Source organism: Microtus pennsylvanicus, chromosome 10 (assembly GCF_037038515.1).
Source record: "Microtus pennsylvanicus isolate mMicPen1 chromosome 10, mMicPen1.hap1, whole genome shotgun sequence".
Classification (NCBI taxonomy): Eukaryota; Metazoa; Chordata; class Mammalia; order Rodentia; family Cricetidae; genus Microtus; species Microtus pennsylvanicus.
Genome location: NC_134588.1, coordinates 98,943,351 through 99,014,356, shown reverse-complemented (window position 1 = coordinate 99,014,356; position 71,006 = coordinate 98,943,351). Strand labels below are relative to the sequence as shown.

At 49.2% G+C, this 71,006-nt stretch overlaps 1 protein-coding gene across 1 annotated transcript; it reads left to right on the top strand.

Moving 5' to 3' along the window:
• Positions 1-21,658: 21,658 nt before the first annotated feature.
• Stum (stum, mechanosensory transduction mediator homolog) lies at positions 21,659-69,753 on the top strand. Its single transcript, XM_075989316.1, has 3 exons — positions 21,659-22,039; positions 59,227-59,406; positions 63,455-69,753. Exons 1-3 carry the CDS (start codon positions 21,844-21,846, stop codon positions 63,487-63,489), a joined length of 411 nt encoding a protein of 136 aa, XP_075845431.1. The 5' UTR covers positions 21,659-21,843; the 3' UTR covers positions 63,490-69,753.
• Positions 69,754-71,006: the final 1,253 nt, after the last annotated feature.

The window sequence follows — 71,006 nt, the reverse complement described above, 5'->3', positions numbered from 1 at the left end:
CCCTCATACCTCCTGTTGCTAACCCTGTCCCTGGGTCATCTAATTGAGAGCAGTGATGTCACTTCCGGCCTCTAGCTCTAGTTGTTTAGCTGGGCTTTCACTTGAGCTCAGCAGTGAGACAGTCCTCCTGCCTCTGTTCTGGCACCGAGCCTGGAGCTGGTCCTCTTGGCCGGCACCAGACTCACCTTTGCTGATCTCTTCTTCTTGGAGCATTGGGAGGCAGCTGCCTCACTCTGAGTCTAACCACGGACTCATTGGTAATGGCAATGGTGGTGATGGTGATAATGGTGGTAGTGAGGAAGCTGATGATGGTGATGGTAGAGGTGCCGGTGACCCCGATGGTGGGGTTCGTGGTCACGAGGGGAGGGTGAGGACGGCAGGATGGTGACAGTCATCTCTGTACCTGTACTGCCTCTCTTCTCCTTTTTCTTTTTATAAATGTTTTCAGACATTGTGAGAAAGGGAGAATAGTAGGGAACCTGTATGTCAGCCAACTTCACATTTTCCATCTCCTGTGACCCTTGTTCTCTGTTCTTTGTACCATGGCTGCTCATGCACTTTTCTGTTGGAGAGTTTCAAAGCAAACCTTAGATGCTATTTCAGTCACAAGGACACAAGACCCATAGTCATTTTTAATTTACGTATTTTATTTTTTGGTTTTTCAAGTCAGGATTTCTCTGTGTGTGGCTCTGGCTGTTCTGAAACTTGCTCTGTAGACCCTGCTGGCCCTTAACTCACAGAGATCTGCCTACCTCTGCTTCCTGAGGGCTGGGATTAAAGGTGTGTGCCACCACTGCCCAGCAAATTTATTTATTTTGTTTTTTAAAAAATATTTATTTATTTTAAATTTTGTGTGCATAGATGGTTTTTCTGGATAGTCTGTGTACTACTTGAGTGCCTGGTTCTCATGGAGGTCTGAGGAAAGTGTCAGACATCCTGGAACTGGAATTATATGTGGTTATGAACCATCATGTGGGTGCTGGGAATTAAGCCCAGGCCCTCTGGAAGAACAGCCAGTGTTCTTAACCCCTAAGCCATTTCTCCAGCCCTTATTCTGAATTTATAATGAATATCAGGTGTATATATAGATATATGTAGCTCTCTAAGCCATTATCACATTTAACATAAATGTACTTAATTGTCTCTGTATAATTAATTATCTTCATGTAATCATCTTTCACCAGTTGGTTTTTCTAAATCAGGAATCAAAGTTTTCACATTCGTTTGTTGAAGGCTCTTGCCTCCCTTTTGACTCTGTGACAGCCCCTTCCCTCTGTCATACCTGTGACTTGTGAGGAAGTCTGAGTGATTAGTTGAGGACATACAACATCTGGACCAGGAAGCATTAGCCTCCTTTCATGTTAACCATTTGCTCCGAGCTCTCCCTTAGGCCTAGGAGAATAAGTGGATTTGGGGCGGAGGTGGTGTATGGGGCTGTGCTCCCCCTCCTGGAGGTAGGGAATGTTTGATTGCTGACACTAGTGTGTGGAGACAGACTTACAGTTCTTTTCGTTTCTGGTTCAGCCTTTCCTACAGAGCACCCAGGGTTTGGCTCCATCCCAGGCAGGAATATTTCAGAGTACTTGCCCTTCCAATGGCCTTCCTGCTGGAAGCACAGGCTGTCTGGCTTGCTCTCCTCTTCTGTCACGTGGGCTCAGGGCCTGCCAGCCTGGTGGTCTTGGTAGCCCAGCTCTGTCATGTGACTTTTCAATCACACCCTTTCTTCTGGTTTATTGTCCAGTTATCTTCTGTAGAGACGTATCTTCCCTCCTTTTCTTTGTCTACATCCAGAGGAGCTGGCACTTCCTTGAGCTGTCTTGAATAATGGGCATGAGGGTTCTGCTGTTGGTACAACTTGGGCACACTGAGTTCTCTCTGTGTTTGTGCAGGATACACTCTCCTAAAGATGGGGCGGGGTAGTTACAAGCTTCTTTCTTGCACTCAAATTTAAGATCACAGGGTTTCTACTTTGTTTGGTTGAGTTATACTTTTTCATTTTTCTTTACTGAGATGATTGGTTTTAATGATTTTGACATAATCTTTTGCCCACTCCACCCTGTAACTGTAATGGTTCCACAATGGCTGTGAACGTGGCCCCTAATGATGGGGTTATGGAATGCAGTGCAAGACTTCCACTTCACACGGGTCCCACCCAGGACTGTATTGTCACCATTCTCCATGAGAGAGTCATCTGGAGCGATTGTCTTCTTCATGTTGTTAAACACTGTTAGGCACAATACTACATCACACACGGTCTTCTTGAATGGTCACCCTCTTTTGCACATATACCCATGAAGTCCCTTTGTGGTGCCCAGTCTTCTTATAAGAATGCCAGTGAACTGGATTAGGGTCCTCCCCAGGAGCCATATTTTAACCTTAATCTTCTTTTTAAAATCTGTGTCTCTGGGGATGGAGAGATGGCTCAACAGTTAAGAGCACTGGCTGCTCTTTCAGAAGACCTGGGCTCAATTCTCAGCACCTACATGGCAGCTCATAACTGTCTGTAACTCCAGTTCCAGGGATCTGACATCTTTATGCCAATGCATATAAAGTTAAATAAATTATTTTTTTAAAGAATTGGTCTTCTCTTTTAAAAAACAATCTGTGTCTCTAAATTCAGCCATTTTCTGAAGTACTGGTGGTTGTATATTTAACTTATGAATTTTGGGGCTCATGCACACTTGTGACTATCCCCAGTTTGTATGACTGCATGTAGGATGTGTGCCCACACATATGGTCTGTTGGTGATGCTGGAGCATACGTTTTTAATCTTATAAAATGGGCTCCAAAGTAATAAGAATGAGATGAATAAGAATCCAAACAAAACTCCATTTAAAAAGCCCAAGAAGATCAAACAAGGTGGGGCCAGCGGATGGGTAACTTCTAAAGTCAAGCACTTGGTGTCAAGCCTGACACTTGAATTTGACCCTTGTAGCCCACAAGGTGGAAGGAGAGAACTGAGTCCTGTAATTTGTTCTCTGATCTCCACACACACACTGTGACGTGCATCTCCTCCCAGACTAAGATATTAAATGAGCAGACCATAGTGGCGCACACCCTTAACGCCAACACTCGGGAGGCAGAGGCAGGTGGAATCTCTTTGAGTTGGAGGCCAGCCTTGTCTACAAAGTGAATTCCAGGACAGGAAGGCTGTTAACCCAGAGAAACCCCATCTTGAAAAACCAGAGAGATAGAGAGAGGGTTTCTCTGTGTTAATAGCCCTACCTGTCCTGGGCATTGAAGAGGACATGGTCTTGACCAGACTATTAACATCGGCGGTGTCTACAGCAAGCTAGGAGTAATTTGTCTCTTCCAAAACCTCAGTACTTGTCCAAACTCTCACTTTCTGAGCTTATATTTCTTTCATAATGAGGGGATAAGCCACACAGACCGTTTAGGGTTAACCTGGGTCTTTCTCCTCTCCTCTTCATTTTGGGCCTGATGAAATCTGGTTAAGGAGGCCTACACTTGCTCCTGGGCAGGAAATAGACTCATGGGAGGTGCAGCAAGCTGAAGATGGGTGGGGGTTGTTGGTGAAATGGGCATCCAGACAGGAAGCCAAGCCCATGACAGAAACTTCTATCAAAGGAACTAGTCCAGCTATCAGGCTTGAGACAGACGGGACTTCATGTCTAGCCACAGACAAGTGCATAAGATGCCAAGCTTTGTTGGTAGCATAGAGCAGCCCCTGCCCAGCAAGGGGAGGGTTTCACTTTACTGCCAATGGTACCTGCCATTGTTGGGTACATTGATGGGTCAACCCATTGTTGTCAGCTTGTATCCCACTCTTGGGGCTGCCTGGGCTTCTCATGGACCTCATCTAGCGAATCTATGGGAGATGGATGGGAGAACAGAGAAACATTTACAGGGAATTAGCTCACGTGGCTATGGAAACTGAGAAATTCCATTATGTGCAGCTGGCAAGCCAGACTCAGAAGAGTCTGAGCCCACAGCCAAGACCAAAGGCAGAGGCTGATGCCACAACTTGAAGACAGAGTGAGTTCTCTCTTAACCTTTGCATCTCATCTGGCTGTGACTGCAATGGACGGGCCCAGTCTATATGACACACTCAAGATAATGTTCAGTCACCTTAAGTCATCTGCCTTAGTTAGGGTTTCTATTGCTGTGAAGAGACACCATGACCACAGCAACTCTCATAAAGGAAAACATTTTGTTGGGGCTGGCTTACAGTTTCAGAGGTTCAGTCCATTATCGGCATGGCGAAAAGCATGGCAGTGTAGAGTCAGACACGGTGCTGGGGAAGGAACTGAGAATTCTATATCTGGATCCACAGGCAACAGGAAGTAAACAGTCACATTGAGCATGGCTTGAGCATCTATGAGACCTCAAAGTCTGCCTTCATAGTGATACACTTCCTCCAACAAGGCTATAGCTACTCCAACAAGACCACAGCTCCTAATAGTGCTACTTCCTATGGACCAAGGCTTCAAACGCCTGAGTCTATGGGAGCCATTCCTACTTAACACAGCATCCCATGGCCCAGGCTAGTTGGCACATAAAATTACTGCCACAGTGAGGATAAGAAGGGTCAGGGAAAGAAAATCCCTTGTTCTGTCTCCTTTATGTAATCAACTACCTTATCTCATGAACCTTGGCCCAGCTCTCAAAATTCCTTGGGCCCAGTAGACAGTCGTCCTATTTTTTTTCAAAGGGAAAACTGGCTTGGCTTTGGCAGTAGAAAGAGCCTTGCTAGTTAGCTGCCCAGGAGGAGATGGGGAGTCCTGGCTGGTGATTAGGCGGCCTGCTTGGCTCAAGCCCCAGCAGCCAGAAGATGAAAGGAAGAAGGCCAGCAGTGCCACACGGGGAGGTGCTGGGCACAGGTGCCTTCCTGCTACTGAATGCCACAGCTGGACACTGCTCTGAGGGTCCCTTGAGCTAGTGCTCGGAGTGGGGCTGAGGGAGGGTGAAAGGGATACTGAGGGCAGCAAAGCCCTGCTAGATGGGGAATCTGTTCATAAGATTCTCACCGACAATGGCAGCAGTGCCTGTTCCCAGTGGCACTGTGCAGCAGCCAAGGCTCTCCTACCGGGCCATTCATCTAGAAGCAAATCTAAAAAGTCTATTTTGGTGGGGGAAGGGGATTATGAGCCTTTCTTTATTGTTTGTCCTTTCCCATGGTATATCTGAATTTTATTTCTATCTATCTATCTATCTATCTATCTATCTATCTATCTATCTATCTATCTATCTATCTATCTAGATGGCCTTGTACTCGCTGCGTAGCTAAGGAAAACCTTGAACTTTAAAAAATTATTTATTTTACATGTATGTATGTATGTTTGTATGCCTGAGTATTTGTATGTGTACCATGTGTGTGCAGAGCCTGTGGAGGTCAGAAGATGGTGTCAGATCCCTGGAACTGGAGTTACGGGTGGTCATGAGCCACTATGCTTGTGGCAGGTCCTTTGCAAGAGCTGCAAGTGCTCTTACCACTGAGCTATTTCTCCAGCCCCAATCTTGAACTTTTGCTCCTCTTGTCTCTACCTCTTCCATGGAATTACAGGTCTGCACCATCTCATCTGGTTTATGTGGTGCTAGTGAGAGACACTACAGTAATGGTTGCTAAGCAACCATTCTCCCACCTAAGCTACGTCCCAAGCCCAAAAGTTCTGTCAGGATTATTACGATCACTCCTTTACTCAGAAGACTGCAATTAATGATACTTTTGGTATAAGCTGTTTTTGTTTTTGTTGTCTTTGTTTTGTTTTAGCAATGACTCTCCAAAAATGCTCTTCTACTCAGAATAGCTTGGAAGGTTTTTTCCTTTTTTATAATTATTTTTATTGAGCTATACATTTTTATCTGCTCCCCTCTCTTCCTCCCCTTTCCCTTTCTACCCTCTCCCATGACCCCCACACTCCCAATTTACTCAGGAGAGTTTGTCTTTTTCTGTTTCCTATGTAGATCCGTGTATGTCTCTCTTAGGGTCCTCTTTGTTGTCTAGGCTCTCTGGGGTTGTGGACTGTAGGCTGTTTTTTTTAAATGTTTTTTTTAAAAGACTCGTTTTTATTTTATGTGCATGAGTGTTTTGCCTGCATGTATATTATGTGCACCATTTGTGTGCAGTTTCCTCAGAGGCTAGAAGAAGGCATCAGAACTTCTAGTACTAGAGTGACAGACAGTTGTGAGCTGCCGTGTGCATGCTGGGAAATGAACCTGGGTCCCCTGGAAGAGCAGTTGTGCTCTTAAGCACAGGTAAACTTTTCTTCTAATACATCCAGAATCACACATGCTGTGTGCAGGCATTTCTTGGATTTCTTGCAGGGGAAAAAAAAAGGAGGACCTGACTGCTTCTAGGTATGGTGGAGGGGGATTATTGTAGAAGAGGGAGGGCATAGAAAGGGGAGAGTCCAGAGTGGGCATGAACGGCAGACGGAGCTGGGCCTTGTGAGGGGAGCACAAAGATGAAAGGAGAGCCAGGAGACCAGGAGGCCAAAAGGGCAAAAAGAGTTAAAAAAGATTACATAGCCAAAATGGCTAGATTATACAGGGAAGAATGTGTGTGTGTGTGTGTGTGTGTGTGTGTGTGTGTGTGTGTGCTTAGCCCCTGAACTAGAGAGTTCAGGGTAGGGGCCAGGGTATGCCAACCAGGAGGAACCTGTAACAGGTAGGGACTGAGGGGTGCTGGGAGAACCTGGCTACCAGTTCTGCCTTGATATGTTAAGAGGCATCTCAGCCATTTGTCCTGGCTTTGAGTCCTAGGTTGTGAAGGGCTGGCAGGGGTGTGCAGGTGTGTAAAAATGTGTGGAAATTTCAAGGAATTACAGCAAACAAAACAGGTGTGGGAAAATCGGAGTTGGATAAACTTACCCAGTTCTTTAAAAAAGGAAAAAGATCTTATCATCTACCCTCTGTGGGCATAATGTCAACTTACATGAAGAGGCTATGAAAATTATTAATTTTTAAATACTTAAGAAAGAGGCAGCCCTCAGGAGGCATCATCGATTGCTTATTAAAAATTGAGCCCCCTGGGATTTCAGTGCAAAACAACATATTTGAATAGCATTATAGCATCTTTCTTCCTCAAAATTGCTATCCAAGTAAGGACTTTAGGGAAAAGGAAAAGAATAAGTCTGTTTCACTTACAGACACAGATGCAAACACATTAAAACATCAGCAAATAAAATACCAAAATGATTCTAAAACAATTTCACACACTTAAATTAGAGTTATCTTGGGTATTTGGAAAGTCTAATACTAGAAAATCGTGAGTGGGCTCACTGAATGAGGAGTCTAAAACAGAAACTGCTCATTCTGTCAACAGGTATAATGTGTCTTTGATGAGTTTGAATAGAGTTGCAGTAACATCATTTTTAACATTAGGCACAAAGATAATTTCCTTGACAATAAAAACCAACCAACCAAAAAACCAAAGCAGAACACCAACTCACAGGATAGGTATTGTAAAATGCTAGGATGTGGTGCTTCTGAGGCTGGCTCTCCCTAAGGAGGAGCTCTGGAATAGCCCTTGGTTTTTCTTTTGGATGCTTGTCATTCATCAGAGCACAAGGGGCCTGATGGGGCTCCCCCAACCCCTGGCTCTGCCCCTCTTCTGGGTGTGTGTGTGTGTGTGGTTTCTTGTCGTGTGGTCCCTATGATCTCAGTAAGCTACACCTTTGCATCTGAGCATTTGTTTGACCCCATGTCCTATTGTAAATCAGTGTCTACCTCACCTGGGGCTGGAGCAATGCAGACCTTGGGGTTCTGCAATCTGTGGGCTACTTCGCTCTCCCAGAAGACTTGAGAGATCAACCATGAATAGCGGGACAGAAGTAAATACCCATGCTTCATTGCAAGGGGATCTGGGTAGAGAGAAGGGCACTTTTCCTTTAGTGTCTCATGGAGCCTTGCCAGTTCCAAGATAAAGAGAGCCCAAGGTGCTGGACTCCTGAGATGCTGGGTGTAGGGAACTTTTCTTTCCCACCTGCCAATTCCCAAATGAATGACAAGGAGACTTAATATTACTTACAAATTCTTGACCAATAGTTCAGGCTTGTTACTCGCTAACTCTTACATTTAAATTAACCCATATTTCTTATCTATGCTTTGCCATGTGACTTGATACCTTTTCTCAGCTTTTTTTCTGCTGTGACTGAGTTAGGAAAATCTCTCTCAAAGGAGCTGTGGCAAGCTGCCAGCAAACAGCAAAAAGCTGTGTCAAACTGGTTTTTTTTGTGTGTGTGTGTTTAAATGTAAGCTCTCTCAGGCTTTTTAGTAGATTTAATCTATCACAATGGAGCCAATTGTTACAGGGAGGGCCCGATTGTTCCTCCCGGCCACCTGACTAGCTTAGCCCGGAAGTAATCACACAGAAACTGTATTAATTAAATCACTGCTTGTCCCATTAGCTCTAGTTTCTTATTGGCTAATTCTGACATCGTAATTTAACACATTTCTATTAATCTGTGTATTGCCACGTGGCAGTAGTGGCTTACTAGGTAAAATTCAGCACATCTATCTCCAGTGGCAGATCCATGGCGTCTCTCCCCTACTCCACCTTTCTTCCTCCCAGCATTCAGTTCTGTTTTCCCTGCCTACTTAAGTTCTGCCCTATAAACTAGGCCAAGGCAGTTTCTTTATTCATTAACCAATGAAAGCAACACACAAACAGAAGGACCTCCTACACCAGTTTACTCTTTTTATTATTGTGTGTGTATGTGTGATGTGTGTGGATGGATGGGTACATGAATCACAGTATGTGTGTAGAGATCAGAGGGCAACTCATGGAGTAGGTTCTCTCCTTGGATTCCAGGGATTAAACTCAGGTTTCCAGGCTTGCACGAGTGCCTTTGCCTGCTGAGCCATCTTGGTGGCCCATATCTTTATATCCTGGTCAAAGTTGACCACTGTTGTTATCTTTACATCCTGTTTCATCCCCTGAACCATACTTGATCTTTGTTCTTATTGTATATAGTTTTATATTAGGCTTAGAACTTTCTTATTTATACAAAAACGGGAGGTGTTGTGGAAACTCCTGCAGCCAACAGCCTTTGAGATACTGGCCCACTTTGGGCATGGTCTCATGCACTATAAGTGCAGATAAAAAGCATACACAGCCCTTTCGTCTGCTGGATTCAGTTCATGTTCCCAGCGCATGCAGAGGACTATGGATCACTACCCTTACTGTGAGTTCATCCCCAAATAATAAACCTTTGTTACACTCGATTCTGTGCTATTGTGGAACTCTTCGGTGCCACTGCAATTTGTGTATTTCCTTGACTTGCCTGTGTTCTTGAGTCAGGGTCTCTTCGTAGCCCTGGTGCCTGACCGAGCACCTGGTATCTTCCACTGTTCAACATTGTTGTCGAGGTATTCATAGCAGGTCACAGTGAGTCGGTAGGGTAGGTGGCCAACCAGGGGTAAATGGCAGCTCAGAGAGATGCCTTATCACGTATTTGGGTGGCTTGAGGCACTCCGGCACAGCCCCCAGGACCCATGTGCTGCTCGACTACGGCTAAAATAGAGTTCAGCAGCCACCGTCTGCATTTCAAAACCCATTCCGAGAGATGAAAGGCAAAATCTGAGGTCATTTGGTCCTTTATAGTAGGTTTCCATGGTGACTGTGCTGAAGGCCTGGGTGGGGCAGCCTGACTTTCAGGGCTAGGTCCAATCTGCCCCACACACCACATATGAGACACCCTCTGCATATTCTGTCCCATGATCAGAGGGACATGGCTGCATGTCCCTTCCCACCCCAGACCCTGGCATCAGCTGAGCTATGCTTTTCTGTAGATGGGAAAGATTGGGCAAAGAATAGGGGAGTCCCAGTGTGGCAGGCCTGTCCCATTGCACTGAGATGCGACCCACTTTTGAAGACCCGTGAACTCTAGGGCAGGTGTTCAGCCTCTCTCTTCTGAGAGAAGTCTCTGAGAGTTCACCTGAGATAGTTTTTGGATGTTTCTTCCGTGCCACCCCTCTGGGAGAGAGCTCGGCTGGGCAGCCGGGAACTGGCTTTTCTCTGTCAGTGTCCTAAACTGAATTGGGGCTCACTCAGCAAGAGGAAGCTGTTCTAAACAAGGAGTTTGTTTATATCCCCACTTCACTTCTCCTCCAGTTACCTCTTCTCCTATGACTCGTCCCTCCCAACTCTATCCCTTCTCTGTCCTCTCATTTTCTCCTCAGGCCCTCTCCAATGCTCTTACTTGTACCCACCCGGCTTCTGGCAGTCAAGCCAAGACCACACTCTGCCCTCCTGCCTTCGGTCTCTTTGGGATGTCTCCTAGGAGTCTCTCCCCTTCCTCTTGGGCCTCTGGATGCTCTCAGAGGCTATTCTCGAATGAAGGCCCAGCTAGGACCAAAAGGTATATGATTTGATAGTACATGCCATGGCTGTCCCTTACAAGGAGCAGGTTCTCTGGGTGACCACTGAGTCCCACATCAGTTTTGCTGTGCAGGACTTGCCCCTGCCCCCATCCCCCCACACCGCCTGGTGTTTCCTATGACTTCCTGTCATGTTATCTGTTAACCCCAGAGGCAAGCCCAGGATGGGCAGATTGAGAGCGTCCCATACAAGAGGACTGTGAAGACGAACGAGGTCAAGCCTGTCATAGTCACCAGCTCACAGGTCTAGTAGACTGAGCCTCACACTCTAAGGGCAGCTAGTGACACTGTTTGGTGTTCTCTGGTTTGAACTTAAAGGAAGGAGTCCCTTTCTCTAGTCTTCAGGTTACCCTTGCCCCTTCAGATAGGTCTGCAAGGCAGCTGGGAGGCCAGTGGGGAGGAGAGGGGCCATGGGGCCCTATATCACCTTCATCCGCTGGCTCTTGCTCTAGGTGGCCTATGGCCAAGAATATTTGTTTCACAGGTTGTTCAGATGACGGAGGAAGCACCCAGCACAAAGGTTATCTGAGAACCAGCGGTTAAGCTTATTCTCCTGGAGACACGAGTTCAGAGATGAGATAGCTAGGGATACTTTCAGGCATCCAGTAGCTTCTACTGCTTTGGAGCTCCTCAGTCAGAGTAGACACCCTGCAGGACAGGGGAAGTCCCCATCTGGGACCTTCATGGTCTGGTATTCCTTCTGTAGACAGCTGCTATTGTCAGGATGCTCAACTGCCTTTCCCTCTTTATTCTATTTTACAGAAAATAAAGTCACTTGGCCAGTGTCATACAGTCACTTGCTTGATGGGCCTGGGATTCAGACAGATGCGGTGTGACTCTGGAATCCATGCTGTTAAGCACCGCAGGATTTCCCACTCACAGGTGGAGCATTCCCATTCCAAAGGCAAGGATGTTGCAGATTTGTGTTTTTGATTTTTTCCGCAGGATTTCCCACTCACAGGTGGAGCATTCCCATTCCAAAGGCAAGGATGTTGCAGATTTGTGTTTTTGAGTTTTTTGATTTTGGGATATTTGTACATACACAATGAGATAACTTGGGACCCAAACGTAACCATGAAAGCCATATCTGCCTTAAATACACCTTACATTCCTTACACACACACACACACACACACACACACACACACACACACACACACACACACACACCCCAGACCCTGCAGTTAACTTTGCACACTATGTTTAGTGCACCTGTTTTGACTGGCTCATCACTTTAAGTCAGGCATGAATTTTCCACACATACTGTCCTGATGGTGCTCAAAATGTTTTAGATTTTGAGGTTTTTGGAATTTTCAGATTAGGCGTATTCATCCTTTAAAAAAAAAAATCTCAGGGTCAGAATTTCCTTTCCCTGCTTCCTCCCCCTCTTTTCTTTCTTTTGTCCCCTTCCTGGAGTTGGAACTAGGGCCTCAGCTTCAACTTTCCTGCTCTGGCAGGAAGTTTTAACTTCCCTCTTTCAGACTCTGAGGTTCAATATGAAGCCTCCAACTTCCCGTAATTGACCCTCTTGAAGCCTCTGCAGAAAGCACACACGAAATCAGCGCCTCACTCCTGTCCAGCTCTCCTGTCCCATCCCCTCTCCCCTCCTGTCCAGCCCTCCTGTCCCATCCCCTCTCCCCTCCTCTAGAGTGTAAGCTACTTTATTAAACTCTCAGAAAATGCCTCAAAAGCTTTCTGGAACATTCTGGCCTGCTATCACATCCCAAATAACTCGGTGTTTTTCTGCTTGTGTTTTGGAGCAGAACATCTTCTCAGGAGGACCTGATCCTGGGACCTTCTTGCTGTGCCATGTTTGGGGAGAGGGTGTACCCCCACCCCACCTCCCAGAGTATCAGTAGAGAGCTCTGCTTTTCTTTCCACACTTTGGACTCTTCTGGGGTTTGCTGTTTGTTTTCACTCTTGACCAAAGTGGTTTCTTTCTGTTTTTATCGTTTGCTTAATTTTCTCTTTTATATGCTAGTTGTCAAAACAACAAATTAGTTTCTTAGCATCCTCAGTGGATCCCAGTGAGCTGCTTTTAGTCATCACAGACGCCTGGGTTTAACGCATTTGACCCATTTCCATCTTCTGCTGTCACCATTAAGCTCACACTGCCACGCCTCCCGCTGGTGGGGGACTCTCTGTCCCAGCTCCAGACTTCTTTGGATATGACTGACCCTAGTCACCTCTTGGTGCCTCCTTAGAGGCTGGTGCGACTCTAGGCTGCGTGCTTCCCAAGGCCATCTCTTCTCCCATGCTGGGTGAGAGAGGATCTAGTTGAAGAGTTGTCCCTAACCAGCATCTCTGGCAGGGAGGAGAGGGGAGATGGGGAGGAGGAAATCTCTACTCTGTGAGCACGAACTCAGTTCTTTAGGACTGAGCTGAGTTGAGTAGGGCATTATTCACCTAGGGTGGAACTGGAGGAGTCTCCCCCAGAAAGAAGGCCAAAGCTGAGGAAGGCAGGGTGGAGGTTGGGGACTCATGCTCCCTGGGTATTCTGGGAAGAACTACTAGAACTTTACAGGGGCCTTGGTTGCAGGAGACCCCTTGTGGGCAGTCACGGACTTGGCTTCTCAAGGGGGCCTCCCTATTCCAGGCTTAGCTAGGCAGAAATAAGGCTACTCACAGAAGACGAGACCTGGTCAAAAGGCACTATAGGACAGCTCCTTGAGGAGGGTTAGAAGAACAGTTCCCACAGGTCTGTTTCTCTCTGGCTCGGCCTTTACCCAGACAGGGTAGACTAGACTCCTTAACACCTTAGCAACTTCACTGAGTTTAGAAACAGTTTTGAGGTGGTTCCCAGGGCTCCGTCTACTTGGGATGTACCCAGGCGACTGCTGGCAGGTAGAGCAATGGTTCTGTGGCAAATACCAGAAGTGAAGCGTCCTTCTGCTGGTGCTGAAGGCAGAGCTGGCCCTCTCGCCTTGTCTCTGAGCCAGGCTTCTCTGCCTGGTCTCGCTCTCCATCGCCTAGTTGTGTTCTGAGTGGCAGGGCTCCGTGGGTGTTCTGAGGTGTTGCCTAGCTCTCCCCTGAGCCAGCTGCTCCACGCTCTTTGCAAAATGGCTGTCCCAGGATGAAAATATCCTGCCACATTATCCCAGGAAGCTGCTCCCAGGAAACTTTGATGAGCCGTTTTGAGGTACCTGTTACTACAGTCTATCCCATCCCAACCTGTAGTGGCTTGAAAGAATGATTTATTATTTAAGGTAGTTCTGTGGTCTGACCAGGGCTGGAGGGGAAGTCTACTGCTCCATGAGTGTCTTCAAGGCTTGTGAGTGGCTGCCTTCTGCTGGGAGGTCATCAGAGGTTGAGATATTTAACCTGTCCTCTCTAGGGCCTCTTTCTTCATTCAGGGGGTCTAAGCAAAGGTCCTTGGCCATAGCACCTGAACACTGTAGGGACTCCTAAGCAGGCAAACCCTAATTTGTAAGTGTGTCTAAGACCTAATGCTTGGGTTAGGCATGGTGGCACACGCCTTTAATCCCGGTAGTCAGGAGGCAGAGGCAGCAGAACTGTAAGTTTGAGGCCAGTTTGGTCTACATAGCAAGTTCCAGTCCAGTTAGAGATACACAGTGAGACCCCATCACAAAAAATATACAATAAAAAACCTCAAACCCAAGCAAAACACAAGAAACCACTCAAAAAAAATCTAATGCTTATTAGTATTCTGTTGCCAAAGTAAGTCACATGACCAGCTTGAGCGTCCAGGAGGCACAGACACCAAAAGAAGGTCCGTTGGCCACCAGTTTAGTCATGTACACAACACCCTCCACTTCAGAGCGGAGTCAGGGAGAACCAACCTTCTTGGCACGTCTTTAAGCCACAGAGTCAGAGCTAGTGGGTGAGGGCTACAGGTAGGTGGGTGAGAACGATGACGAGAGCTGCCCAATAGGGAAGCATCTGCTTTGTGAGGGAGTGAGCTTCCCATCCTGCTGAGTGTTCAAAGACTACCTCTTCTAGGCAGGGCGTCAACCCCACCAATCAGGAAGTTGAGGCAGGAGGATTGTTGAGTTCAAGATTAGTTTGGGCTATTACATAGCAAGACTCTGTCTCAAGAAATAAAATGAAATATGAATAGATCGTCTCACTCCTTGGAAGAAATTCTCTTTTATTTGTTTTAAAGACCACCTCTTGAGGGTGCAGAGGATTCTCACTTGCAAAGGGAGCTGAACTAAATAATGGATAAGCTTCCTTTCAACTCTAAGTCTATTTTAAGCCTCCCTGGCAGGCCAAGAATATTTGTCTCACAGATAACCGATTCACATGTTAGACCACTTGCCAGGGGCTGAGCATAGGGATTTTAGTCTTCCAGGTGGAAAATATCTCAGAGGGGAAGATTTAGGGTCTTAGTTAACTTCCTTGGGTTGGGAGCCAGTTTTGAGTTCAGCTCAGAGGAGATGATACAGGGTGTAGATGTTAGGATGTGGGAGTCCTGGGCCATCTTGGGCTATATCTTCCATATCTCTATTGTAGAGACTCCAGGCAATAATGCCCCAACCCCTTCCTGGCCATCTGTGACCTTTTGTTTCCCTCCTGATCCGTTGTGGTAGTTTGACTAGTAATTGGCCCCCATAAGCTCATAGAGAGCGGCACTCTTAGAAGGTGTGGCCTTGTTGGAGTAGGTGTGGTCTTGTTGGGGGAAGTGTGTCACCATGAAAGCGGGCTTTGAGATCTCATATATGCTCAAGTCATGTCCAGTATCTCAGACCACTTCCTGTTGCCTACAGATCAAGATGTATTAACTCTCAGCTCCTTTTCCAGCACAATGTTTGTCTGCATGCCACCATGTCCCACCATGATGATAATGGACTGAACCTCAGAACTGTAAGTCACCCAATTAAATGTTTTCCTTTATAAAAGTTGTCATGGTCATGGTGTCTCTTCACAGCAATAGAAACCCTAAGCAAGCTAGGCAGTTGTGATGCATGCCTTTAACCCCAACATTCGAGAGGAAGAGATAGGTAGATCTCTGTGAGTTCGAGACCAGCCTGGTCTACAGAGCCAGTTCCAGGAGAGCCTGAGCTGTTAAACAGAAAAAACCCTGTCTCAACCCCCCCCCAAAAAGCCCTAACTATGACACCCATTGTCCCTGTGGTGACCCAAGACAAGACTCAGTCTTCTTTCCTTCCTTTCTTTTTTAACTTGATTCTTTGTGAATATCACATCTTGTACCCCAATCCCAACTCATCTCCTCATCCCTCTATATCCACCCTCTGCCCTTATAATCTCCCCTCCCCAGAAAACAAAAACTAAAAAGTAAAAATAAGAATTAAAATAGAAATCTCGCCATGGTAGCTGCAGTGTGACTTGGGGTGCCACACAGCACACCTTTTTGCCAAACAGCTTTACTTCATTGCAATGAAGACTCAGTTTTCCATCTCACCCCAACACCATTTCCTTTTAGCTGTTGGACAAGGTTGAAGTAAGAACTGAGTCACCCAAGGGGGCCAGTGTGTTAGTGCCATCAGGGGCCTTATCTTGAAGCGGCTGTGGGGACAGAGATAGCCATGATTAGTTAGTGCAAGAAATGGTGTATTTGGTTATGGAAAAGGCCATTCAATCGCTCTCTTTAGAACATCTGCTTTGCCCCGTAGGATCACCTCTTGTAGAGTCTTAGGGTGATCTCTGCTTCTCCTGCCACTCAGAGGGTGACTGGCTGAAATCACCTGCACTTGTATGATGGCGTTCTGTAGATTTCTGGTACTAAGGGGTTTGTCCTTTCTGCACTATAGAGAGTTAGTAATGATGATTATGGTAGTAGGCCTGTTTCCTAAGCACTGCCTAAGGCAGCATGGTGTTCAGTTTTGAGAAAGTCCTCCCGTGTGCTTTAGGGGGCAGATACTACTATTGCCCTATTTGGGAAATATAGAAAAGAAATCACTGAGAGTCAAAGCCCAATATTATAAAGTTGGTGGTTGACAAAGATGGGTTCTCCTTCCTGGAATGTCAGACACCAAGTCTGTGTGATGACACGAATAAGCTCATAGGGACACAGTGGTAAGTCTCATGTGCCCTGCGCATGTCCAGGACTTAGCCATGGTTGGAATGACTGAGGCTGTCCCAAGTGTCCTGGGGGGTGTTAAGCAGAAAGAGCTGCCCCTGGGCATTCTGGCTCCCTTTGCTGCATAGCAGCACCCCTCCCCCACTCAGAGGTACTGCCATCCGTGCCGGGTGGTTAAGAAAGAAACAAATCAACCTACGCCAGGAACTAGATGCTAAGAGGGACCAGTCTGTGGTGCCTGCCAGAATAACAGAGCTTCATGTCCCCATGTGTCATCACAGGAAGCAGGGGACCACGCAACCTGTGCCAAAGCAGCTGGGGCCAGTGTGCTGCCTCGTGAGGCAGGGATGCTGGTTACGGGGAGGGCCTGCAGGGACAGACTTGAAGGGAGCTCACTAAGAGGACACTCGTCTCCACTGACCCATCCTTGGGGATGCGTGGATGACGGAGAGGGCGGTCCGTGCTGTCTTAGTTGGCTTTGCTGTTCTTTTTATTTTCTGTTTTTCAGACAGGATCTTAGGTACCCCAAGCAAGCCTCGAACTCTCTGCATTGGAGAAGATAATTGTGACCTTCCCATTTTTTTCCCTCAACCTCCCAAGTGCTGGGTTTCTGGGCTTATGTAGTACTGGGGTCAACGCCTAGGTCTTATGGATACCAGGCTATAGTGCCATTTCATTTGTACTTGAATAAATAAAGCTTGCCTGAAGATCGGAAAAGTAAAATAGTCATGCTGGCCAGCCTTACAGATCAGGAGCAATGGCTCACACCTTTAATCCCAGAAGCCACACTAGCTTGCCAGAGAAACCAGATGGTAGTGGTGCATGCCCTTAATCCCAGAACTAGAGATGGGAGGAGACAACTCTCATTCTCAATCTGAGGTTTCCTGGAGGCAGGATCACCATTTTCAGACTGAGGTTGAGGTAAGAGCCAGTGACTGACTGCTTTGCTTTTCTGGTCTTCAGGTTGAGCCCCAATATTGTCTCTGAATTTTTATTAATTGTACTTCACCAGGCAAATGCTCTGCCAGCTGAGGTAGCCCTAGCTTTTCTTGCTTTGTTTTGTAGGCTTTTGCTTGCTTAGTTAAATGCCATGATGGTGAGTATAATTGCATACAGCTTACAGTGTATTAAATTTGGAGTCTTCCCTAAATGCCCATTGCCAAAGGCTGAGTCCCTAGCTTGGCACTGTGGGGAACTGGTGGACCTTTAGAGTAAGACTAGGAGGAGTGGTTAGGTTAGTGGGGCTATGTTCTCAAAGAGGACTGTGAGGCTCCACCCTCTCTGCTCTCTTTAGCCTGGCTGTCCCACCACACGCTCCCACCAAGAGGTGGAATGTCAGGATAGACTGACCATGGGCTGAGTCAAAATCAACCGGTTTACAGACTTACTGTCTCCGGTGTTTTGTTATAGTGATGGAAAACTGACTGACGCACCACCCTTGGGGTGTGGAGAAGAAGGCCTTCAAGATCAAAAGCAAGCACTCCCTATGTTGTGTCCCGTCTTCCTTTCCCCAGCCCTCCCCCCTCTTATTTCCCCTGTCTTTTCTCTGTTTGGAGAGAGTCTTCTGTTCCGTTCTGGGTTCCTACTACTTCTGAGAAGTCGTCAGTGAATTGTGGGGTGCCTGGGCATTGTATTGGCTGGTACTTGGATGAGGGGGCAAATTCAGTCCAGATTGGTGTTTGGGATGGGCAAGCCTTTGCTAGCTGTGGGTTGGGGGGTTGGAGCATAGGATGGTACAGCTGTAGAAGCCAGGCTTCATCTTAAGGATGCTCAGAGGAGAGGGAGATGGACAGTTGGTGTGTGTGTCTCCATAAAGTGTCCTTGTTCCCTCTCTACTCGGTGCTTTGATGAGTGGGGAGGAGAGCGAGCCCGACCTTCAGTTTCAGGGGTAACTCATTGTCTGTGCTTCCTAGAAGCCCCTCGCTACACATGTCCACACCCTGGTCAGGTCACTGGAGCCTGCAGTCCCCTTCTGCTAGTGTTAAGAATAGCCACATCACACAGGGAATTTCCAGACCAATTCAGAGACTGGCATCTCCCAGAAAGTCCTGCCTTGGTTGTGTGTATGTGATAGGGAAGAGAGCTAGGAAGTGGATAGAGAGAAATTGATGATGCAAGATCTGGAAGAGGGACGTTCTCACCATCGAGGAGGCTAGAATTCTGCAGGCTTCTCACCCACCTCAAAGACGGCTTCCTCTGAGGTACTGGGATCTTGACCCTCAGTCTTTGGGGTGGAGGAGAAGGATGAATGGCAGGCAGTTGCATGGTTAGGCCTGGCTAGATGAACTGTTGTGGTTTTTTTCTCTCTCCTGCCAATCAAATTGACTTATTGTTCAGGTTATCAGCGGTGATTACAGAGACCCTCAGACTTAATCACCAGCAGCTTTAATCAAGAGAGATGGTCTTAAGGACGCGCTGAGGATTGATTACAGCTTAATGGATTTATTAGGAGTTAAGTGGGCCAGCACGTAATTGGCTAAGCGAGGCAGCTTATTATAGAAAAGGAGCAAAAGCTAAATGCTAGGGAGAAAATGGGTCAGGGGGGTGCTGGGGAGACTCCAAGGAGAGCGGGGAAGAAGGTGGGACACGCAGTGAAAGGAGCAAGTGGATTTGTGTGATCCTGAGGAAGAAGCTTTGGGGGAGTCGTTTCCCAGCAAGACTTAGGAGCTAAACAGGGCAACCAGCTGCTTCAGGGTCCTCCTACCATGCCTTCATTTTGCCACGACGGACTTTAGGTTGTGCCTCCTCAAACTGTAAGCCAAATATGACCTGGAGTTGCTCATCAGGAATTTGATCCTAGCAATGAGAAGTGAGCAATCTGCTCCTCAAATACAGCACCTCTGTTCTGTCGGCTAACTCTGCCCAATTATCATTTGGGAGCTGTCTCTCCCATTCTCTGTCCTTACAGGTCAGGGGAGTCCTCCTCATCCACCCTCAGTCCTGGTGGGCATGTGGCCTAAGCCTCATCCGCTCCAGCCATACTCCTCACTCTTGGCTGAGTGCTCCTCCCAGTTGACATAGTTATAACGTCCTCTTTAGAGCTTGGGCCCTCTTTCTTCTGCTAAGAGGTGGACTGTCCTGTATTTAAGTCTGGGCAGGTGACCAAGTCCCTTACAGAGTGCTGCTGTGGAGGGATGTGACTTCCGGAGGAGAGGGTGCCATACTTCTTCTGGCTCTGCCGTCTGTATTCTCAGGAGGACTCCCCTCACAAGTTCCATATTTAACTGTAAAAAGTCCAGGTCATAGGGACACTGAGTGGAGGTGACCTGAAGGGCCACCCCAGAGGAGCCAGCTTTCAAGCTCTCTCACTGAGGTCACTGACCCGAGAATATTTTTAGAAGTGGATCTTGTGGTCCCAGCGGACACAGCCATCAGCCATCAGCCATGTGAGTCCAGCCACAGATCTGGACACAATGGCGGTGTGTGTGTGTGTGTGTGTGTGTGTGTGTGTGTGTGTGATGGAACTGCCTCTTCTGTGTTCTTACTTCAGAGTATGATCATTTAAAAATTAACCACGTCAAGCTGTTCCATTTGAGGGTCACTTGTTGCATAGTAGGAACAAATAGAACTTATATGATGTCCTATGCCTGCTTACAATGTCAGTGATTCCCAGACCACGGAATAAGTCCCAATCCTTCTGCTCTTCAGCCCTAACCAGCTTCCTGTCCACCTTAGCAGCTCTAGGCCCCCAGCTCTGCTCATGTCTGGATGCTCCCTGCTTCCCTCGGCTCCCAGGTGTTGGCACCCACAAGGCTGGCAGAGGAAACTGGGGACATGGAAATCTCTTCCCTCTCTGTTCCTTTTCCTCAGGACTAATAGTGATGAAAGGATCTAAAAGCAGTCCAGGTATTCTGTGAGGGAGCATTCGTAGATGGGAGGTGAGTTTCCGGATCTTTAGATGAAATAGCATGTACGCACGTGGGTTCTGGATTCACATTGGCATGGATGACTTTGCACAGTTTCTCAACCTCTTGATGGATGTATCACTTGCTTTACCTATATAACAGGGTGAGAGGAAATACTTCATAGAGGTAAGGCGAGCATTAAGTGTGGCTCAGAGTTGAGGATGGTGCCCACTGGAGGATGTTTTGACAAATGTTTAAAATAAAACACACACCTATCAGTAATTTCCTTTAGTCGTGAAATCTTGGCAGGTGTCACTTTCTGGGAGAGGCCTTAGTAATTGATAGCTCTCCTGCAGCTGACTACATGGGAAGGTCTCGGTCACAGCGCCTTCGACCTCTTCAGCACATCCCAGCCACTGTATTTGTCACTGGTTCTATGGTGCTGTCATTGTGATCACCACATCCTGCAGTTTTCCTAGGACACTTAAAAAATATGTATCTATTTAGGCGTGTGGTCTTGCTCAGGTTGGTCTTGAACTTGGTAGGAAAAGCACCTGCTGCCTCCATCTCTTAAGGGCTGGGCTTGCAGGCGTGAAGCGCCATGCCCGGTTAGAGGAGATTACTTCCGTCAATTCACGTATTCAATGTGTAGATGAAGAGTCTTATTAAGAAGACCAAATTCTACTCTGGTGGGCTTGGGCTCCGCCGAAGCCTTTTGTTTGGTCCCACTGGTGTATTATCAACACTAGGAGGCGCTGTCGTAGCACTGGTTTTTCACTACAGGTAATCAGTAATAACATCCCAGATGGCCCGCAACACTGGTCAGGGCATGGTTCCTCTTACCAGCTTCCTCTTGAGGGAGCATTCCTTTCCTTTTTTGAGTCTCTATGCGTGAGTCTGTATGTGAGACGTGTGCGTGTGTGTGTGTGTGTGTGTGTGTGTGTGTGTGTGTGTGTGTGTGTGGGCGCGTGAAGGGAACAGCTCTTGCAGACATGCATGGGTTTAGAAAGCTGCAAGCTACATTTCTTGCTTCCAGTCCTATCATCATCTGTGACTTGAAACACGTTGCTTTTTTCTCCGTGATTTGAAACACAGAATGAACTGAAGACTTCCTAGATTTCAGGCTCCACACGTCCCTCCTAGCCTCCATCTCTCTAGCATTAACACACATTCCAGAAGAGAGACTCAACCTAGAGGCTTTTCCAACTGGATCAGTCTAGTGTACGCCTAGCTCTTGGGGACCTTGAGTGAGGTTCTCAGTTCACCAGTGGTGGGAGGATGAGGCGTGTCCATTCCTCCAAGTACCTGGACCACCAGCATCCTTGTGCTCTCCTCCTACTTTCTTTGCTCGCCCAGGTCTCCATAGCTGGTGAATGATGGTCTTAGCGGAGAGGTGTGGAGGGGGTGGGGAAGGGGCCCAGAAGGGAGGGGCAAGGGAGCGCCGTCACCGATTGTCACGCTGCCCCTCCCTCCCTCCGCCCCGGGTGGGGGCGTGGAGCGCGGGAGGGCGGGCTTCTCCGCCAGCCTTGCAGCAGCACCGGGAGCGCACTGGCCTCCTGAGCAGGGCGCAGAGCGCGCAGTCCAGAGCCGGCAGCCGACCGTTGCCTGCCCTCGTGTCCTGGGCGGCTGTCGGGTTCTTGGAGAGCGCATCCAGCCATGGAGCCTTTGCACAAAGACTCCGAGACGGCGGCAGCAGCGGCGGCTGTGGCAGCGGCAGATCCCCGGGGGGCGTCCAGCGGGGTGGTCGTGCAGGTTCGCGAGAAGAAGGGCCCCCTGCGCGCCGCCATCCCCTGCATGCCCTTCCCGGTGGCTGTCATCTGTCTCTTCCTCAACACTTTCGTGCCGGGATTGGGTAAGAAGTGGAGGGTGGGAGGCAACTCTTTAACCCCTGCCGCTCCTACGACCTAGGCTGCTGGGGGAGTGGGCAGAGCAGGGTCTGAGCACTGGCTGAGACCCTTGGGTGTGCCCACCGGTCTCAGGCTGTGCTCCCACGATTGGTCTTCTGGCAGGTGGCAGAAGCCACTGGAGTGGGCATCCTAAAGGAGAGGTGCCACGTTTGGTCTCTGACTCGCAAGCGAGGTGGCCAGGGCAGAGAAAAGCTAAAAACTTGGCCGAGAGTCTTGGAGCCCCAGGGAGGGACCCGACGGCTCCAGGCTAGGCTACCTTTCTTAGCGAGAGGAATCTTCCCTACCAAGCGCATCTTTCTTTGATTCCCACTACTTCGGAAAGAGAGGAAGCAGAACAGGAGGAACTCGTGGATGTGGTGATAGTGGTGGTGGTGGTGGTGGGTTCGACCAAGCTCGAGGGAGTCTGAGAAGTTGATTGGTCTGGGGGAAGGGATACACACAGATTTAGGAGACACATTGTACCCGATCATACTTTTACAGGGTGCGGAGCCTGTGTGTATGTGTGTGTGTGTGGGGGGGGGGGGGATGACTTTAGCCAGAGTCTCTTTTCCTGGTGCCTGCATTTTTACCAGAACCCCAGCTGTACACCGTAGGAAGGGAAGGATGATTTTATTTAGTTTACACGCATGTGGATTTGGACTGCATGGGGCCAGAAGTGAGCCCGTTAGAAAGCGGAGAGCGCTCCCCAATAAGTCTCTGTCGGGCTCTGGCTGTTTGGGCACACCCTAGTGGCACTGCTGTCCCAAAATAGTGCCTAAGGGTGAGCAGAGGTGGAGAACGAGAGCTTTTCCCGTCTCCTCTCTCCAGCCCCCAATCGCCATTGCCCGCCCCTCCCCCACCTCCAACTTGCTTGCTTGCCACCAGCGGACCCTGCACGCTCAGGAGGCGTCCTCCTCAGCAGCGTGCTGGGCTGGCAAAGCAGGCATCCCATGCATTCTCCAGAGAGCCTGCCTCTGAGAGCTAGTTGCCTTCACAGGGCTGCAAGTTCCCAAAAGCAGAGGTCAGATAGAAGTGTCTTTCTGCTTCGCTCTGGCCTTTCTCACGACCTTGCTCCTAGCGGGCTCAGCAGGGACCCCTTCTGTGATGATTTTGAAGGCCACACCCACTCAACCGAACCTGTTGGTCCTGCCTCATCAGTTAAGTCTTTCTGTCCCTGAGGGATGCTGTAGCTAGGAGTCCTATGTGAGTAGAAAGTCAGAGCCTTCAGCTGGGCTTCCCCCTTGAAAGATGCCTTTAGCTGCCTGCCCCACATTTGATGTGATCAGGCCAACTCTAAATGTTACTGCCGTAAGCCACGTTGGTGTTAATTTCCATGATTTAGAAAGGTCCACCTACTGGAGTAAAGAGAGACCTCTTGCCTGTCTCCCCCCAGGACACCAAGGTCACAAGGCAAGGTGCGTCTTGATAGAATTTTTTTTCTAAGCGGTGAAATGGACATATTGTAGGCTTTTGAGAAAACAAACGCTATGGAATCAGGGGAGCAGGGCTGCACTGGGTGCCACTGGGGAGGGGACCAGGCTTGTGGGAACCCCGCATTGGGAGTTAGCAGGGGTCTACCTGCTCGTAATGCACCAGTGCATGCCCTTCTGGGTGCAGAGCACTAGGTGTCTTTCCACCCCAAGTCCTGCTGCTCTGATAGCATCCACTCCACTCACCTCTAAAACCTTACCCCAGGGATCTGGCTTTCTCTCCTTCACAGTTCCTCTGTAAGGTCAGAATCGAGGAATTTACACACACACAGCTTTCTAAGAAACTTGGATACAAAGAAATGAGCAAATGACGCAAGAAATAACAGGTGGAATGTGGTATATAGACTTGCATTTTCAGCATGTTAATCCAGGCATTTTTTTTCATATTTGCCTCAGTTGCCACTCCATAGTTTTCTGGGCATGCAGGCCTTGGCACCTATCCACAAGGAATGGGAGATCCCAGGCCCTTGGGAGGTAGGGCTTCTCATCTGTAAGTTTGGGATGTCTGGTTCTCTAGGAGACTGGATTGATGAAATGTGAGAGGTTAAAACCAAAGGCTTACTATAAATAAAAACCAAAGCCTTACTATATATAAAGACCAAACCAAACCAAAAAACACTCTAGACATGGTGGGACCATGTGTCCGGCTCTTTCTTTCTCTCTCTACTTCTTTTTTTTTTTTTCGGATAAGGTCTTGCCATATATTCCTGGCTGTCCTAGTATTTGTTAGGCAACACAATTGGTCATAAACTCAGAGCAATCCCCCTGCCTCAGATTTCCATGCACATTGCCTCGCTCTCCTTTGCCCCTGTTTGTCTCATCTCTGGGTGGGGTAGCTGGTACAGTGACAGCTCTGTTTCTGAGCATCTTTCATCTTTCTGCTTCCCTCTGCACCTGCCCCGTGTCCTAAACCACAGACCACAGACCTTGAAAGCATTCCCCACCCCTGGCCTTCCTGCTACCTCTACTGCCCTGGTTGGGGAGTGGTTTGGATGATCTCAGTTCTTGGAAGTCCTCCTCTTGGCTCAGGTCTTCTTCTGCTAATCCTCCTGACTTGTTCAAAACTCCAGAGACAACTGAACATTTAGACTGCTTCTTCTACTCTTCGATGAAGAGTGGCATCTTCTAATCCACCCACCCATTCATCGGGCCAAGATAGGCATCACCATATGTCAGGCACCGGCGTGTAAGGATGGATAAAGCAGCCAAGGCCAGTGCTTGTGCAGGAGAATTCATATTAACTTCAAATTTGCTCAGAGAGCAGCAGAAACAGAGTTTCAGCCCCATGTCCTTCTTCCTAGGGGTGGGGCGGGGCTGTTGGAGGATGCTTTCAAGAGAAGCGGTTGTAGGGAGACTCATCCTGTGGCCCCCACAGTCTTTCCTTATAGCACCCACTCTCTAGAAACTGCTCAGGCCACTGACTTAAAGTAAGATTCTCTTTCTTCTGGGAAATTTCCTTCTTTTCCCTTTCTTTCCTTTTTTGCAGTGGAGGGGAGCTGGCATTGGCTGAATGAAAACTACCCACCACCCCACGTGGCTGGTTATTCAGGCCCATCAGTCTATGAGACCTACCTTGGAGGAGCCGTATCCTTTAAAGCCTCCAGGCTCCTCTCCATCCATGCATGCAGTGGTGGTCCTTGGATAGTGAGGTCGAGCAGTAAGAGTGATGCTCCCTGCCCGGGGCATGCCTGGGAAGGAGAGATGGTTTATAATCCCTTTCCACTGTCACCGTGAAAATGTCTATTCATTTATTTCTGTGGTGTTGGGGATCAAATCCAGGGCTCTGCACATGCTAGACAATTACTCTACCGGTGAGCTGCACTTCCAGGTTGAAAAATCATTTTGTCAAATGGGGATGAGATGGTGAGGAGAGGCATCTTCATCCCAATCCAGATAAAGTCCTGATAAAGGCAACTGCCAAGTCCTTCATGTTTCAAGAACGAAGATACATGTGTGTGCTTGTGTGCATGTGTGTGTGTGTGTGTGTATAAAATGGAAGTTAGTTGTTGTGCCCTAAAATGGTCTGAAAGTGTGTCTGTTGATGAAAGGAATCATTATGATGCCATATTTAAAAATTATTACCTGCGGAGATTTGGTGAGATATAACTGTTGGTGACTCAGAGACACAGAGCAGGTAACAGGAAGGCCTCGTCCGCTGACCATTAACTTCTCCATCAGACCTAATGTTGGCCGTCAATTACTGCTGACTGCCACATAAACATTTATGCTTCCCCTAACTCACTGCTTGTCCTCTGACAGCACAGAGATCTTCCTTCCAGCAGGGATGCCTCAGACACACTCAGCTTCTAGTTCTTTCCTTTAGCCCAAGGCTCAAATTAATAACCAATCAGCCCCTACCTTGCAATATCTTTTGTGTTGATGACTTTCTGTTACTAGTTTGACAGTTTTATATGTGTTCATCCAAAAAAGCTGCAAATCCCTTGAAAGTAGCAACTATTTAAAATTTTCTCCTAGAGCTCAGAAGCTATAAATGGACACATACTGACAACATTATACGCTTGGAATAGACATTAGAGAGCCCCTGGTCCAGCACCTTTATTTAATACATATATTAAATAGGCCTGGGGAATGTGAAAACCAGGGGTGTTTATCTCCTAAGGGAGTTACTTGAAAATGTTTCTTCAGCAGAGTAAGGGAGTGTCTGAAAGACCATGAACTCCAGGAAATAATGGGTCCTGCTAAGACAGGGGAAGAGGCCCACCTCTCCCATGGGCACTGGGCTAGCGTTAAGCATGGCTGAAAATCTGTTAGGCTCACAATTGGTTTTAATGATAAGGAAGCTGGCTGCCTGACAGCTGGAGAAGAAAGAGAGCATCAGAAGAAGGCAGCCGAGGCAGAGAGAAGGCAAGGGAAGGCAGAAGCTGAGGCCAAAGAAGGGTAAAAGACTCCAAAGGGCCAGAGAAGAGACTGTTGTAAAGTCTTTAGGGCCAAAGGTCTTGCACCCTGAGCCAAGAGCTCTGACGCTGGCTGGTGTGGGAGGTCCTTCTGTCTATGTGTTGCTTTTATTGGTTAATGAATAAAGAAACTGGCTTGGCCTATAGCAAGGTAGAAGGAAAGAGGATTCAGGGAGAAGCCATGGAGCTGCCACCAGAGACAGATGCTAAAACTTTACCCAGTAAGCCACTGCCACGTGGCCAGACAAAGATTAATGGAGATGGATTAAGTTAATATGTAAGAGTCAGCCAATAAGAAGCTAGAGCTAATGGGCCAAGCAGGGTTTTAAATAATACAGTTTCTGTGTGATTATTTCGGTTCTGGGCGGCCAGGACAAACAAGCAGCTCCCTGCAACAGCTGGCTGGTGTTAAAGGATAATTAATACCAACTTTATAGGTCTAAAACAGCAGCAGCAACAGAACGGTAACACCATCCAGGGCTGAGGAATCCCAAATCCCTAGGCCTCTACAAGGGACTGCAACACTTGTGGGCTGAGGATCTTGGTACTGGAGGCCTGAAGGGAAACTCTAATGGAAAGAAAGATGCTCTCTGTGGTTTCCTGCTGCTGAATGCTGAGCAGGAAAGAAAAGCTGCCAGCAGCCAGGGTTGAAGAACTTCTCTCTGCCTACTCACGGTTTCTACCTGCGTAGAGCAAAAATCCCATCCAGCTGACTGGTAGTGCTGCTTAGGCCAGCCAGGAAAAGCAGTCAAGAGATGAAATTTACTCAGCAGCGTAGAAGACAGCCAGACTTCATAAGAGTAGGAGGGGCAGAGGACCCAATTCAAGAGCTCTCTGAGGAAGACACAAAACCAGGACATTCCGCACAGTAGAGAGTATTACTGGGAAAGCACAAGAAATTAAGATTTTAATGGGAAAAAAGAATGCAAACAAGAAAAGCAGAAGGTAATTAGTGGGCTCAGCTTGGTGGTTTATACCTTCAATCCCTGGCCTCAGGAGGCTGGTGCAGGAGAATTCCAGATTTAAGCCTGAGCCATATTAACAAATAAGACTCTATATAAAGACAGAAAGGAAGGAAGGAAAGAAGGAAGGGAGGGAGGGAGGAAGGAAGAGAAAAAAGAGAAGGCAGTTAGTAACTGTAGTAAATGAAACCGCCATGCAAAAGCACTAAGATCCAAGTGTGAAGCTGCCCAATGAGATCAGAAGTCAACAGACTTCAAAAGCAAGAGGAGGAGGAGATAACAATGGCTGGGAAAGAACTTATGGGATGTGTCACGTAAGGCTTGCTTCTCCTACAACAAAGAGAAAAACAAGGCAGCCAGAAACTCCATGATAACAAAGCAAACACGGTTTCATGAGTGGCACACTGGAGCCTAAACACGAGGCCATTTAAAGTGTGGCCCCACTGTGAGTAACGTAAGTGACAGGATGTAAAAAAAAGGATGGGAAGTCTGTGTGGTGTGTGTTCTTGATGCAGTGGTACGGGGCCTGGGCTCTCTGGCTCTGCAGGGGGAGTGTTTGCTTAGTAACAACGACGGAAACGCTACCCTGTGGGTTTCACCTTCTAAAATCAACAAAACAACGCAGACCACTTAAGAATCGCCATGGAGGAGCAGATCAAGTCTTCCAACCTTTACAATATAAAGTGGAAAACAGCCCAGAGAAGGCAGAAAACACAAGAGGAAATAAGCAGAATGATGAGGGACAAACCCGTTGTTCCCAATTCTTCTTTACCCTTCGTGAAGGAGGGACACACTCTCACCTGATGCCATATGGCTTATCCACCTCTCATGGAGGAGACTACTCTCTCCTCTGCCCTTTGGCATCAGACTTGGCATGTGATTGATGATCTGTTCATGGTGAGCAGGTCCTGGAAGAGGTGCTGTGAGGCTCCGCCCTCTCTCAGTGGCAGAGCCTGAATTCCAGCACATCAAAAGCAGGGTATGACATGCCCTGTGAGCCCTAAGATGGAATTGCTAAGATTTTGTTGCCAGTTTTCTTTGCTATTGTCCTGGAGCATGCAGCAAAGCCAACTGGCCGGTCGAGGTGTTCATACCCTGATTACATAAGGTGGGGAGAGAAGAGGTGCTTGTTATCGTGATAGATTGAGGGTACCAGGGTGACCAATAGATAAACTGTGTTAGTAGCATGTTAGGATAATGGAGCAATCGTGGCATATGGGGATGAAGTCAGAACAAGAGTGAAGGGAACGAGGATTGATGTTCCAAGCTGATTTTGCTATTTCATAGCAGAAAGCCAATGAGTCATTGGCATCTAAAGGTGATAAATCAAGAAACTGCGATATACACGTGCTTTTTGAAGGTTAGGAGAGTGAAGAATTGGCATCGTTTTTTTTTTTTTTTCTGTCTGGTGGTTCATCTTAGCAGCATATATACATGCAGAAACTGTCTCATCTTTAAAATAAAGACCTCTCTCTCTCTCTCTTTCTCTCCCATCTATCTCTTTCTCTCTCCCTCTCTCTCTCTCTTTTCTTCAAGACGGAGTTTCTCTGTGTACTTTTGGCTGTCCTGGAACTCGTTCTGTAGACCAGGCTGTCCTCGAACTCACAGAGAGAGCCAGGATTAAAGGTGTGTGCCATCACACCCACCTCTAAAGACAGCCTTTCTTGATCAAGCCTCTGCCCCTAGCCATTTTACAGTTGTGTACTCTCTTTTATAACAAAACTCTCTCTGAAAGTGTCCTTGTCTGGATTCGTGGTCTCCAGCACATCCTCTTCTGAAATGTTGACTTCTGTCACTCACCTAACTTGCACTTGTCAGGGTCACCTTTCTCCTCCAGATTGCTACATCCAGGGGGCAGTCCCCTGTTCCTCCTCCCTGTCTTGGACTTAGTGCTCATTCCCTTCTAGAAGTGTTCTTTTCATTTGGCTTCATGTTTCTTATCCCCCAAGGCTCCTTCGTTTCCTTTGCTCCTCTCTGCAACCTCTAGACGTGGGAGTTCCCCAGGGCCTCGATCTTGACTTTGATCTTCTCTCTTCTGCCCACACTTGCTGCTTAGGCTTTAAATCGCAGCTTTATGACAAGGACTCTTAAGCTCAGATCCTTAGATCTGTCCCTGCCTCCAACTCTAGAGCCTCATCTCCAACCTAGCACCTCCTGCCCAGGCCACAAGGTATCCCGGACTCAGCCTTTCCAGAAGCAGATGCTTGCTTTCCCCCCAAACCCGCCTTTCTCTTACCTCAGTGAATGTCTCCGGCTGGAAACCGGGGCTCACCCTTGACTCATCTTCAGTCACACACATCCCCGAGAAATGCTCCTGTCTCTGCTGACAAACTCTACTCAGTACCTGAGAGCTTCTCCCCACTCTCTAGCCTAATCCTCTACCTTTCTTCAAAGCATTGCGAAAGCTCTGTGTGTGTGTGTGTGTGTGTGTGTGTGTGTGTGAGTGTGTGTATACAGTCGGTTTGCATGCACACATATTTGTGTTTGATGCTGTGTGTGCACACGTATGTATGTGTGTATGATGTAAGGGTGCTATGTGTATGCATATGTAAGTCTCGTGTGTGTGTGTGTGTGTGTGTGTATGTGTGTGTGTGCATCCATATATGTCTGTATGATTTGGAAATGCTCTGTGTGTGTGGGTGTATACAGTCTATGTTTGTGTGCACACACATATGTGTGTATGATGTGGGGGTGCCAGCGTGGAGGTGTGTTTAGTCTTTGTTTCTGTGCACAAATGTGTGTGTACGATGTGGGGTGCACATGCCACAGCATGCATGCGGATCCATCCTCAGGCATCCATCCTCACCTTCCACCTTATTTGAGATAAGGTTTCTGTTGTTTTTTTCTGCCACACACACCAAGCAAAGTGAACCATGAGCTTCTGGGAATTCTCCTGCCTACATTCTCACCTCCCCAGATGCTTGTGCAAACTCCCACTGTGCTCTGGGCTTTTATGAGTTCTGAGGATTCAGATTGGTGTACAGTAAGTGTTTCCACCCACTGAACCACCTCTTTGGCCTGTCAGATTTTGAGATAGGGTCTCACTCGGTAGTCCAGGCTTCCTTAGCCACACAACACTCATCTCTGATAACTTCTTTTTTTAAATTTCCTTCATTTTGTGTGTATGGATGTTTTGCCTGCATGTGTGTCTGTGCACCATGCATGTGGTGCCTTTAGAACCAAAGAGGGTGTTAGATCACCCAGGACTGGGGTTACAGATGGTTCGAGCCATCAAGTGGATGCTGAGAATCAAACCTGGGTCTCCTGAAAGACCAGCTGGTGCTCTTAACTACTGAACCATCCCTCCAACTTTGTGATGGCATCTCAAATGGCCTTCTCTTCTTGCCTTCACTGTGTGCCCCTTACTGGTGTCTCTTATAGTCAGTTCTCAACTTAACAGCTAGATAAGTGTTTTTAAAACGTGGTAAGTTAGATCATTTCACTTTTAAACTCTAAAAATAAAACAACAGCAAACAACATCAAAGCTAAACCAAACCAAACTCCCTCAAATAACTCCCACAGTCCTCAGTGAGATCTCAAGTCTTAGTTATGACTTATACAACTCTAGGTCAGAATTTTTCAGTGGGATATTATAAAGGCCATAGAGGAATTTTGTAAATCTTCAACAATTTCTGGTGCCTAAATTACAAAAAGTTAATAAGAAGATACAGGGAAAACTAATCTAACAATATATTTCACTTAATTTGTATCCAAGGTACTATCATTTCAATGTGTAACCAACACTAAATTATCAGTGAGACTTTGATGTTTCTTTTGGTGTGTAATGAGTTTCCAAAACCTGACAAAATCCGGCGTGTGTTTTACACCTGCAGAATTTTGAGCGTCAGTGTTGTGTGAGCTATGCTCTCGTGTTTCTTCTGCCGTGTGGCTAGGAATATGAGCTGCAGCGAAGAGCAGACGACACGGGGGGGGGGGGGAACATTTCAGTGATGAGTAGGCCACCCGCCGAGCAGAGCAGCTGATTTGTGACTGCCCTTTGACCGACCTGTGCCACGTGCCTACTGTGTGACAGCTCCTCCTTGGAGCCAGAATGCAAAGACACAACAGTTAGGTCCCGGCACTCAGGAGCTAATGGGCTCCCCATGAAGGAATGACAACAGATACAGAATGAGGTGTGTGCTCTCTGGAGGATGGCTGTAGCCTATACGATCCAGTCGGTTGTAGTGAGAAGACGCTTTTCCAGGGAAACTTGAGGACTTGAGCAACAGAGAGCCCGGTGTGGTTGCCTGTGCCTGTGATTCAGGATGCAGAGACAGGAGGATCATGAGTTTGAGGCCAGCCTGGACTGCAGAGTGAGACCCCATCTCAAGGAAACAGAGCAAAACAAAACAGAAGCAAAGAGGAAGGAGGGGGAAGACATAGCAAGTTTAGTAGGATGACAGGGAGGGAGTTGGACAAGACGGCCCCTGTTCTCTGGCAGACTCACCTTGTTGCAAAACATCATTGACAGGGTGTGAACCAGAAGGCTTCAGACCTGAGTGTGGTCCCTCACGTGGCTCCTGGGTAGCAAAGACCTGTGAGCAGCTCACTTAGCCTCTCTGAGCTGGTCTCCCTGCCTGACCTCACCACAAGGTCACTGTGCTTTGTTAACCAAAAAACACTCGGTGGTGAGAAATGTCATCTTCCACCAGTGTGCCAGCATCTCTCTGGTTCCCAAGGCCAGTGAAGGGATCTTTCTCAGACTGACACCAGAACTGGACATCGTGTGTAACTGACAATTGCACCTGCTCAGTGTTGTCTTCCCACGAGTCTTATGGAGGCAAAACCTGAAAATTCCTTCTGGACGTTTGTGCTAAGCCAGCTTTCCACCACCGTAACAGCGTGTTTGAGACAATCTCTGTTTACAAGGAGAGAAGGTTTATCCTGGCTCACAGTCTCGAAGATTTTAGTGCATGCTTTGGGACTGTCGCAAAGCAGCTCATCATGGCAGGAACACGTGGTAGAGCCAAGCTCTCACCTGGAGAGAAAAACTGCTCAAAAGAGAGAGGGAAAAGACGGGATAAACTCTTACTGTCCTCTCCAAGGGCACTCTCCATGACATAAAGACGGGATGGACTCTTACTGTCCTCTCCAAGGGCACGCTCTCCATGACATAAAGACGGGATGGACTCTTACTGTCCTCTCCAAGGGCACGCTCTCCATGACATAAGGTCCTCTCACTAGGCTAGAACTTCACAGTGCTTGTACTAATGTCACGGTGAAGGCCATGCTTTCAACATTTGGGCCTCTAGAGTATGATTCAAACTATAGAAATACCTGACCCTATTACACAAATCCAATATGCCAGGTGAGAGGAAGACCCAAGAGTCTCTAAGATTTATTCAGGACACCAAGAAGAAGGCATCTGTGTGACAACCCCCATAGTCAAGGGGTGTGTCCTGAGGCTGACCTTAGAATTTGTCAAAAGGTCATAGAAACAGTAAAGTGGTGAAGGAGGGTGTGTGTGGAGGGGGGCACACATATGTACACAGACACACCCACCTACACACCACACACACACACACACCTGCCTCTGAGGCTTTGCCTATGGTCATTTTGCTAAGGAAATTGGAAGCTCCTGTTTGTGTTTAAAACGTCCAGCCTTCTAAGACCAGGTTTTTTTGATACATCCTTGAGGCACACATGGTGGCTGGGGACTTAGTGTCTTGAGCTTTATTTGGGGTTAGGTGGGGTAGTAGGTGGACCTTCAGCATGGGAACATCCCTCTGAGAACTGAATGTTGGTGTCACCTGGCCTGGACAGAGGACTTTTTCTCAAATGGGATGGGGACAATGTTTTCCTAATGAGAGGCTAAACACAAGGATTAATTAGACATCTGTTTATGAGAGATTATAAGTTACACAGAAGTAACTTTTCGACATAAGACCAATGTGACCCTTGATCATGAATGAATGGCGGCCATGGCCAAAGTCCTCTCTTGAGTTGAGCACTCAATCAACTTTGTTGACTGAGAAGTCTGACCTTGAAGTAAAGATGAGTTTGAACATTGCCGAAACTTCCACAGATAACAGCTCAGCTTCTCTAGGATGATGGAATTAGAGGACCTTCCAACCTCTTCCATTTACAGATGAGAAAAGGAACGCTGCTCTCTTCCCAACACTCATCCCGTTTCACCATCCATCACCACAGCTTCATGCTTTTCCTGCTTGGGTCACTAAATATATGTTAACTTAAGGGGATGTATGAGGAGAAACAGCACTGTGGACAGCACTGTGGACAGCCACACAGCCATTGGACAGACAGAGATGGCTAAGCCAGAGATGTCAGCACCCAACTGTCCCACATCCATATCTCAACTCACTGTATTCAGTTGCATTTGCTGATTTAGTGTATCACAATAGATGCTTATGTACATTACTACCCAGTGCCATCCAAGTCTGCTGTTGAAAGCTTGGGAGCTTTGTCCTGGTGCCCTTGTGTCAGGGCAATGGATAAGATCCCTATGTCTTGTCTCAGAGACAGGCAAGGGCACGAGCTCCTTAGCACCACAATTTAGAGGCTAGCAGCCACTGTCTGGAAGAAGGCTGCTGCCATGTTTTCTTTTTAAAAGAAGCATGTGTAGTAATAAGGCGGCGGGGCTGCGTCCCCAATACCCCAGCCCCTTGCTCGGCTAGCTTATGCCCCGAAATAATTACACGGACACTGTATTCTTTTAAACACTGCTTGGCCCTTTAGCTCTTGCCCTTACTGGCTAATTCTGGTATACCGATCAACCCATCTCTAATAATCTGTGAGCACTGGTCTTACCGGGAAGATTCTAGGTCGGAGCTTCATCGCGTGTGTCTGCCCGGGAGTGGGGCTGTGGAATCTGAGCTCACTTCCTCTTCCTCCCGGCATTCTGTTCTGTTTACTCCACCTACCTATGTCCTAACCAATAAAATGGGCCAAGGCAGTTCCTTTATTAGCCAATGACCTTCCTCCATCAAGCATGTTCCCAAGTGGGACCTTTTCTCAATGGGAGCAGAACAACACGGTGCCCTTGGCACACATTGAACACAAGGCACAGACACGACAACTGAACCTGCCCTTGGCACTAGTCAGATGCGTGGCCTTGCCATGCAGAATGACACCATGAGGCCAAGCTGCTGGGGCGGGGAGAACCAACAGTGGCTCAGGACGTCCAGGTCTCGTTGCAGTGTGTCTGCTGTATGACCTGATTGTTTCAGTAGACTGTCTGTATTGCAGGCTAAGCACATGTCTGCCCATGTCTCAGCTCTGGTCCTCGCATCTTTCACTCTGAAATCCTCAGTAACGCTCCGTCACTCACGGAACCAAGTTTACAGTCCACGTTGGGTCTCAAAGGTCTAGTGAGCATCTGATGTGTTTTCTGCCTCTGCCTCACCATCTAGCCCTTGCACAGCCTCCACGTTCCACCTCAAACAGCCTTCTCTGAAGACGACTTCCGCACTCCAGCGAGGTCGGCTCTTCTTTCCTCGATGGGCCAATCCACTTGAGCCACTCTTGGCCTCAAACTCTGGTTCTTTTGTGACCATCTTAATCCGCTCCTGTGAAATCGTATCCTTGAGGGTGGGACCATGCTCTATTCATCTTCTATCGCCTGTGGCGCTTTCTGCTCTCCCAAGAGGTGTTTGCTGAAGTGGAGGAATATTTACATTATGGCTGGATAGTGTGTGGAGTAGGCCTGCTATAGTTTGGAATAAGTGCCCCTCAAAGGTCAGAGGCTTGGTCCCCAACCTGTGATAGTTTTAGGAGTCCGTGGAACCTTTAAGATGTGGGACTTAGTGTGAGGAAGTTGTGTCGCTGGGGGCACGCCTTGAAGATGTTGGGATCCCAATCACTTCCTGTCTCTTAGCTTCCTTGCTGCCGAGAAAGCATTTTGTTCACCTCAGGCTCCTACCATTATGGGCTGCCTCATCTGCCACAGGCCCAAGAGCAACAGGCAGAGCCAAACAACCACAAGCAGAAGCCTCTGAAACCATGAGCTAAGATGAACTTTCCTTCCTTTCAGTTCGTTTTCTCAGGTATTTGGTTGTAGTAGTAGAAAGCTAAGAAAACAGGTACTTAACTCTTTGAGCTTAGGACGCCCTTATCCAGGAGACACCAGCTTCCGTTCACTTCTCAGCCTCCCTGAGTTAACAGCAATAGGTTGGCATTCCCAAGGCTTTAAGCAGGATGAGGGTGATGTGTGTGTGTGTGTGTATGTGTGTGTGTGTGTGTGTGATAGCACGTGTATCTCTGATGAGCCTCTGGAACCTCGACTATCAAAAGAGGATGTAGAGCTAAGGTCCTTGTGACTTGATCTGTGGGGGACTCACTGGAAGGCCACCTACTACTACACATCATTAACCTTGTCCTTTGAAGCTGTATTTCTGACTGCTGCTATAAGTGTTTAGGAAGCGAAGAAGTTGATTAATCTTTTTAAAAAAATTTAGAACTAGCCGGGCTGTGGTAGCTCACGCTTTTAATCCCAGCATTCAGGAGGCAGAGGCAGGTGGAGTTCAAGGACAGCCTGGTCTACAGAGTGAGTTCTAGGACAGCCAAGGCTACACAGAGAAACTGTGTCTCAACAAACAAACAAACAAACAAAAAAGATCTACTATAACTGCTACAACTATTATTATTATTATTATTATATGTATGGGTATTTCAGCAGAGTGCATATCTGTATACCACATTGAGTGCTGGTGCTTGCGGAGGTCAGAAAACAGTGTTGGTCCCCCTGGAAATGGAGTTACAGATTATCATGAGCTGCCACATTGATGCTGGGAATAACACCCTGGTCCTCTAGAAGAGCAACAAGTGTTCTTAACCACCAAATCATCTTTCATCCCTGAGATGATCATCTTAATAAAGACTGGGGAAACAGAGGCTGGGGGATGGTGAGCTTGTGGGAAGTGGGGACTGACCAATAACAAGCATGGTGACAGTGAAACGTCCCCAGTGCTCTGAAGCTGATAGTGGTAATGGTTGCCCAACACTGTGATTGTACTCAAAGCTGCTAAATTATTAAACGTATCAGTTTTATAATATATGAAAGATAACTAAAGCTGCTTAAAGGCTAATGTCACCAAAAAGGGGCATGTGACTTTCCGAGGAACACCAATTTTGAGTATCCTACACTTATTCACAAGAAAACATCAGATTCAAACTGTATCATGAAAATTGTCAGGAAAGTTGTCTTAGTTAGGGTTTCTCTTTTTTTCTTGCTTCCTTTTTTTTTTTTTTTTTTTTTTTGATTTTTGTACCTAGCTGTCCTGGAACTAGCGCTTGTAAACCAGGCTGGCCTTGATCTCACAGAGATCTGCCTGTCTCTGCTTCCTTAGTGCTGGGATTAAAGGTGTGCACTACCACTACCTGGCCCCTTAGTTAGGGTTTCTATTGTTCTGAAGAGACACCTTTACTACAGCAACTCTTACAAAGGAAGACATTTAATTGTGGTGGCTTACAGTTCAGAGATTCAGTCCATTATTGTCGTGGTGGGACATGGTAGCGTGCAGGTGAACATGATGCTGGAGAAGTAGCTGAGAATCCTACTTCTTGTAGGCAACAGGAAGTGGTCTGTTTTACTGAGGTTGGCTTGAGCATATATGAGACCTCAAAGCCCGCCTCCACAGTGGTACACTTTCTCCAACAAGGCCACACCTCCCATTAGTCCCACCTCCTTTGGGGGCCATGTTTTTTAAACCACCACAAAAGTACTAAGGAAGTTTAAAGTCATGACAGTTATCCAGGTGAGTTGGTACATGCGTGTAATTCCAGCACTCAGAATGATAGGCCAGCATGGCCTTGAACTAGATTCTGTATCAAATAAGAAAAGGATACCATTATGGATGCTGATTCAGCTGACAAAACAGGGCTGTGAACTGCAGACTTGATAAGACAGTGTATGATTAGTTAGCATTCTAAGTTTGATAATTGTGCTATAAATATTTAAAAGAATATCTCTGACTCTGGAAACTCATACCAGTGTATGACGGCAAACCATGAAAGCAGCAGCCTGCTCACAAGTGGTTTTTTAAAAAAAGTGGACTGGAAATGTAGCTTAGTTGGTAAAATACTTGCCGAGCCAACTCCAATCCCTGAGTTTGATCCCCAGCACTACCTAAAACCTAAAGCCATTAAGGTGGCAAATGCCTGTAATGCCAGCACTCAGAAGGTGGAGGGAGGAGGAACATGGGTTCAAGTGTGCCTTCAGCTCTCAACACTGTCATTACCCCCCCCCAAAAAAAGGAAGAAAAAGGGCGAAGGAAGAAGGAAGAAGAGAGAAAGACCAGGCAAACACGGAGAAGTGTTAGCTATTGGCACCCTGATAGAATAGACTGGGGGTCTCTGTAAAGTTTTTGATTTTTTTTGCCAGTTCAAAAGTATTTTAAAGCAAAAAGTTAAAAAAAAAGTCGCATAACTAAAGTCATATAGCCAAGTGGTTCCGACAGAGAAATTGCATCTTAATCCCAAATATTGTCCCTAAAGCAGTCACAACTTCTTTCTTAGCATGCTTGTGGCATGACATAGGTAGCATTTACCCAGGTTCCCTAAGGAGGTTGCCCTAGGGTACCTACCAATAAAACTCTAAGGGCACAAGAAGTTCATTGCCACTGTTTGGAAGTCTGAGATGCCCCATGGCCCATCAGCAAGGGCTTGTCACTCTGGAAAATTTCCAATTATACAAAGGCAGTGCACAGGGCTAGATTTCCCTTGGTGGCCTGACAGGTCCTTTGGGACCAATCAGGAATCTGAATGCTTCAGCCAGAACTGGACCGGATGTCAGAGGCACAGCATCGTTGGGATGTCTTTCTTTTCTTGGTTATTCCCCATCTCATTTGGAGTCCACGCATCAGTCTCGGGTCTCAGAGAAACCAACTCAAACCAGTACTCCATGCCTGTGCCAGGCCAAGCCCAGGCATCTTGAGCCTTGGCCTTGGCTGCTTAGAGAGGTAATGTGGGTTGAACGCCCAAGAGGAATTAGTCCGGGAATCACCCCGTGGCCTGACTCAGAAGAGAAAGAGTAAACATGACCATCTTAGGACCAAACTGCTAGGCTTCTCGACTCTTCTACAGAAAGGGCGGTGGCCTCATGCCCTGAACTCAGAGGTTTGGCTAAATTGAGTCTGGTAGGTCCTGATAGGCTTTGGAGGCTGACGTGGGCTGGAGGGGGGTGGGAGACACAGCAGGGTCATGTTTTGGCCGGCTGGCTGGGCCACTGTGTACTTTATTTTTCCTGTGGATCATGTAGCACCGAGCTCTGTGGTGGGTTCTGCTCAGGCCTGAGAGCAGACTCAGGATGGAGGTGTCTTGGGTTGGTAGACCCAGGGAAGGGAGGAGTGGATGGTCCATCTCCCCGGGATTGTTTCCAGCTCCTCATTTCAGTTCTTAGGGAGCTTCTGGGGGACCACCACCAACTGTGAAGGGCAGTACTCTGAAGATGGTGGTCAGGTGAGAACCCAGCTTGCATTGAAACCAGGAAACTGCTCTTCCCAGTTGTCTGGTCGGCTTGCCGCTCTGACCTGGGGTATTCTGATGTATTGTGTGGGTTAGTCTGGGGTTTTTTTTGCACCTTCTGTGGTATCTCCTCCAGCATGTGGCCCAGGGCATGACCCCCAATAGAATTCCAGCCATTCTTGCTGACGTGATGAACTATGTGCCTTTGAGGCTGAGGACTACATTCCTGACTTCCTGTTTCAACTCTGTAATAACCGTACTCTTGACGTGATGGTGCCCACTGCTCCTGCCTGGCCCCACTTTGTCCACATTTGAAGTGGGGATGGCTATTAGTCCTGATTTCTTTTTCTTGTTTGTGATGAAATAGTTAAGGAAATAAAATTAGGCTCAGGGGCTAGCTCTGTACCAGCCCTGTGGGAGCCCAGCCCTCCATCTTGACCTGTCTTCATGCTTCCAGCTTCTGAATGCATGAGAATTCTACCCTCACAGGGGACAAAAGACCGGGGAATAGGCTCCCGCTGCCTTCTCTGTTCCCTCATCTATGTCGACCCTCTTATGATCTGCTCTGCCCCTGCAGGCTGTCCTCTGGGGCCTGCATTACCACTCCTTGGTCCTGTGTCTTTCAAGGAAGGCTCTGGCAAGGCGGAGGAAGAGGGGAGAGGTTGGGGCTTGGGTTTCTCTGTTCCCTCTGACTGCCAGGCTGTGGCCATGGCTTCTAGCCCGCAGCTCCATTCTTTAACCCAGCTTTCTGGCCACCCCTTCAGGCCTAGGTATGCAAATGTTTGCTTTCTATCCCAGGCTTCTCCCATTTAGAGTTTGCTTCTCGGGTGCCCCAACTGGACCATGGAACTTGGGTTGCCAGCCCTGGCTCATAGTGCGCACACCCCCCCCCCCCGCACACACACACTCTGTGCTTTTCATGAAGAAGTTGGTTTCTACTTTCTTCCTCCTGGAAGCTGCAGGAACAGCCAGCTCTAGAGCCTGAGCATCCTGCTGTCTGAAAAGCGTGGGTGTCCGGCTTCCAGATGGCTCTTGGTACTCAGGAGATGCCGTGATCTCAGGTGGACTGGGAAGAGACTGACTCTGGGAGGGATGGCAGCTTTAGAAGGTGCCAAATAGGACTCCCCAGCCTGTCTCCCTCCTCGGCATCCTGGATCCTGGTTACTTGCTTTCAGAGCTCTATACCACCTGCTCTTGACTTGAACACCTCCAGCAACAGGATTCAGGATTCCACTTGATCTCCTGGGGAATGAATGCCCATCCTTTTTCCCGGAGCCCTCATTTTGGAAAGTGCAACATCTGTCCAGCCTGTGGCGTTGCTGATGCTGCACAGCTGTGCCCTTTAATTTCCCAGTGGCAAGAGCGACTGAGGGGAGCAAATCCTCACTGCCAACAGTGTACTTCCCACTCTGGGGACCCACCGCTTTGCTTTCTTGCCCTGCTTCCGGTTCCCCTCCTGTGGAGCTGGAGACCCAGTGTGGATCCCTCCGTTGCAAGGTTTTATTTTCCTCCCTGCACTTCCAGAAAAAGCCTCCAGTGTTTGCATTGTTCTAGCTCGCAGGGATCCCTTGTTATGAGCCAAGTCATCACAACACGCCTATTGTACTTTAAATCTTACAAAAGAAGCCAAAAAATTAGTGCATCTCCTATTTAAAAGCATCCCCTCCCTTTTCTAGCCACATCAGTCGCATACTTAAAAAGCAAAGAGGTTCTGACTCGGTTCGTGTGAATCTGGCTTTTTTCCCCCTTCCCGTGTGATTTGTGTGCAGACTTCTGAGTGAACAGGTTTTATAATAGAGAGTCAGCCAGGCTAAATCACAGTGGCGGAGGCTTATGCAACTGCTAAAAACCTATGAGTTAAAAATGGAATAGTCTTGCAGAGTGGGGAAGGTAATAATATCAGTGATGTGAAAATAGAAAGTAAGAAATGAGTACTTCAGCAATTTGAGCCTCTTCGCCACATTTCTCCGGCACCAGAGGAGTTTGGTGTTATCTTCCAGAATAAATGCAAAGAGCGACCTCTTATTAGAGAAGCCAAACTTTGCTCCCACGGAGCCCGCCCTCTGCTCCCAGTTAATCCAGAGTCAAGAGTCATTTCTATTGACTTTTCGCCATCAGACACATTGTGTGTTTTGTTCAAATCCCTGTGTTCGTTAATGCTCATAAAGGAACAGATTTTAGATTTTTTTTTATAAGTGGGTTTTTGTTAATTTGCTATTTTAAAAATACTTGTGAGACCTTTACTGTTGCCATGGTGATATGATTTCCATAAACATGATTTTTGTGGGGAGTTTTGCACATTGAAAGATGAGGTTGATATGCAGTGTTGGGGGGAAAGTAGGTGGTGAATTTGGCAGCTACCCCATGACTGTTTCCCTCAAATGCTGCAAATACATTCCAAGAATCCATGCCACAGTAGGGTCCTGGGTCTCCATCAACAACATTGACACATTCAGGACCTAGTTAGGAAAATAGAACGAAAGGCCACAGGCTTTTTACTGGCTCTTTAACCAGTCTAGGTCAGAACGACCTAAGGCCTTGTCCCAAACCACTAGGTATCAAAAAGCCTTTGGGGACTAGATAGGCTGGAGCCACCCAAGGAGTGAGGGTTCTTTCTCTCTTTAACCACGCTTTCTCAAACTTCTAGAGTGTGCTGTACTGCTTAAGTGCAAAAAGACTTGCAAATGAAGATGAGGGGAAACTGGTTAAACAAACAAGAAAGCATTGACGAGGAAATAGTTTCTCGCCTGGAATGCCAAGGGTTAAGGAAAAGGTAGATAGATGGTCTCAGTGAAACAGGCCTCAGACATGGCTTGGGCTAAAAAGCCCCAAGCTCTTCCTCGGGAAGCCTGGCTTTCCTCTGCTTTCATTTATTCTGTCTCCTTCACTTTGGTTCAGACTCCTGTTTGACCATCATAGACATGGCGATCCCTCACAGAGTGCCTGGCTACCTACCTGGTCTCGTGGCTTTGGATTCTGGGAAGAGCAAAGCGTCCTGGGACAGTCCCCCACCCATACTAGGGTGTCATCTACAGTGGTGAGGCTGCGCCCCAGGGCAGTATTCTCCTCCTGAGACTACCCTGGGAGACAGTGCTGAAAGGGTGATGGCTGGGCCACACCTTGGTGGGGTCGGCTTAATTACGCCCCTCTGGCTGAGGCTCTTCTCAGTGTGGCCACTAAATCAAATCTCTTCTTTCTGTTCTTATTTATTCATTTATTGCTTCGTGTTCATGTCTTTAATTTTGGCATACAGTGTGCCAGTGATGGGCGGTGAAGCCCAGCCTGTTGGGGCTGCCGGAATTGAGGCTTTTGCTCTAGGAACTCAGTTATACCAATGGCACGAAGTGGCATCGTTTATCCATAGTGTTGGGCATCAGTGCTGACTCACAGAGGAATTGTGTCCCCAGGAGTGGACTATACAGAGAGGTGGAGGGAGGAGTGGGGCAAATAAGAAAAGATTTGAAAGGCCACAGGAACTGAAAGTGGCCGAGCGATAGCACAGGCCCCTGTAGGCGCTCAAGAGAATGGGTCAGGGTTTGTTTGACTCAGCACTGCCTGATTGAGCACCTGGGCATAGCCAAAAGGTTTGTGAATCACCCAAAACTATGACTCATAAGGAATTATGAATTACTAGAAAGCCATTGTGTTGACTGTTATTATTTATGCAGTGCCAGAAACACAGAGAGGGCCACCCAGAAGGGGAGGTGCGCGATACTGTGTCCGTCCAAACCCAAGGTGGTGTGTGAGCCAAATGTGTGCAGGTGTGAGCACACATTGCCCTTGTCCTATGTGTGCTTAGGACAAGCGTGTGTTGGGAAGTGTGTGCATTACCTCAGTCCTGTGGCACTTCGTCTCACCCTTCACACTTGTGGGAAAGGTCTACCACAATCCCCTGCGCAGATGGCCCAGACAGCTAGTGGTTGCTGGCGACGTGTGATTTCTTGAGTTTTTTTTTTTAATGGAAATGATGAATGAGAGGTGTTAGGTAGGATTTATGCCTCTATAACAGTGAGTGTGACCTGAACAGGGCTTACATTTGGGGTGGTATGGACTGTGGGTCACACTCTAAGCTCAGGGAGAGATGGCTTCCTCTCCTGCTGACCCACCTGTCCAGCTCTCCGCTCTGGCAATGACTCGTTGAGGACCTGCCAGGGTGGCTTAGGGGACTTCCCAGGCATTTCTGTATGTGCTCCAAAATAGCCCAGAGTAATTTGGCAGGGATAGCTGTGGGAACGTGGCTCAGCATCCCGTCCAGGGTGGAAGGGGAACCGGTATATCGCCTGCCACGCAGCTCCAGACTCTTCCCACAACACATTTAATTGAAAATGTTTTAAAGCATCCATAGCTGGCAGCTTGGCAGGGACTGGTGGGCGGCCAGGAGGGAGAGGATCCTGCTGCATGAGGAAAACGTCGCCCTGCACAGGGCTTTGCTGCCCGTGGGCCGCTCTGATGACCACTGTATGGGCTGAGCTGGGGGCAGGGGCATGGATGTTAAGGTACAAAATGCCTTAGGGAAGAAAGCCAGCTCTGAGAAACAAAGCCATCCATCTGCTACCCAGAGGAGCGTCTGCTAGGGCATCCTTAGCTGGCTCCCAGGGAGGGCATAGGCGGTGGCCATCAGTCAGGAGCCCAGCTCACTGAGGCAGGCTCTGTTGTGTGTGAAAAATCCCGATGATCCTTTTCTGGATTTTTTTTTTAGCTGACAGAACACTTGCTCCCTGGCTTGCATGTTACCACGTGATCACTGTGCGAGTTTGGCCAAGTGATCTACTCTTCCACATCTCAGTTCCTTTCCCTTTTAAAGTTTCTCTACTTTAGTAATCTTTCCTGCCTCCGGGTTACAGAGTTTGTCTCCTACGTCTTCTGGAAGTTTGATAGTTTTAGGCTTTACACTGCTTCTATGCGCACCTCCATCTCTTGATCTAAAAAAAAAGTGGGGGGAATAGTCCCTATTTCTTCAGACTCTCTTAAAGAAAATGAATCGAGTTCAGTCCTAGAATTAATAGTACTTTTCACACAGTGGAGATTAAGCGTGAATTGTTGCCCATGGAATGTCACTGTGGTACTCTCCTCAGCTTCTCTGGTCTAGCTCCACGGGCCCCAATGCTGGCTGGTCTAGTGGAGGAGATGTTCTCATTCAGACTGTGTCTCTGAACTTGGGGCCCTGCCTGGCTTGAAACACATGCTTAGTTCATTTGGAGGGATACGGCTGATAGGTAATCCCATACTGCTGACCCCTGACCTCAGGAACATCAGAATCCCTTGGGAAGTTGGTCAGTTTCCACCTTTAAAGAGGTTGATGTAGCGGGGCAGGAGTGGAGTGGACTGTGCTCGGCACAGTTTAGAGAGCACTTCTGGGAGGCCTCAGTGGAAGGCGACCCCTGGGCTCAGGGAAAGGAAGTCCTTTGTAGCTCCTGTGTCCAGGACTGCATGGGGGAGTGGTGACCCACAGGGAGCCCTTGTCTCTGGTACAGTCAACCCAGAAGATCCGAGGCTTGGAGGTGGGGATGCTGGAAGTTTAAGTGCATGTGATTGAAATCAAACTGAACATGGAATTGCTGGGCAACGAGTGGGAAGGTCGGGCATCTTAGAAATGCAAGAAGCTACTGGTAGGATAGAGCCATGGCCCATTGGTTCTTCAGAGAGTCCTTCCCAGTATGGCTGCACTGCAGCTCCAGGCTGCGCTGGTTGTTTGCAGGTGACTGCGGCCACCATGAGTCTTCCTCTCTTCCCCAAACCATTGCTCCACGCTCTCAGAGTGGCTCCTCGGAGTAAATGGAGCCTTCATTGGATTTTCCTGGAGGTTCGAAATGTGGCCTTTGGCAAGTAGGTGTTCACATAAACTAAACAGGACCCAAGAAAAGACACCGTGGAACTGTGTGTGGAGGAATGTGCTTTTCTAGAGCAGTGTTTAAAGATGCATCTGGGATTCGTCTCTTAGCAACAGGGCTCATCCAAAGCACACTGGCAGTGTCAGAACACCCGACAATGCTTGATGCCCACAAGCACTGTGTAAAATAAAGTAAAAATGTACTGAGCAGGTGCCAGGAACTGAGCGCAACTCCTCCAACAGGTGGGAAAACTCAGAACCACAGGCAGACGCAGATGCTCTGGGGTGAGTCTAGAGCACCAGGGTGGGCACTGGGGCCAGGCCACACTCGGTCTTTCTCCTTCCCACCCTTCCTCTCTCACTCCCACAAGACCTTCCTTCCCTCGGTGACCATCAGTAAGCCTGCCCCTCCTCCAGCCTCTATCCTTCCCAGCCCTGGAGACCCAGTGTCTAGTCAGAGGGTCTTTGAGCCTGTTAGCCTGAAGAGTGGGGAGTGACAAGTAAGGGAGGCAGTTAGAGACCCAAAGTCAAAGTTTCTTAGCTCCATTTTGTGCCATCGGACCCCTTTACAGTCTAGACTCCTCAGAATAACACGGTTGTTTGAAAATGTATCTAATAGGTTGACTTATTATTATTATTATTATTGACTTATTGTTGTTCCAAAACACCCCAGTGATGTTGGCAAGCAGTTGTCTGCAGAAGTGCTGTGTATGATGACATTAGACACGAAGCTCCAGTCCCCAGAGTACTGACAACCATAACCTTGAAGTAGTGGCAGGAAGGGTCATTTGAGAACATGGCTTCACTGCTGCCTGCATAGCAGAACATAGACTCTGTTCAGGTAAAAGTCCAGCGTGGTGTCTGTGCTCACAGTGGAAAGAGATGCTTAAATGGCCATTTCCTGTCTCCATCCTCTTCTTCCCATGTCCTGGGAGGCTATGCTTCTTAAATACGCACCCTGCCCTGCGTACACTGCCCTGTGCACCCTGCCCTGCGCACGCTGCCCTGTGCACCCTGTCCTGCGCACACTGCCCTGTGCACCCTGCCCTGTGCACCCTGCCCTGTGCACGCTGCCCTGTGCACGCTGCCCTGTGCACGCTGCCCTGTGCACGCTGCCCTGTGCACGCTGCCCTGTGCACACTGCCCTGTGCACGCTGCCCTGTGCACACTGCCCTGTCCACCCTGCCCTGTGCACGCTGCCCTGTGCACCCTGCCCTGTGCACCCTGCCCTGTGCACCCTGCCCTGAGCACGCTACCCTGTGCACGCTGCCCTGTGCACACTGGCGTATGCAGAGAGACAGGAGCACTGAGACAGACACACTAGATGAAAGCAGGTTAAGATTGGAATGATGGTTTCTGCTGCTGTAAGAACTTGTCACTGCGCTATTGAATAAACCCACAGTGTCACCTTTCTACACAAAGCAGAGTTCACAGCTCAGGTTTTCTCGGGTCAAGGCCACTGAAAAGTCATTTGAACTTGCAAAGAGAGCTCTTTGGTATTCTTGGAACATTTTCCAGTCTGTTTTCCTCCTCAAATCTACTTCATTCATTTAATATTTTTGGTAAGCGTGTATTAAGTGCCTAAGATGTAGAAGGTGTTCTACTCCATCTGGGCTCTGCACGGATATTCTTAGGAAGATGCACTTCAGTGGACACCAGGGACCCTAGGATGGGAGAGTGCAGCTGCTGAATTTCCCCATCTGGACTGGGGACGCTCAGTTTGCACAGGCTCCTTTTAGGAGGAGGGGCATCTTAGGTTTCCAGAGACCCTGAGCTGTCTTAGGGACTATCTTCCTGGGACTCTAGAAGTCTGACTGCTTGGTCTCAGAGATGCTATCCCATGCTCTGAGCAAAGACCTCAGAGGGGATCTGCCCTGAGGGCCTCTGCCAAGGCATACGCAGGAAAGCCGTGTTCTTTGTGGTGCTTAGCCAGCCTGAAAGATTGGACCTTGGTCACAAATGCTCACACTGAAGGGACCTGACAGAAGCCTCTCACTTCATAGATATGGACACAGATGACAAATTTCTCAGGGAACTATTCACATTAGGTAACATCTTTTGCCCTGGAGCCTTTTATGATCTATTGGGGAGCCAGGGCATCTGAAAGTCCTGGGGCTGCATCTGAGCTGGGAAGTCTGTGGACAATCGCTCCCTCCCAGTGACAGTGACAAACAGTGCCGAGGGTGTCCAGCATCAAGGTGACCTTTCAGGCTGGGTAGAATATTTAGGCTCCCCACCATGGGCTGCCAGACTGCTCAGGGGCTCTGTGTGTTATGTCACTCCTCACACCAGGCCTCTGAAGTGGGTGCTCTGACTGTTGCCCTACCTGGTAGGAGGGGATGCTGAGGCATAACCACACAAAATCTGGTAGCCTGGCACTAGGAGCCAGCCCTTGATCTCTGTCCCGTTTCCCCTCCCTTGCAAATCGCACTGACTTCAAAGGACCACATTTGGCCTACGTGGTGTGGACCAGCATAGTAAAACCATGCTACCCTGTCACTCTGTCATTGGATAAGATGGGGGACACCGTAGTGTAGGAGAATTGGGGACCACCTCGAGCAGAAGGTCCAGGGTTCCAGAAAGACAGATTGACACGAGTTGAGGTTCCACTGGGCTGCTGTCCACCTCTGCACCATTGGAGCCCTTGGAACTGGTAAAGTAGTTAGTGCAGGCAGGAGACACACGCCAGACTCTAGGCTGGACAGCTCCCAACTCATCACTGGGTGGTGACAGCAGAATGGGGTGGCTGAGTGGCCATAAAGAGTTTGGACAGAGAGGGCGAGAGGATTGGCAGCCAGCCAGCTCTTGCTTCTACAGTGCCTGCCAGGGAGACATGAGACAGCCTTTGGTGTCGGTCAGAGGACCAGATTCCCCATAGTGTCATTTCCAAGAGTGAAAAAAAGACACAGAGAAAAACAGTATTAAAAAAATAAATAAAAACCTACCAGCTATTTCTACAGCAGCTGCGTGCTGTGCCCAGCTCTTGTGTTCCAGCCCTTTTTAGCATCACTGGAGCCCCAGTGGCTCCTTAGGACTGAAACATTGGCGGCAACTGTGCTGGATCCAGGCTCCGCCCTCTCATCTGCTGCTTCTTGCCCTAATAGGAAACATCTCAACAAGTTCTCCCCAGAGCCTGCTTTGGCATCTGGCTGGACTGAACCCTGATTCCTGCCTCGGGTTGCTTCCTCCATCACTTCCCTGCTTGTTTAGATGGCTGGAAAGAGAACCCCTGGTCCAGCTTTTGGAGTCCATTTATGTTGTCTCTTTCCAGTAAGTTCTGCTTTGGAACAGTATCAGTGGGCGGGAACATGGCCGTTCTTCTGTGGACTTCTCAGTAGTTTGACTCCAGGTCTCAGAAGAAAGACGATGCGATCCGTGGAGGAGCTGGGAGAATCCATATGTTTGTGGGACACGCTGGGGCAGGAAATCTGGGCTCCCATGCCAGGAGACATGTAGCAAGCTAGCATGGTTTTGGTGATTATGCATCCCCTTCTGGGCCTCTGTGATCAGCTTGCCACTCCTATCAGGGAAGGACTTCCTGTGTGCTGAAAGGTTTACGGAAGTGAATTTCATCTGACCGAGGCTGTGGTATGGATGTATATGTTTTACAAAGGGAGCCTCTTGGATGGAAATGTCTCCGCCAGCCCTCAGCTCCACACTGCCAACGTTAACACACAAACCCATATATGTACATATATGTACATAGGTACACACATATACAGACAGGTACACACCAAGAATTGCTATGACTAGATAATGTGTGTGTGTGTGTGTGTGTGTGTGTGTGTGTGTGTGTGTGTGTGTGATAGACAGGGTGTTTCTACATAGCCCTGGCTGTTCTAGAACTTGCTCTGTAGACCTGACTGGCCTCAAACTCACAAGAGATCTGGCTGCCTCTGCTTCCTGAGTGCTGGGATTAAAGATATGCCCCACCTAACCAGGTTTGGTTAGATGATCTTACTGAATAACTTCCTTAGCTTCCAGGGGAAACTGAAGGTGCCTCTGGAACCCCAGGGCAGCTTTTCACCAGCGGAGTAAGAACAATCCCAAAGGACAGGTGGCAGGCTGGTGGCTCCATCTGTGGTAGGAGCAGCCATTGCTTTTGGAGACTTCAGTCTGGGTCAGCTGTGATTCTGTCAACCACTGTGGAGGAAATGCCACTGACCGCATGGACAGGACAGCAAGAGTGACATGGAGTGGGTATACAATTCCCAGTCATCCCCTGTCCCCTAGTGTTGCTCCAGGTGGGTGCAAGGACCTGGGTCACTCCTTGCATAGCACCCATGGTTCGGGCTGCTCCCAGAAACCTTTTCTCAAAAGCAACATATCAGCTTGTTGTTTTGAGTCGAGGCTATGCTACTCAGCTGACAAGGTGTCCTGTGGGGCACTGGTCCCAGAGAACAAAGGGATCAGAGCTGGGCCCTGGACAGTAGAGGACAGTGATGTCATGCCTCAGCATCTTCAGCATCTTCGGCGTGTCTTAGCATCTTGCTCTCACATGCTTCCTCAATTGTCTTTCTTTTGGTGGTACCTGGGACGGAACCCAGGGCCTTACGTTTCTTCACAGAGTGCCCTCTTACTAAGTTCCTCTCCCAAATCTCTTGACAAATGATAGCCATAAATGCTGCCCTAGCAATTTAATTCTCTTTCAAACAGGCAGCTCTCTCTGATGAGGCCTGGGGACCCCACCTGTTCTCCTTGGAGTGGCAGAGGAGGTGGCTTTGTTTGGGTGAGTGTGGAGTGGGGGAGACACAGCTGCTCAGAAACTCTGCCTTTGAAGTCAGGATAGATCTCTTCTTCTGCGTCCCATGGTCGCAGGTGCTGACTAGACCTGGTAATGAAGCCAGTCTTCCCTCTGCCTGTCCAGAGCCGCACTGGGGAGGAGGATCCCACCGGAAGTGAGGGCCATGGGGGAAAACCTGCAGCCCCACCTGCTGCTGTGCCTATGACTGATCCTTGAAGGCAGCTCTCCCTGACCTTCGGAGTCTTGCTCAGCTGTTCCTCCAAAAACAGCCTTTTCTCTTTCAAACAAGGAAATAAAATAGGGACTTAACTGAAAATAAAACTGTGTTTTCAAAGAGAATCTTAGGGAGCTAAAGCTAAACAATGACAACGCCCCAGCTGCGTGTCAGGTGTCTGTCCCCCTAGCGCCCGCTACTGCCTCTGGGTTGAACCCAGGGCCGGGTGCATCTAAGCAGCCACTCACTGAGCTACAACCCCAGCCCATTATGTACTTTGTATTTTGAGACAGAGTCTCAGTTAGTTGCCAAGGCTGGCCTTGAACTTACTTGGTAGCTCAGGCTCACTTTGAATGCATCATATACCTTAGGCTCCCAGGTAACTAAGCCTGCACCGTCAAACTGGGCTTATGGCTGTTTTTTTTTTTTTACAAAAAGATATCATTATTATCAATGTGTGTGTATGTGTGTGATGTGGATATGTGGGCGTGTGCACGTTTCAGCTCTTATGTGGAAATCAGTGGGTCGTTGTGTGAGGCCAAGTCTCTCTTTCCACCCTTCCATGAGTTCTGGGGTAGGATGGGTACTCCAGTCACCAGTCTCACATGAGAAGCACTTTGCCAGTTGAGCCATCCTCTTGGCCCCAGAGCTTGGGTTTCTATCAGTGCTGGGTGCCCCGGGGCCAAGGCTGTTCCTGGAAGTTCAAAGATCTCCACGGCAGCTCTGGGCCTGTTCCGTGGCATCAGCCATTTTCTGTCAGATGTCTGGGTGTCAGCTGTCCCTCACATGCTTGACTGTTACATCACCTTCTCTACAGCCAGAAAGATGCCACTGGGGGACATCTTTGTAAAGCAGAATCTCAACAGGTGCTTGTGACGTTTTTATTTTTTTATATTTGAAAAAAAAAGAGAGAGAGAGAAAAACACCAGCAGTTCAGCCACGTTAAAGACAATTTTTTCATTTTGTTTAGTATGTGCCTGTCCTTGTCCACATGCATAAATATTTTAAAATAATCTCCCCACACAATATGTGTACTATTTTTTTGTGATCTCACTTTGAAGAACTTCCCCATCTCTTTGTGTAGCCACTACCAGACTTTTCCGGGCTACGTAAAACTTCGACATATGGATGAACCCCAGCCTCAGGCTTCACAAAACTGACATGGTTGAACTTAGCAGTTACAGTATAATTTTTTAAAGGGTAAAGGGGCTGGGAAGATGGCTCCGTGGGTAAAATGCTTGTTGAGCAAGCATGAGGACCTGTGTTTGTCCCCTCAATGTCACACTCGCAGAAAAGCCAGGTGCAGCAGCCCACACCTTTGACCCTCATGTTGGACAAACACAGATGGATTCTGGGGGCTACTAGCTAACCAGCCTGGCTGAAACAGTGGGCTATTCAGTAAGAGGCTCTGGCTCCAAAGAGAGGATACTGAGTGACAGCAGGGGACACTCAAAGTCATCCTCCAGCCACGTGCCTGCACAAACACGCGAGCTCATCCCATCACACCTACCCAGGCAAACGGCATGCAAAACATAATTTAAAAAAACAGAATGAATAACTGTCATCAGCTACCGTGATTTCAATTCCAGGCGTCTCTGCTCTCAATTTCACTTTCATATTTATAGCTAATATGCTCCCTTGCCAAGGTTCTGCTCCAGTCCAGGCTACTAAGGAGGCCTGCTCCCTGCCTGTCTCTCCCAACGGCCCTCACTCGTCAGTCTTAGTTTGCATTCTGAACGTGTCATGCATTCCTGTACCTTCCGGTCGCAGCGGACCCCGAGCATTGCCTTCCATAGGTGAGGAAACCTGACGTCTCACCGTCCATCTGTGGGGTTTGGACCCTGGCATTCAGTGCCAGATTCCTGCTGTGCCTGCTCACAGTACCAGCCTGCCTCCCCTGCCTCCAGCGACAGGTTCTACAGCATTGAATTCTGTGGGCTTGATCTCTTGGTACCTGGTGAGACTCCATCCTGGCCTTCCGTGGTGACATCCATAGCTTTGCCCTTTCCCTGGTCTCCAGCCGCTGCTGTATAAATGCCAGTTGAATCCTTGTGGGGGCTGCCATAAACTGAGTCCGTCTTTTAGGAAGGGGCAGTCCTCATTTGGGCAGCTCTAAACCGCCAACATTCGCCTCTCACGGCTCTAGCGGCTACAAGTCAGAGAGCAACCAGCTGGAGTGGCGAGGAGCTCACGAGGACCCCTTCCTGATTGTCTTCATAGAAGGGAGACTCAGAGGACACTGGGAGCTCTGTGCGTCTCTCTGTCCCCTGTGAGGGCCTGGTCAGGGCCTGGTTCTACCTTGGCACCAATCTCAGTACCTCAGCCCAATCACCCCCTAAAGGCCCCACATACTGATAATACCATCTTATTGGAGATCAAAATCTCAAGAATTCATCCATGGGAAGCAACTTCACACCTGGGAGTGCAGCTTCCAGGTCTGGTATTCAAGTCTGATATGTTCTGCGGTGACATGTGACATGTCATGTATGTCAACAGTCTTCTGAGGCCTCCACTGTGATCAAAGGAAAGATCTCAGGGCACACTGGCCTTCTTTCTTCTTGGAGTGTGTGACTGCTATTTCAGGCACCTGAAGGCAGCTCCTTCTAGCACTCCCAGTGACCACGCACACCTGACCTTGAACTTCCCTTGGTGTTTGACAACTCTGGCCCCTGCTCACTTGCACTCAGGTGGTGGGGACCCAGGACCCCTGTTCCCTCTAGAGTTGATAAGCAAAGGGTGGCATTTCATCATTCAGGTGACTGACTAGATGGGGCTCAGCCACGTGCCGTGGGCTCTCAGCCTTGTCCTGGTGTCAATGACACCATAAGGAAAAAGGCAGTTCTAGGCTTATTTCTTGTCATCTATAGTGTCCCCTGGAGAACCGCCTCTGGGCTTCATCAGCATCCTCCATGTCCTTGATCACAGAAAGGCTCCTGGCAGCTGGCAGCTTGGCTAGAGCCCCTTTCTGCTTTTAATCTCAGTGCCTCTCCATCCGTGGAAATGTCATCTGGCCAGGTTATAAATTCTCTGGTGATGGAGGCTGCCTCATCCTCTTCAACAAATGTCACCACTGACCCATCCCCCGCTCTGTCACCTACACAACTGTCCTCAGTGAGGCAAACAAAGTGCTTTAGGGCCTTCATACTGCTCTGGTCCTCCTGCCCATGTCCCATGCCCTCTCCTAGGTACAGTCTTTGGGGATCGAAGCCCAGGATCTGTAAGGAGACTCCAAGCATTCTGTGAGGTTAAACTGCTCACGCTTAGCATCTGGGAGACCCTCAGGGACACCTCTGCAGCTCCCCAGGTCCCCACAGTCCCTCCAGGTCCAGAGATGGAGGAGGAAGGGAGGCAGAGGGCAGAGATTTGTTAACAAGCCCAGGGCAGCTGATGCAATGCCCAGTACCATTAAAATTAATGGCCGGTTCCAGCTGACTTGGCCTCCAGCGGGACAATCAACCTCTAGTCAAGGTGGAGGCATCGAGAAGGGTGGAGGTGGGGGCTAGTCTCTTTCCACAATCCTCCTCCTCAGAAGGAAGGTCAGTGGGAGCCACTGATTTCAGGAGGGAGCTCTGATAAGTACAGTGAGATAAATGCTATCGGTAGCAAGCTGGTGTCCCCACAAATGGTGTGATATATTAATGAAGACGTCTGAGCTTTTTGCAAAGTCGAAAGCTACCCATTGACCCTTCCTACCACTGGTCCAGGGTGTAGGTATCAAATGAATGGGTGAATTTGTTCTGAAGAACTTTGAGGGTGTCAAAGATGATGAAAACATGAGACCCGCCTCACGATACACACACTGGCTATGACATAGACTTACAAATTCCTTGCCAGCCAGGATGTGAAACTATGGCCCCACACTGGGTCTGTGAGATGCTCTTGGATGAACAACTCAATACAGTTCCATAGGAGAGACATAGCTGTCCTGTAGGCTGGTGCTGGCCTTGAAACCCAGGGTCTTAACCATTGGTAGCATTCCACTACCAAGCCACATGGCAACACCAGTTGGGCCCTCCAACTCTACCTCTCTGCCCTGCCTAGCACAGCTTTATTCTAAGACTGCTCAAGGGTGACTTTGCTGACAAGCCAGCTGGCTGAGGCTAGAGACTGAGCTGTTTACTTTCAGGGCCACACTAAACATTGTCCCCAGGGTTTTTATCCAAAAATGTTTGTGGCCTTCTAATTCTCTTTCCCTCAGGCTTCCCTTGAGAACTGGCATTTCCTAGGGTTGAGTGTGGCTTTAATGCAATATCTCTTTACCTGCCCTGAACCAGGCTATCTTCAGTGGGGCCTGTTTCTAGGGGAATGGCTTGAATTTCCAAATGGCTGTACAGTAGGGTTGGGGCTTCCTTGCCATTGTCTTCCTGGTCCCCAAAGCTTGTTTTCAGCCAGGCCCTGTAGATGGATGACTCTGTTCAGTGATAAAGGCATTTAGCTTCATTACCACCCATACAACGGAACAACTGCAGAGCCAGCGGTGGGGCACATCTGGGGTCAGGCCTAATTTACAGCCTAGCACCCAAGGGTGTGTGTTTTAAAGGTTTCTTTCTTTATTATGTATTTTTACTGCAGCAGTAGCAGCAGCAGCTTCACGAAGGGCAGGGGGCAGTCCTGCCCTTGTCCAAGCTCCAAGCGTCAGTACGCTCTCCTCTGACCCAAACCCATCACCTTCTACAGCTCCCATGTGATGCTCACGAAGCTGAACCCATGAGAATGCGAAGGATGGACCTTTCCAGCCCCCGGGCTCTATTCTCATAAGCAAAGCCACCCCCTCTCCTGGAGGGGTGACTCCATGGCTCACTTTTTACTCCTGACAGGAGTGGGGGAGGGAATAGAAGGAAGTTCTGGGAACTCTGCCCAGAGTTCCACCCCAGGCAAGCCCTTTGGGGACTTCGAAGGGGTGGGAGAAGGGGGTATAGGGCTCTTTCTCCTCCCACTGTCTGGCTCAGACCTGCATCCTGAGTTCCTTGGGGGAAGTTGGGCACAGACACCTCAAAGATGGAATGGTAGCCAGAGGGCCTGTGGTAGGAAACTGGCATGGCCTGTGTCAAGTATGACTCTGTGGGAAGGCCTTCCTCAGGCTGCAACTGCTTGCCGAGCTCTGTCACAGCCGTGGTAGGATGTGGGGAACACACACCTGTGCCTGCATGCCTGGGGCTATGGAGCACAGACCCCACAGTTTGAGGCTATCATTTCTCTGTGCCCGCTGGTGCCGTGGTCACAGAAGTAGCATGCCCAGGGCACAGATCCCAGAGCAGCCCTGCCCTGCAACATGGAGAAGCTACTACACTGATCAAAAGGGCGAAACCGTGGACACTTGAGTTATTGATAAGATCGAGGCAAATCTCTGCAGCCCCGAGTGAGAATTCTCAGACCTAGCTGCCCATCTGAGTCAGCTGGGGGAATGCTTGTCTTCTGCTTATTTTTGGTACTGAGGATGGAACCCGGGGCTTCATGCGTGAGAGCGAGCTACACTCCAGCCTCTGTTTAGTGTTTTTAGATAAGCAAGTTCCAGCGCTGTCCTTGTGCCTTCAAGGGCTGGCATTGGAACTCTAGAGTCTACACCTTCAGGAGCCTCCATCTACGGTTTCTCATGTGCAAACTGCTTTGGGTTCTGCCTCAGTTTCTTTTTTCTGATGCTGTAATAACATGCCCTGATCAAGGCAACTCAAGGGCTCACACTCCACAGGTCAGTCCATCATGGTGGTGAAGTCAGGTGTCAGGAGCTTGAGGCAACTGGCCAGCCTTGCACGTGCAGTACAAAAGCGGACTGAGGAACGCATGCTCAGTTACTGCTCAGCTCTCTTTCTCCGTTTTGTTCAGTCCAGGACCTTATGCTCAGGAATAGTCCCGCCCACAGTTACAATGAGTCTTCCCACATCAGCTAACTACAGGCAAGCCCGGAGATCTGTGGTCTGTCAGTTCGGCAGTTCTGATGAGCATCCATCTTCTATCAGTAATGACAGATGCTTACCTTGAGCTGGGCACGATGGGGCAAGTCTGTGATCCCAGCACGTGGGAGACTGAGGCCGAGATTTCAAATTGTTAACCTGCACTATCTATATAACACACCCTGTGTGTGTGTGGTGGGGAGAAGCCCTATTATAGAGATGTTTTACTTGGCAGGAAGAGAGAAGGGAGGCCATAGCTACAGAGACAGAGGGTCACTGTGCCTTGGCAAAAGTCCACAGTGAGTGACAATGGGTGGGGTGACTCGTGGATATATGAATATCATTATGAATGAAGCTTTTAGCTGGACACGGTAACACAGACCTGTAACTCCAGCACTTGGGAGATAGAGGTGGGGGGTGGTGGTCAGGATTTCAAGGGCAGACTAGCTACGTGAGGCTCTGTCTAAAAAGAAAAAAAAAATGCCTTCCCCATTTTGAGTGTGTTGGGGAGTTGCATGTGTACATATACAGGCTTGCATGTTTGTGTGTTTGCAGAGGTGTCAGTCATGAAGCCTGCAGGCCTGAGCTTGATCCGTGGAATTCACATGGTAGGAGGAGAGAGTCAATTCTTGCTCTGATCTCTATACACATGCCGGGGCATGTGGGTCTCCCTCTAATAAATAAATAATTTTTTTTTAAAAAAAAAGCAGCGTAGGTAGAGAGGGGGTAGCATGAGCTCAGCACACTAGTGCTGCTGTAATGGCATCTGTGTTATTTTCACTTAATATTTTCCCCACGCATTTGGGTTCCTCTCCCACCACCTTCTTACATCTGCAGGGTTCTCTTGTGTAACGCTGTCGGCTTGTGTTCATCTCCTGTTCCCCACACATGGTACTCCAGCAGCAGCGAGGATGGTGCCATGTACTTCTCGAGTCCTCCGTGTCCCTGACACTTCTTAGAGGTTGTTTCTACGTCCACAACACCCGCTGCCAGCCTCGCTTCCTTACGGCTCCTTTCCCATCCCATCCCTCTCCTGCTCACCACTCCCTGGAGCTCTGCTCTCTGCAGGTTAGGCAGAGTCACACCCCAGCGTTCAGAGTCCTCCACAGCGATCCAGCTAGTCCTCATTTTCACGTCAGCCCCTTATCCATGTCACCACTGCTGCCCCAGGGCTGTTGAAACTCACCTCCCTCTCCCCACTGGATAAGGTGGGTCTCATGTCTTGGTTTCTGGGACTCTGCATAGGCCCTTAATCTTCCCAGTGGAGTATGAGTGTCTGAAGCACTACAGGCTGCCAGGACAGGACTGAGTTAGTGCCCAAGACAGCTTATACAGACTTGCAAGGGGTAACCTTGTCTCATCATCCAGAAAGAAGAGTCCTCAGCCACTGTGTGCCCCTGCTGGACCGCCCATCCTGTGGAGACAAGAGCTTGGTTTTGCAGCTTCCATAGGATTGCCATGCTCCATGCTAGGCCTGTGTGGCTGGTGCAAGGCCAGCTTCCTGGGTGTCATGCTGTACTGAGCTTCATCGTTCCTTGGCGGGGGGGGGGGGGGGGGGCGGGGGGGCGGAGTTGTTTGGAAATACAGAGCCCTGGGCACTTCAGGCATTCGGGGGTATTGGGGAGCCTGGGCACCATATCTGCTACAGAAATGCTGCAGGTAGTGCTATAGGGTCTGAAGGCACTCGGTACCAGGGCTTCTGGGGCCTCCACAGACCACCTGCTGTGAGAGAGGTACCTCGCCCCCTTGTTGGAGATCTGAAAGGAAAGGAGATGGGGAGAGGGGGTGGGGCCTTCATTGTGGGTAGTAGTTCAGATGAGGAGGAGCGTGGGGAGGGTCAGGAGGAGAAATCAGCGGCTAGACTCAGTCCCTCAGCCTCTATCTTAGGCATTAGGGCAGACCAGAGTAAAGTCGGTGTCCGGAAGCCAGTAGGAGCCGGTGAGCAGGAACCAGGGGCTAGATACCAAATTCAGTGAGAATAGGAAGGGGGGCTAGACACCAGGTTCAGCTGGAATGGGAAGGGGGGTTAGATACCAGGTTCAGTGGGAATGGGAAGGGGGTTAGACACCAGTTTCAGCGGGAATAGGAAGAGGGTAATAGACACCAGGTTCAGCTGGAATGGGAAGGGGGGTTAGATACCAGGTTCAGTGGGAATGGGAAGGGGGTAATAGACACCAGGTTCAGCGGGAATAGGAAGGGGGTAATAGACACCAGGTTCAGCGGGAACTGAACGGACAATCTCAGTGTTCTCAAGAGTGGGAACAGAGAGAACTGGGGTCCTGAGAATGGTCACCAGTCCATAGGCCAATTTCTCAAATGTTTTAATTTAGATCCTGACCTTCTTTTGACAGGTCATTGACCCTTGGGGTCACTGTGGGAGTCAACTTGTGACTGTGACTTTGAGCAACGTAGTTAATTTCTGAGTCTCTTTATAAGATAGAGTGGAAGGCTGCATACCTGCCCCCACAGACATCTGCGTCCCAGTCCCTACACCTGTGACTATGTGAACTTATGTGATAAAAGGGGCTCTGAGACACGATGAAGCAGGAGATCTTGAGAGATGACATCATCAAGTGTGTCCCCACATAAGGCAGGCAGCAGGACCAGGGTTCAGGGATGCAGGTATTCAAGTGTGTCCCCATATAAGGCAAGAGGACCAGGGTTCAGGGATGACATCATCAAGTGTGTCCCCACATAAGGCAGGCAGCAGGACCAGAGTTCAGGGATGGAGTTATCCAAGTGTGTCCCCACATACGGCAGGCAGCAGGACCAGGGTCCAGGGATGAGAGGACAGCAGATCAAGGACAGGATGTTCTGCTGCTGGCTCTGGCAATGGAGCAAGGGGCAATGAGCCATGACCATAGGCAGCTTCTAGAAGCTGGGGCAACAGGAAATGGTAGTCCATACTAGGCCTGAAGCCCCATTCAGACTGCCCTGACCTCCAAAACAGAGGAAAGATGCATTTGTGTTGTGGAAGCCTCTAAGCTTGTGGTAATTGTTGTGAGCACCTCTAGGGAGAACGAGAACTCTGCTGAGTCCTTGTGCAGGGGTGGGGATGGGTGATGGGGTGGGAGGTGGGGGAGGTGGGGGTGGGGGGAGGCGGGGCTCAAAGCTCACATCAGAGAAGAGCTATAGTCAAGTAAAACTCGATAAAGAGCAGGTATCCCCAACAGGGGTAAGACAGGTGGAAAGGGGGAATGGAAAGGGAGGGGAGGGAAGGGGACCCCCCAGGTGGCTCTTTCTGCTACACCCCACCCCTGTGGTTGGAATGGTTATGGAAACATCAGGGATGCTCTGAGACTGTCTGGCTACAGTCCCGTACTCCACCAGTCCCAGGTCCCAGTCCTGTCTCCTAGCGAGCAAGCATCACGTGGGCTGAGATTACTTCCTGGTTCCCCATCTCTCTGGAATTCAACCTCTGAGACTGACTTCTGGCTCACCAATGACTCCTGTTTTCCAGAACCCACAGGCTTAGCGCTGGGCCCTAGCGGTTCCGTGTCACACCTCCTCCAGGAGGTGTCCTAATCTCTTCACCTTGGAGACAGACTGTGGCTAGGACCTGAGCAAGACAGAGGCCCAGAGGACGGGTGCAGGACCTCCCGTTTCTCTCTGAGCTGTGGGGGTGGGCTGGCAGTCTTGTGGCCTCTCCTGAAGCTGTCCCTTCTGCTCCCTCTGGCCTCTCCCAGGTACCTTCGTCTCGGCCTTCACTGTGCTGTGTGGGGCTCGCACTGACCTCCCAGACAGGCATGTGTGCTGCGTCTTCTGGCTGAATATCGCTGCGGCCCTAATTCAGGTGCTCACAGCTATCGTTATGGTGGGCTGGATCATGAGCATCTTCTGGGGCATGGACATGGTCATCCTTGCCAGTGAGTAGCGGCTGGTGTGCTGAGGGCAGAGCGGGGTGGGGTCTGGCAGGGTGCCAGAGCTGTGGGAGGAGCCTAGGAGGGACAGGAGGCCTACACTTGGCTAGGACCTCTCACCCCAAAGACATGGCTTCCAAGGGCGCACCTGGTCTTCTGCCCTAGTGCCAAGGCCACCTTTCCTGAGCCCTCTCTACCATACCAGCCCTGCAGGGTGGGTCTCCCAGGGAGGGCCCTCTCCAGCAAAGACATCACTCCCCGCCTCCGTCGAGGAAGCCGTTCTCCCACTGAGCCGGGGTAAACTGGTGTATTCGGAATGTGGTCGGTCTCCAGCCCGTGGCTGTGTGTCCACATCACAGTTTCGTCTTCACCCGCAGGAAGCCGTGTAACTGTGTTGTACACACAGAGCGGAATGACTCCTCGCGGGGTTAAACTCACTCTTTGGTTGGTTGGTGCCAAGCCTTACAAGTTCTCACTGTCTTTGAAGGTCTTATTGATTCAGTTATTGTTAATGCAAAGTCAGTTTAGGCACGAAAGTGTTTTGGGGAAGTGTACGAAGTTACAAGATCAAACTTACCAAAGGCAAATGATCAGTTCAAAAATAACCTGGCAGACTCTTCAATCAGACATCACCTGTCTTGAGCAGCTGTTTTCCTGTACCTCCATTCCTGTTTCCACCTCACTGGGTGGAATAACTGGGGCCACATCTCTTCAGTCACTTGCTTTTCATACCCCGTCCCTACACGCTGCTCCTCACTGGGTGTACAGGCTGAATCACCAGTGTGGAGGAAAGCTGTACCAGGTGAGGGCCCCTAGAGGCAGGAGGAGAAGCCAAGTGACAGAGGCCAAAGAATGACCTAGAATAGTCTAGAATGGTCCAGAACCTACTTAGCCTTAGATGGGGTTTCTTGAAAGATGCAGGAAACTCAGGCACATACATAATGCTAGGACCAGAGTCAGTGACTAATCAAATCACCCCTCTAGAGAAGGTTCAAGTGTCAAAGCCGGGTGGGACTGACTCAGTGTGGGTGGCCATGGTGCCAGGCTTGACAGCAAGACTTCCCAGAATTCAGAGAGGGAGTCAGTGGTTTGGACTGTTAGGCTGTCCTAGAGCCAGGGGAGGAGCATCAGGTGGCAGTGAGGGGAACATTCCTGTCTGCCTGGAAGAGCCTCAGCTCAAGGTGAACTCACCCTGCATCTGATGACCCCTTGTGAGTCTCACTTTCACTGTGGATGTCCCAGGAGCACGTGGCCACTTCCCCGGGGACATGTGGGGACGTCTGCAGGCCCCAGATCCCATTCCCAGTTAGATCTAGGAAGTGCAGCTATTCTAGAAAGCGTGGGAGGCCTCTTTCTGTTATTGTAACAAACACCCAGGATAAATCAACTTATCAACAAAAACGAGTTACAATTCAGGCTTGGTTGGCTTTATTGTTCTGAGTTGTGACTGGATAGCACTTCATGGCAGGACAAAAGCCATTCCAGGGAGGGGAGAGAAAGAGAAGAAACAAGAGTCTCCAGATACCCTTCAAGGAAATGCATCAATACCATAGACTTCCTGTTAGAGGGCCAATCCTTGCACCTGGGCCTTCAGGGGACATTCGAGGTCTGCCATGGCAGTAAGGGATACGCCAGACTAGGTCTCAGTAGACGTATGTTGATGCCAAATCTGGTTCCCACAGCTTCCTGAATTCAGATGCTCTTTGGCTTCCCTCAGATTACTGCCCACCGAGCCCTTCACATGCCATGACTACCATGTCAAAAATGAGCTCAGGACCCCAAGTAATACATGTTAAACTTGAAATGTCATGAGTTGAACTATAAATCATCAGTCATCTGTGCTTGTCTTTGGTTCTCCTTAATCTCCAGGAACAGGGGTCTAGACTAAAGCCATAAGTTTAAGAGCACTCCTGTTAGCCCTAGATGAGACAATGTAGATCCCAAGATGTATAGATGGGGGTCCATGCTCTCCCTCCCTGCCTGTCTCTCAGTTTGCCGGCTTGGCTGGAACTCCACGAGCTGATGCAAGAGCTATAATCTGGCTGAAGGATGTACAGATATCAGTGCCCCCAGCCCAGCTCTTATTCTGGTCCTGTAGGTTCCCTTGTGGGTTTGTCAGTCCCCTGGGTATCTGGGATACATTCAGAGTTTCTGTCTTGGCACCAAACTTTTTGCCAATACTTTTGGGGGTCTTCAGAAGAAAATCAGTCCCTATCTCCTCTTCCCAGACTGGCAAATACACCCACCAATATCAATAGCCATCACCTTTTCACCTCTTCTAAATATCACACTCACCTTCAAAAGATGGATGCCACCCCTCCTGTGATGCACTGGGGTTGCGCTGGGCAGCCATGTCTAAGGAGGTGTCTTGGGATGGCCCCTAGGAAGGGAACAACTGCAAATGACTTTGTCCCAGGAACAGTCGGGTAGAGGGTTGGTCCTTTGGCACCACTCAACATAAAAACACAGGTTGGGTTTCACGTGACACCTTGGCCACAAGCAAACCACAGTATCAGATGAAAGCTTCTGAGAGGAATCAGAGAGTTGGCTGAACAGAGATGCTCCATCTATGATAACAGTGAACAGCAACAGTCGTAGCAGCTTAACGGCTGGTCAGCGCTTGCCTGGTAGCTCTCTTAACTGCTCTTCCTATTGCTGCATCAACAGCTGGCGTTGATAATCATTTGTGATATCTGTCTCAGCACAAGGCTCTGGGAAGTCATTTCTAATGGATCCAAGATGACTTCCTTCCTCAGGTCTTTCCCAAAGCAGTAGACTTTATAAATGCAGGTCCAGTCAGTAGACAGGACTAATCGCTTAGCCCAGACAGAGCTGGGCTGGGACCAGGGCCAGTCACTGTAGCATCTTTAGCTTGACAGTCACACCTGCCTTCTTGGTACCTGTCCCTCTTCTACATCACCCAGAATGTGCCCCGAGAGCATGGGCTGGGACCAGGGAGTCAAGCAGGGGCGTGGGCATGGCTGAAGGGGGCACTGGGCAGACAGGGGCAGGGCAGTGTGATACAATCGCCTGCTGGAGCTGGCTGCTGGCCACTGTGACTGGTCACTGGGAAGACTAAGTCCACCTTGGTTGAAGTCTGTCTTCACAGGTCTTTGGTGGAGTACCCCTTCACCTTATGTCCCCAGTGCTTTGGCTGCTGTGTTCAGACCGTTTCTTTCTCTCTCTCTCCTCTTCCTGGTGCTGCCTTGCTTCTCTGCGGCTGCAGTCTCCCAAGGTGAGTCTGTTGGTAGAGTGACATCCTCTATCCTGCACAGATATCCCTCCCTCTTAATTGGTTAACAGTTAATTGCAGTTTTAGCTTTTATTTGGAAAGGAGAGTACCTAACATTACAGGTCCCTAACGTCTCTACCATCTCTGTCCACTCATGGCCTCTCTCGTCACTTCTATTGCTCCTAGGCCCCTAACCATCATTGGATTGTTAGGCTGACAGGTGGCCCACTACCTAGACAGACCCAGTTGGGACTCCGGGCCTTCCTCCTTAGACCAAGGTAAATGTCTGGCAGGGTCACAGCTTGGTCCACCCTTCCCTGCTGTCTCAGCTCTGTACTCTAACCCCATCCGATGAGCAACAATTTCCTGGCATCATCAGTGCTCCCAGAGAAGGCTGTGGATACAGCCCAGGGAGAAGCACCAGTCAGTGCACATGAGGGCCTGGGTTTCATCTCTGATACTGGAAAACAAAAAAAAATCACGCGATTAGCAACAATGTTCTGAAGACTCAGTGTGCTCCAGTCCTGTTCCTGTCCCAGCAACCCAGCTGGCTGAACATATGTCAGACAGTTGTTCCCTTCTTGGGTGGCCAACTTCATCCCTCCCTTCCTTCCTCCCTCCCTCCCTCCTTCCCTCCCTCCTTCCCTCTTTCCTCCTATATAGCCTTGCCTGTGAGTAGTAGGATCGTCACTGCTCACTGTACAAATAAGGTCTTCACACGCTAAAGAAGGTCTCGTGAGTATATTGTGGACTGGGGTCATGTTGGACAAATCCTAAAGGGAGTGTCCCCCTAACTGCCTCTCCTCTTCTCCTTCCTCACAGGGTACAAGGATCAGGGTATCCCACAGCAGCTGTGAGCCTACAGGACCTGCCAGGGAAATCCAGGGTCCTGCGAGGGCTGCGCCAGGTGGCTTCGGGCACAAGGACCTTCACATGTTCTCTTCTGCCGTTTCTCAGATTGGGGTAGAAAGAGAGTATTTCAAAAATATTATTTATTTCGAAAAACACACCTGCTTTTCTCAGCAGGCTCTGAGGCCAGCTTCTCTCTCTGCTCCAGAGGCGCATGGGAGGAACAGGGTCAGAACTTCAGGACTGGGCTAGCGGCGGGATACTGACCAAGCACCAGGGATGCTGGGCATGCCCATCCGACTGCCCGCTGAACAGGCACCCAAGCCTGTTGGGCTGGGCTGCCGTAGGCCCTGTCGGGCTGGGCTGCCGTAGGCCTGTTGGGCTGGGCTGCCGCAGGCCCTGAGCAGGTCATCAGACACTCTCCCACGCATTAGGACTTCATGGAATACTTCCGCTGGGTCCTCATCCCCTCATTCAATCATGTGGTTCCTGCATCTGCTCTGTGGGCTCCTGGGGGGCAGTATCAGGGTAGAGGTTGCAAGGTGGCCAGGTGGTAGCCCAGCATGGAAAGGTTCCTGGGTCCCCACAGGTGTCTGATGACACCCCAGCCTCTTAGTTGCTGGGTGTGCCTGTGTCCTTTGCTTCCCAGAGGCGAGGGTGGCACCGGCTCCACCTTTGCTAGAGTTCCAGATGTTTATATGCAAAATGACCAGGTTGAGTTGTGAGTGGCTGCAGACCAGCAGCCTCCTTGGATGTATTTACTACTGTTTCTGGTCATCTCTCCTTCTGACATCCACGTGTTTCCAAATCCAGATGGTTTGGTTTGAGGCAGGTGACGGAATCCATTCATTGTTATTTCCTAACACCCAAGCTGAGTCTGGGCTTCCCACCCGCGGCCAAGCAAGCGGATATCTCTAGAGAGACCCGTGCAGAGTCTGCTGTCTTGAGACCCATGAACTGTAAAACGGCCTCGCCTGTTCAGGTCTCCTGAGCAAGTCCTGGGGGACAATGGAGACTCGTCTGCATATGAAGTGTGAGAAGAGTGACCTGGAATTCATTCATGCTGCAAGAAGAGGCAGTGTGAGGCTGACGCTGTTGGCACGACTTGCGGACCTTGGTGCCCCATTAAGCAGCAAGCCTGGGAGGGATGTGCCAATACAGGGTTAGATCCTTAATGGGAGGAGAAACCAACAGAAGGTTTGCGGGCACCAGTCTGAAATTAATCGCTTCTCAGGCGATCCAGAATTACAGTGATGACACGGCTATTTGTATCCCTCTTCATTCCCTTGCTAACGTAGGAAGCGCTAACGTGTGGGACAGGCCCAGAGCTCAGTTCCCAGCCGCACTGGCCTAGAGCCATCCACGGGTCCCTCTTGGAGAATCTTTCCCTATCTAGCCGAGGCTCTGTCACAGCACGGCCAGGGCTAAAGAAAGCTGCCCACTTTCTGCCTTGGTGGATGGGGGCTCCTGGGAAGCAGCTCCCATTTCCCTGGGGCTCCAGCCCCCTACCAGACTTCTTAATTGCAGTCTTTGGGAGCAGACCTCCAAACTGGACAGCCCCTGACACCATGAAGAGATGTAATCTGTGGCCTCCTCACTCCGGGCTCTGACTCTGGACCAGTTTGCCTGTCCTACCCTGTATTAGTTTCTTCCAGGGCTCTGTGGGATCAAGTCGCACCCTTGATCCTGTATCTTCCATGTTTACTTCTGTTGCTTCTGTGGTCTGCAGGACCTGTCTTGGGCTACCACTCTGGCAGATCACTGCTCTCAAGGGAGCTACATCAGGTAGCAAAGCTGTACAAATATCCACGACACAGGGAAATGAATGGTCGAGCCCTCCCGTGCTGCCAGGCCACAGCCCTTTACCCCTCCCCCCATAACCAGTGATAACAGCCCTTGGCAAGAGCGGCCCTCAGAGTGAGGGAGAAGTCTATTTGCCTGGTTTGGACTGGGGGTGGCTACTGGGGGAGTTGAGAAGAGATAGCAATTTGTATCGCTTGTTTAGTGACATGAGCCAGCCTCGAGTGGGACTTTTCTGAGTGACAAGTGTCACCGTGAGTTCCGGCGTGGGATGGCTTAATACAGGGGTTTTCAAGCTTGGAAAGTTGTCTCCTTAGCACCCCCTCCCCAGGTGGCTGATGTGGGTAGACTTAGGAGCCCCCAGAATAGTGCTACAAACAGCAGCCCCCTGGTGAGGCCTAACTTTACCATAATTGTTCTCAGACAGTGGACAGGGGCTAATTCCCTCCACAGTCCAAGCTGACCACTGGATCTAGGTGACCAGAGTTCATTTACCACCAGAGATCTAGGGAGCAAGGCCATCAAGCCATAAAGTGCTTAGGGGCCACAGGTCCTTTAGTGACAAAGCCCCTAGATGGCCTAGCTCAGGGCTCCTGTCCCAACCTTGGGAAAGAATTCAGAAGCATATTCTCTGGCTATGAGTGCCAGGAGCAGAAATCACAGGCACACAGAGAGCATCCTGGTGTGTGAGACATGGCCAGGGCATCATGGTCAGAGTGGCCATTTCCCCCCCCCCACCCTGGGACCCCAGAACAAGAATGAGGCACCAGAGAGCCTGAGTGTCCTAGCTTCATTTTGCCGCTGGGATAAAATATGGGGACAAGAAAGCAACATGCAGGAGGGAAGGGGATCTTTCTGCTGCTGCCTTGATTTCCTTTTTTGCTTCTGCAGGTGATACACAGTCTATCACCGCAGAGTCGGGGAGCAGCTAGCCACACGCCCACCATCAGCAGCACAGAGAGAGGAGGCATCGTGCTGTTTGCTCTTTTCACAGCTCAGCTAGTTTTTTTGTAAACTTACAAAGCCCAGGTCCACGAAATGGTGCCACCCACAGTCAGGGTGGTTGTTAACTTCAACTAACAATTTCAATTAACAACTAAGAATTGCTCAGTTAACAATTAAGATAATCCTCCCCAGACATGCCCACAGGCCAATCTGATCTAAATAATTTCTCATTAAGACATTTCCAGGGTGATCTAGATTTTGTCAAGCTAAAGTCAAGCAGTGGTGTGTAGTGTGTTGTGGAGATCACTGGGGACCCCGGAATGTGGCCCCCATGGCATTAGCCACTCCCAGTTTCAGACTGACCAAACTGCTGCCCTTGCCTGGATCAACCCTCCAGTAGGATGTGACAGGGACTTGGTCTGCTCTCTGCCCCCAGGCCCCAGACCTGCCTCCAGGCCCCAGCAAACAGTCTCCACAGTAGGCCTGGCCCAGGTGTTGCCCAGAGCGTTCATCTTAGCTGTTCTTTGAGCCGCCTGCAGGGAGGGGTTTAGTTAAATGTTCCTGTGGAGAGCAGAGACTCTCCCCCAGACACACACTCCTCAGGAGTCACAGGGAGGGATAATGAACCTCTTCAGAAGGCTGGGGTAGTGTTTCCCCCTCTGCCTTCCTGAATTTTTGACCTCATCTGCCCTCAAAGCCATGCCTCCTGGCTTCCACGCACCCCTTATGGAGGGTGGAAGCCGATGGCAGCTGGCACAGTTGGTGCTGGGAGCTGCCTGGTTCATGGGATCCAGTTCCTACGTTCCCTAATAGGACCAAGGCTGCACTGATGCATGATAAAATTGTGGGGTGTAGGAGGCTGGGGGCTGGGAAGCAGAGAGGAGAACTCAGCTAAAGGAGACGCAGAAAATAAACCACATGGCTAGAGTGTTCCCTAGACAGAAAAGGATCAAGATGTTCCAAAGAAAAATCATGTGTACATCTCAAATGCTGGGCTTAAGGCTAGCACACAGTGGCTGAAACCCAAGACCAGGAAAATCCCCCCAAAGGTCTAAGGTTCCTGAAAGCAGAATGATAGTGGGCCTTTTACCTCAAGATGCAAAACACACTTATCTCTCTCTAAGCCCTCTTTAGCTGCTCTCTTCCTTGCTGGTCCGGGGGGATGGCGACCTTCACTCATGCCTCCAGCTTATGTGAGGTGGGAGCAGGCTTTCCAGTCTTTAGTGATGTGTATCATTGTTAGAGACCTGCATGAAGAAAGCATGGGCCATGCTGGGGAGCCAGAAAGGCGGCGCATTGGCAACAGCTCCCTCCTGGGCTTTCTCACACCCGCTGGATCATGTTCTAACTGCATTGTAGGGGTCAGAGGGGAGCTTTGGGAAACCCCCAACTTCACCAGTCATGGCTTCCCAGAGGCTGGCCTTCTCTATGGTTTATAGAACTAACTGTAGCCACTTGGTCACTTGGTCCCGGGCAGAAGTGTGCCCGATGCAGACCAAGGTTTCCCCCTAGTGGCGGCAGGAAGCCAGGACACATCTATGGGCCTGGGGGTGGGGTCCACTGGCCCAGCTGTGGGGTTCCGCAGTTGGCAAATGTTCCTTCAGTGCTAAAAATGCTCAGGTCCTGAGCTCAGATGAAAGATGCCCTCCAGGCCACACTCCTGCAGTACCCAGCTTCCATCAGTGACAGCAAAGTGGGAGAGACCCTTTCTTCAAGGACCAGCTGCTCGATATCTTTCGGGAGAGTTCTGTGCCGAGGTTGTAGGGGGCCTGGAGATGATCTTGGGCAGCGGCAGGGACATAGTGCTGTGAAGAGGCCAGCAGAGTGCTGAGGGAAAGGTTCAGAGCTTGCAGTCTTCCTTTTCTTCCTGTCAGCCTTTGAGAGCTTCTGAATGTTCCTGAGTTCGCGGAGGTGTGATTTCACTCAGAGCATGACCCAGCCTCAATCCCATGATGCACCACGACAGAATGGATCCCAATTAGAGTGGTCCCAAGTACCCTCCATGTCCACGACAGTATAGGAATAAAGCCAGTCCTTCATTTCCCAAAAGTCCTGCCAAAGCCAGGGGTTTAGAGAATGCAGACCCATCCATCCAGGCGGGGTGGCATGTGGACCTCACTATTCCAAAAGGCTGGCAGCCCCAGAGTTGGGAGAGTCGATTCCTCCTGGCAAAACGAACACTGGTCGGTCCAGCATGCTCCAACCCCCTTCTACACCCCACCTCGTCCCAGGGCAAGTGACCTTTCCTGGGGAGACCCAGAGAAGTGCCTCTTTGCCCCCAGACAGGTCACCAAAGTTCTAAAGAAATGATTCCACCAACGTTAAGTCTGGGACCCAGTGAGTTTATGGGGTTACTTACTGGAGCATGGATAACTCTTGGTAAGCTATGTCACAGAAGCCCTACCCCAGCATGGCAGACGACTCAAGAAAGCTGTGTCACCACTGTCCTCATCCCAATCAGTCACACGTCCCCAGCCGCATCCCCTGTGCACACCGGTTCCTCTCTCTTATGGGGTCTTTGGGTTCAGGATCCTCACTGCACCAAATCCAGATCCACTGAAGTACCGGGGTCCAAGTGTGGTCCTATGTGGGAGGGGCAAGGAGGGTGCGGTGCCGCCTTCCTGGGGGCCTTTCTCGGGTTTCAGACAGCACTTTGATTTTCTGAACTTCTCCTGCACTGCCTTTCCCAGCCCAGGAGCGAGCAAGGAATAGAGGACGAGGAAAGTTTTGATCGGGGAGAAGCCATGATGGGGCTTGTGACTAACTTCTGCAGGCTTCCATGGAGCCGAAGCCAGCCGTCCTCACAGGCACAGTTGAACACTGTCGCACAGGCTGCTCTTTTGTTTTCAGCAACACATGAAGACCCTGGCTGTATCACTGAATTTTGGGCACGTGTTGTGTTGTGAATTACTGCTTTGGTGTCGCTGTTGGCTTCGTTTGGATCTCTTGTCTCTGTTAGATTAACTGCTGTACATTTTCATGTTCTCTGACTAGTTCCAGGGCCTTTTTTCCTTACTCCTACTCACGGGGTGCCCACGTGCCCCAGTCCAGCCAGGGGGCGGGGCGGCATTGCCAGCCCATTCCAAAGATTGGAGACTACTTGAAATAGCTCAGCCCTAGGGAAGATTCCAGACTTGCCTGGCTTTGCAAACTGGGGCCCAGATCTGACTTTGGCTAAATTTTCCTGGTGTCCTCAGGCTTGACAGGGCGGCTTTGGCGCAGGCTCCCGCAGGGCCCCACAGGAGCAGAGCGGGGGCTCCTGCTTCTCCAGCTTCCCAACAGCTTTGAACCCCGGCTTTCCGGTAGTGCCGCTTACATGTGATGGAGAATCTCCCACAGCAACAAAGCCCGTGTACATATCTCCATATACATATGTGTACATACACACGCAGTCCTGTTATAAATACACAAAGCATGGCTTTTCTTCGGCATTCTAATTCTTTTTTTTTTAATCCTTGGGAATATGGTTTTGGAAACATTGTCTTCCTTTTCCTCTTTTCTATGTAATAAACATTCATGTGACCTTTCTGGTGGCTTCTCAAGTTCCCATGTCTTCCATTTCGGTAACCAGGCAGATCTCCAACCCGCTCTAAATGCTTCCATCCCTCTCTCTCTCCAACCTCAGCTGCTGATCTTCCCATTCTGTGGGCCGCCTTCCCTTCTCCAGGGGAACGGATCCAACGTTCTCTCTGCTCACCAGGACCTTTGGAGCCAGGGATGCATACTCCCAACAAAGCGCCAGGACCCAGCCCTGGATGTGTGCAGAGGGAGCCCATTTCCTTTCTTGGCAGCTGGACTGGCTGACAAGGGAAATGTGTATGAGATGCATGTTGAAATGGTGCCTTCCATAAATGAGCATCTGGGTACGACAGTCAGAACTGAGAGCTAGCTGGCTGTTGGCCATCGTGTGGGGTCTTCTGAAGCAAGGAGGGAATGGTAAAGTCTCGTCTACAACCTGGCCAACATCTTCATTGGCTAATGCCCAGAGACCTAGGGAACTCAGCACATTCACTGATGGAGGGGAATAAACACATTACAGATAGAAGAATGCAGAAGGTGGTCTACGATCTGACAAAACAGTCTTCAAACTAAAGCAGCAATCCATCAAGGGGACATTATGATTCTAAATGCATGTGTCTTGAATACAGGTGCACACAATCTCATAAAATATACTATTAGGAGGAAAGTCTCAGATTAACCTTATCATGATAATACCGGGTTACTTCAATACCACACTCTCACCAATAGGTCATCCCCACAAACAAAACAAAACAAAAACCCAAGCCAGATATATCAAAATTAAATGGGATAGTACACCAGATGGACTTAACAGAGATCTACAGAACATGCCATTCAAACGCTGCAGAGTTTGCATTCTTCCCAGAAGCCCATGGAGCATCCACCCATATATGGCACAAAGCCAGTCTCAACAAATACAAGAAAAATGAAAATAATTTCTTTACCCCAACTGATTGCAATAGGTATAAGACCACAAATCAGAGGGAAGAGAAACTCTAGAACATATACAGATTCATGAAGAATCTAGAAAGTTCTGGATAGGCAGAAAAAAAATCTAATGAGATGGAACCCATGTGGGTAGTAAAAGATCAAAGCTTTGGAGATAATTAGCCTCTGTGCTTCCCAGTCCCTAAGGAATGCCCGAGGGCATCTCAGGGGTCATGAATGTCGAGCTTGGTTGACTAAGTGCATCATCCGCTGTGGCTGCTTCAGGAGCAGCAGCCTGGAGGAACAAGCAGGACATGCCTGCAGTGTTACTGTC

Excerpts from the sequence above, each read along its gene's own strand:
- Stum (XM_075989316.1), top strand. The coding sequence starts at position 21,844 with ATGGAGCCTTTGCACAAAGACTCCGAGACGGCGGCAGCAGCGGCGGCT. Across the intron at positions 22,040-59,226 it reads CACTTTCGTGCCGGGATTGG|GTACCTTCGTCTCGGCCTTC; the intron begins GTAAGAAGTGGA and ends GGCCTCTCCCAG. Across the intron at positions 59,407-63,454 it reads GGACATGGTCATCCTTGCCA|GGTACAAGGATCAGGGTATC; the intron begins GTGAGTAGCGGC and ends CCTTCCTCACAG.